The sequence below is a fragment of the Numida meleagris genome, chromosome 6 (genome assembly GCF_002078875.1).
Source record: "Numida meleagris isolate 19003 breed g44 Domestic line chromosome 6, NumMel1.0, whole genome shotgun sequence".
Taxonomy (NCBI): domain Eukaryota; kingdom Metazoa; phylum Chordata; class Aves; order Galliformes; family Numididae; genus Numida; species Numida meleagris.
This window is the reverse complement of record NC_034414.1, coordinates 60,697,717-60,769,805: the sequence shown is the minus strand read 5'-3', so window position 1 is coordinate 60,769,805 and position 72,089 is coordinate 60,697,717. Positions and strand designations below refer to the sequence as shown.

The 72,089-nt window shown below is 46.1% G+C and overlaps 2 long non-coding RNA genes across 3 annotated transcripts; one reads left to right on the top strand and one right to left on the bottom strand.

Annotated features, from left to right (window-relative positions):
- On the bottom strand, positions 26,218-32,844 carry LOC110401928. The gene is made up of 3 exons (XR_002440699.1): positions 32,750-32,844; positions 32,282-32,384; positions 26,218-27,987 (listed from the first exon to the last, which is right to left on the bottom strand). It is a non-coding gene; the product is annotated as an uncharacterized LOC110401928 (long non-coding RNA).
- On the top strand, positions 35,659-38,871 carry LOC110402036. 2 transcript variants are annotated; one of them, XR_002440833.1, is made up of 4 exons: positions 35,659-35,783; positions 36,934-37,121; positions 37,437-37,570; positions 37,873-38,871. It is a non-coding gene; the product is annotated as an uncharacterized LOC110402036 (long non-coding RNA). The 2 variants fall into 2 exon arrangements; XR_002440834.1 differs by lacking the exon at positions 37,437-37,570 and having other exon boundaries at positions 37,873-38,869.

The following is a 72,089-nucleotide window of genomic DNA, read 5'->3' as shown; positions in this document are numbered from 1 at the left end:
CATAGCTGCTGAAATGGAGTAAGAAAACGTCTCATTGACTTCCCGACAGCAGCAATTTCCAATACTTTATATGCTTTCTTCAAATGGCCACCACTTGTTCAATACAAAGCAAAGTGGACATTAAATTACACGTCTGCCCCTCGCAGACAATGCATCCAGAACTGGCAGGCTGGTGGGTGGCACCGTTTGGCACAGATGTTGTGAGCTTTACAGTGACACGCACCGTGTTTGCCCCATCAGAGAAAACACCTGGCAGCTTTGTGAGTCCAAAAGTTGCTTGCTGTTGGAACAATTTGCCATCAGGCTTACAAAACCCACCCGAAGTTGAGTGTGGCTCCTGGACATGCCCGCTCCTGAAGGCAGCGTTACGTCTCTGCACTGTTTTTGGCACAAAAGGAGCAAAGTCTCCTCTGTGGCACTGGGAGGCTGGGGACAGGGCTTCGGTGGGCGCTGACATGCACAGCCTTAAGGTGCGCTGCCACTTCTGATCTCCTCACCCGCTAAATCAAAGGATATCTTCTTGAAAGTGAATTTTCAGAAGTGAGAATTTAAGTCACAGAGTCCTCCTGTATCTAATTCAGAGTCAAGGGGCCAGTTCCCTGGTACGGATCCTCAGGCTGGGCTTGGCCTGTGGCAGCTAGCACTGCTCCAGGCACCTCGGCCACAGCTTGGGATTTGGGACAGGCCAGGGGAAGAGCCCAGCAGATGGTATGGAGACAGCCATTCTGCCTTGGAGGGGTTTAGGGGCATAATCATTGGCCAGCTCACCCCAGGGGACAGCCCCAGGACACCCTGGGCCTGAGGGAGCTGCGGGAATGCCGTGAGCCCTCCAACTGGAGCAGGCTGTGCATCGCTGGGTCAGGGGCTGCTGGGAAAGGAGCTGCTGCTTTGGGCTCTGGAGCTGGCAGTGACTTTCCTTGTGCAGGCCCCCAAGCACCGCAGAAAGTCTATCGGTATGCAGAGAGAAAGCCAGGGAGCCCTGGAGTACAGTGAAATAAATTAATTAATTTCAATATAATAATTATTATCAAATGATGGTTAATCATCTATTATTCATAACATTAAATCATTCATAGTATTGACTCAGCGTGCTCGTTCTGTTTGAACTGACCTCATTTAGAATAATGGGAACACAGTTCTGCCTCTCTGGGAGGACGAAGGCACCAGCGTAGCCCGGGGCGGTGTGGGGAAGGGGCTCCATGGGAGCTCACAGTTCCTGTGTGTGGGACTGTCCTGTGCTCCCTGCAGTGGGCAGGGAACGGGAGCGATCCAGGCTGCAGCTTTGGCAAAAGTGCCACAGGGAAATTCCATTTCGAGAAGGAAGCCAAGAGAAATGTCGAAGTTGTGTTCTGTTCTGTTTCTTCCCATCTTCCTCTGTTCCCATTGGTATTTATAAGAAGACTCATTCTTTTTTTTTTTTGCTTTCATCTGCTCATAGTGTTTTCCTGGTGCTGCCTCAATTGTACTTCCTTCAAAGTTAGAAAAAAAATTGGAAATCATTAAAAAAAAAAAGATGATGAAAAATCCTTGGATTGATTTCTTTCACTGAACTTCGAAAAAGAAAGAAGAAGAGAAATCACTCTTCAGAAGCTGGATTGCATCCATTGCTGCACCTAGGAAGGCTGAAATGGAACACGAGCTTCTTGGAGAGGCTGACTTTCCTCCAGAGCTCTCGGTCACCAGGAGCAGCTATTACATTAAAACGAGCGCCTGCACCAGAGATGTGTTCGTGCTAATTCTGCCTGAAAACAGATGAAGTTTTGCAGGATGCAGCTGAGCTGAACACGGAGCAGTTCGCCCCTTCCCCTGAGGGAGCTGCGTGTCCACGCAGCAATTTTACCGCCGAGCACTCGATCTGTGACACCAAAGAGTTTCCAGGGCGCTAAGGAATACTGGGTGAGGGGACAACTTCCCTCTGCTCTTTGTTTGCAGGCGGTGACCCCTGGGAGCAGCGGGCTGGGGGCTGCTGGGGGCTGCTGGCTGCAGTCAGCATGGCAGCACTTGTCCCTTGTGCCGAGCACACGTCCCTGTGCACTCAGCCTCCTCCTTCCTTCTGAAGTGCGATCTCGTACAGAGCAAACCAACCCTTGCTGTATTTCTATTCGTTGTGCGTTGCCTGTCTTGGATTTCAGGAACTGCTCTGTCTGACTTTCCCAGGTATTTATGCGCACAGGGGCAGAGGCTGACAATGACAACGTCAATCCAGAGCAACAACTGATGAGAAGGCAGCGAGCCCAGCAGCCAGGCCTACGTTACCCAATGTTAATGCATTCAAACATCAGCCCAGCACCAGTGTTGGGCACTTTTCATAGGCACTTGCTCATATGATTCTGCAACATTAGCAAATCACGTTTAAGTAGATGAGTCTTTTTTAGCCTGAAAACGAAAATAAACCAGGAACGGTGCTGCGTGAATCCAGAACAGTGAAAACAGGTTTGGAGAAATAACAGACCTTGTTCGAAGATGAATTTCTAATGAGATGCACTGACTAATGAATCCAGTGCCATACGGGCCCCGGTTCGGGTGGAGGTGGAGGAGGCTGTTCCCGCAATGCATGGTGCTACACTGCACCAAGGAGCATTTCTGCCCTCAGTGCATGGGCTCCAGCTCAGCAGCAGCCCCAGCCCTGCTGTCCTGGTGACCCAGGCTGAGATTTTCAGGTTTCTTCCTCTTCGCTGTCAGCTCTCTTTGCCATCCTGCTTTCTCCCCACATCATCACTTTGCTCTCCTTTCCAATTTGCGCTCCTCTCTCCGAGCTGCCCCCCGCCATCCCACGGCGTTCTGTCTTCTTCAGAGCACGGTCCCAGCAGACAGGAGCTTGTCCTTGCTTGCTGGTGGCAGAGCCTGGCACGAGGAGGACACACACACACCACCAGCATGCAAATATTGTCACTGAGAGCTTCGAATTAAGAACAGCTGCTAAAAATCCTCAAATAAAACGTGATCTAGGGTAGCTTTTTTTTTTTTTTTTCCCCCCAAAGAACGTAGTGAGCATTATAATTAGCTTACAAACAAATGTAAATAAAAAAGACTGCTCTAATAAGAAGCCTGGATACTCCTGATCATTGCCGCAGTAAAAGTTGCTGCTGTGATGAAAATTAATTACATTTGTGTGGTGTTTGTGAGTAGGCCATTTGGTACAGAATAGCTAGGGCGAAAAAGCTTTGACAATCCCATTCACTGTAATGCATTTGTAGATTCAAATATACGATTTATCATCAGAGTTCCACCCAAAATGAAAAGCAGTGCATAGAGTTAGTTAATTACCAGGGCTGGTAATGAACAGCTCCCCACGTGTTTGACAGTGGACACCGCTCACTTTGCAGAAGCCCTGCACAAGGCAAGAGGATGGCCCTGAGCTGGGTGAGCCCTGCCTCAGCCTGAACAGTGCAGGGAAGGGGCAGCTGTGCCCTGCTCCTCCTGCACAGCCCAGCCCTGCACAGCCCCGTTCTGCTGCTGCCAGCAAGGAATGATCCTGGCTGGGGCAGGGCTGCTGCTGCCCTGGGTGCAGGCACGTGGTAATTGTTTTATCCCCGGTTTGTTCTGCAAATGCTTTTCCAGTGTCAGAGCTGCCGTCTCCGGCTGCATCAGAAGTCCTGGCGCTTTATGAGCTCAGGCAAGCATCAGCATAGAATTACAGCTGAAGCCTTGATTCTCTTGAGACTGCATTGGATGGATTAAATACACTTCCCAAATACTCTTCTAAAGCTTCAAGGCAGTAGGAAATAAAAAAAACCACCAACAATGAGTTGAATCTCTAAGAACTGTGCCTTTATTTATCAGCTGGAATAAAGCTGATGCATTATGCATTTTAGAGATGCATTAATGTCCGTGTTGTGTGTGAGAAGGGAGGGCTGGGAGTGCAGCTCTGCCTGGAGCACCTGTGGGCTGCTGAGCCTGAGGGATGGAGGTGAAGGCTTGCACCCAGCGAGCACCCACAGCCCATGAGGCCCATGGAGGGGAGCAGGGGTCCGTCCCCAGAGTTCCCAGCCCCACACAGTTCCCCCAGCCCCTGGGTGTCCTGGAGCAGCACAGTGCAGCACTGCTCCCAGCCCTGTGTGTGGCTCATCCTGGCCAAACACCAGCACTTGGCTGAGAAGATCAGGGGAGGATGTGGTCACCTTCTCTCGCTCTGAAGCTTAATGCTGCTTGCCTTTTTAAAACTCAATTTCTTGCAAAACCAGTAATTAATTCCTGGAGTAAGCTGTCAAATTTTAATATTTCTTAAAAGAAAGGACAGTTGAAAGAAACACGGTGCTTTGATGACACACCTTCTAAGTGAGGTTTGGAAAGCTGGCATTGCTGGGAGGGCCATCCCCAGACACCACAGGACCATGGGCCACATCCTTCCAGCACTGCTCTGCCCATGGAGAGCAGCGCGCGGCAACGGGGACAGAGCATCACCCACACCTGGTGCCTGGTGCACACATCTGGTACCCACGTCTTGTGCTCAGTTCTGGTGCCCACATCCAGTACCCACCCCTGGTGTCCACACTGGGTGCTCACATCTGAGATGGACTCTGTTGGCCTGTGGCAGCTCCTGCAACAGTCTTGGCCTGTCCTGCTCCTCCCAGGCTGGGGATCCTCATCCATTACCTCCTTCCCAGCCAGGAACGCCCTGTTCTCAGCAGCACAGATGCAGTGGCAGGGAGTGGGGGGCAGACATCCCTGGACAGAAGCCCCTGACCTGCCCTAAGCGCTGCCCTCTGTGCCTCTGTAGCTCCTGCAGCTTCTGCAGCTCCCAGGTGCTGGGCAGCCCCTGAGGGTGGGAGGACTGAAAATGGAGCAGGAGGGTTTCTGGTTACTGAGCTATGGAGATATGGAGTTGGAAGAGACCTTAAAGTCCACCTGGTTCCATGGGCACCTGCTGCTGTTTCCTGTTGCCCAGTCACAGAATCCCAGAACTGAAGGTGTCCAGAGGGACCTCTGGAGCTCCTGCAGTCTAATCCCCTACAGCAGATCCCCAGAGCAGGGTGCACAGGGCAGTGTCCAGGCAGGTTAGGGTATCTCCAGTCCCAGCCCTTCCAGCATGATGGATTTTTAACAGAAATTCCTTCTGGATTCTCCTTCTCTTCCGGAAAGCTCCATCTGAGACTCAGAGGAGAGCTTTGCTCTCAGCACTCACTTCCCAGCTGCTGTGTTTTTTACAGGTCCAGGTGTAACCCATCCCTCACGGCACTGCCCCTTCTCAGAGGTGCTTTAAGCTGCCCCATGGAGTACATCTTACAGCTGCATGGAAACTGAGCAAACAGCTGCTTCTAAAGGCGTCTTTCTCATGTTGGCTTGTTCAGTTGTGTTGCCTTTCATTTTATTTCCATGGACTCTAAAAATGTTGGCTGTGGACTGCAAATGCTTGAATGGGAACGAGAGCGCTGCTCAAAGAGATGCAACAAATATCCTTAAATGCTTGTTAAAAGGAAAACGGTGATAATATCTGAAGGGATATAAACTAGAGAAATGATGTGGTCTTCGAACGTTTGTAATACAAAATCATCCGAACGGGCTCAAAATAACGTGTTTACATTTAGCCAATTAACTCAATAAAAATTATTCCTATGGTAGGATCCTATAGAGGGGCACACAATCTGCCATATGTGAAGATAACCGCCCCCAGGAACGGGACCGAGGTGCCCAGGCAGGGGTGTCAGCAGCAGGGAAATTCCCTGCGGGGTCACCCACCACCTCTCCAGGGCCAGGGGTATCCCAGCAGCAGCACAGACCAGGAGTAGCAGCCTAACTGGTGCTGCTGTTCTGCTGGTGCTGGCCCTCCTGGCCACTGCGGGTCCTAAGGCCAGCTCCCTCACTGGCAAGGCCCACACCACCCCCACCTCCTTTTCCTGTCTTCTGACGTTCAGAGCCACGGTGTGACAGCCTGGGGCTGTCCTGCCAACGCAGAGCGACACTTCAGATTTATGCATGCCGAGGGCTGCACAGCCCATGCGAGCGTTTGCAGGGAGAAGGTGATTCATCGTTATAAATCACGGTTAGAAGACACATAATCGTTTGTTATTAAATGAACGGAGGATAAATCAAGCGCTGTGTGCCGGTCTATGAAGCGGCGTGGAAGTGCCGGGGCAGGCAGCAGGACGACAAGCTCTGCTCCGTGGGCAGGCACCGTGCAGCTCGCAGGGCGTGCTCCCACTGCTGCTGTGCAATGGGGCCTTGTGTCAGCACGGGGAAAGGATCTGTGCTCACCCCATGGCCTGCATCACTGGTTCCAAAGAGGCACTGGGCTGAGTTCAGAGTGCAACACCCAGCAGCAACGGCTTACGGGAAGAAGGGGAGGTTCTGCATCTTCTGCTGGTAAATCAATCACAGTTTACAGAAAGCAGAATTGCTATGACTTCTCCAGAGCTGGGATGGCTGAGGCACAGCAGGCACTGGCCCCGGCAACAGCACCCACAGCAGCCACCTCTGCCAGCTTTGGGCAGCTTCTGCCCTGCACACACACTCCACCAAGGGAGCAGCATGGCGGTGGTCCCTGCCCAAATTGCACCACACAGCCCTGCAGGGGCTGCACCTGGGGAGCACCCACTGCTCACAGCAATGGCATGCTGCGCCGGGCTCCTGGCTGCTGCTGTGCCATGCCATGCCGTGCCATGCTGTGCCATGCTGTGCCATGCTGTGCTGTGCTGTGCTGTGCCATGCTGTGCCGTGCTGTGCCATGCCATGCCGTGCCATGCCGTGCTGTGCCATGCCGTGCCGTGCCATGCCATGCCGTGCCATGCCGTGCCGTGCCATGCCGTGCTGTGCCATGCCGTGCTGTGCTGTGCCATGCCATGCCGTGCTGTGCCATGCTGTGCCGTGCTGTGCCATGCCGTGCCGTGCCATGCCATGCTGTGCCATGCTGTGCCATGCCGTGCCGTGCTGTGCTGTGCCATGCTGTGCTGTGCTGAGCTCTCCATGCCCTGTTCCCAGCTGCGGTTTCACAGCTGCTGCCGGGAAGGTGACATCTCCTGCAGTGCTGCTGTGCATCAGTGCTGAGCTGCTGGGCACACAGCGGCCTTGCACGCGTCCCTGTGTCACAATCAGCGTGCTGCAGGATGTTCGATTCATCTGCATAAAGCTTTCATATATTCTGTTACATGCCATCTAAAATCTCATTAACCGGTTACAAATCATTATGATTGAAGCTCATCCGTGGTCTGAAGATCATTCCAAGCTGCTCATTGGTACAGGTGAAGGAGAATAGAGCTGTAAGTGCCAAAATGGACATTTGCATCATTATGGCACTGATGACACGTGCAGAAGGCGTCCTTGGGACGCCTCAGAGCCAGCTGCAAAGTGAAGAAGTGGGGGAAGATGGACAAGTGGTGAGTGCAGTGTGCAGGGAAAGCTTCACTTAGAGATGAACCGCTGCTTTTGTGCTGCTGTTTGGTTTGGTTTTTTGTCCTGTTTTTGTCTCGTTTTCTCCTGCTTCCATTTGTAGATCTTCTGAGCCCACCCAAAAGAAGGCAGCAGAATGTGAATACAGCCAGTGCCATGCCATCTCCGGGACAAGACTGCTGCCACCTTAACGGGCTCTCAAAGGGAAGGAACAACCAGAGAAGATAAATCCAGAAGACAGAACGCTGTCAGAAATATTTATTTTTTCGTATTTATAATGTTTTCTCACAGCACAATGCTAGAAAGCTGTTAAATACAAATGTGAACTTCATAACTTGCAACAATTTCCAAACATTTTCCTTCTGGAAATACATGAGTGTGTACATGGGAAATGTATTTAGATTTAAATAACATTTTCAATCCGGCACGTAATGACAGAAATGACATTTTAAAAAGCTGCAGCATGAGTGTCTCAGCAAAAATCACATGCAGGAGAAAAACGGGAGTGTTGTAAAACAGCCACTGCTCAGAAGAAATGGCATACGTGAACTTTCCTAGCGCCCAAACTTTGTGCACACTGGGCAGCAAGCCCCAGTGCTCAGTGCCTCATGTCGCCTTGTGGTGTTGTATTCAATATTGGGTTAAAATCAGCCACAGTTGTACGACTCCATCCTAATCCTCTACTCTTTTTTCCACGTGTCTTTCTCCGGTGGTGTTTAATTTTCGGTTGCAGAGGTTAGCAGTGCAACCACAGTCCGGGTGTCACAGCAAATGAAGCAATAACAGCACCTCCTGCTCTGCACCGCGCCGCTTCTCACAGCACATTTATCACTGCAGTGCCATTGTGCTTCCCAAGCACTCACCAAGCGATGCATGCAGAACTCGCAGCACTACTACAAGTTTCCCTCCTCCTCCAGACACAGCTCAGAAGAGGAGAAGGAAGCAGCAGCAAGCTCCAAGATAGCTTTACATTCACGGTGACAGCATTAAGATTAATGCTATCTCTTCGTGGTTAGCAGATGGCGGGAGCATGTCCAGTAGCTGGGACTGAAACCACGCTTCTCGGCTCGCTGTAAAAGCATTATTATTTTGGTCATGTCAGAAAAATGTTCTTCTGCTTATTTTATCAGCGCTGTGCTCGTAAGTCATGAGTGCCCATGTCATTATCTACCCACCCGCTGCTGTCCCCACTCACGCCTCAGGCAAAACGCAGTCACAGCTTCTCATGAATAAGGATGCGGGGTCTGCTCGGTGGCAGCGTGGCTGCGGGCCCTGCCCAGCAGAGTGGGGGGAGCAGGGCAGCACTTGTGGACCTCAGCAAAGGAGCCCGTTAAGGATCTTCCACTCTGACCACCAACCCACAGGTAACATTAATAAATTGCATTACAGTGATCTTCTGACCTCAGATTTGAGGGCTCCGATTATTTGGCAATGTTGTTTGCATCCAGATGAAAAGTTCTGTTCCACCCGCAAGAAATTCGTCTATTTTTCCATTTGATAAAAGCATAGCAGCACATTTAGATGGGTAAAGGCATCTCTGAAAAATTAAAGTCGCTCCAGGAGCCTCACATCCCGGTCACGTCTTCTCCCTGGCTGACCCAGAGGAAAGACCCCCACCCACATGCAGGGAATTGCTGCGACCTGGGGTCAGGGGATATTGCCTCAGGAACCTGACTCAAGTCTGCTGCTGCATCACCAGCTCACAAGGAGTCAAGAGATGCTTGCTGGGCAGGGAGCTCCTGTCACCAAGTGCTAAACGACCTCGTGACCTCAGTCATGGCACCTGGCTGCTGCGGGCAGCGCACGGGGAGCTGTGAGGTCCGTAGGCTGAAGGTCAGGAGACACTGTGATCCTTCCATTCCGAAAGTCAGAGCAAAGCGTTGTTAAAATGCGCTGGAGATGCAAAACATTGGAGCTGTTACTCTGGGTCAGAAACAAGTCCATCTGGCCGAGACCTTCTCCCCAGGAGCCCACACGTACTGGGAGCTTCCACTTGCTCACTCACTTGCTCACTGTGACCCATCTCTTCCTTGGCCAGAGGTTCTTCCCAGCGCTCCCGGATCCTTCAGGGTCCCCTCGTCCCATTCCCGGTGTAGAGAGGCACAGGGCGTTGATAGAGCTGTTATCCTGGGGGCACAGCAGCTCTGCAGTGCGGGCAGGAGCAGTGCTGTGGCACACTGCTGGAATGACACTCCTGCCATCGAGTGTAAGAGAAATAAGTTGGTCCCTTGCCTTTCTCAGATGCCCCATCTTCACTCTGACTTTGTTTTAGAGTCTGCAGGAAACCTCAAAGAAGGAGCTCCCGTGGATTACAGCATTAGTTTGGGATCACAACAGATGTTCTTCGGCAGCAGCAAGCCATATCTTTTCTGAGACTGGTTTCCAGAGGATATTTCTCTTTCTCACACATTCATGGTTTATGTATGAATGCTTCCTGCAGTGACAGCACCCAGGGAAGGCCCCAGGAGAATTCCCAGGGAGCGGTCCCTAGGTCGGGCCTGGGTTTGATCTTTGCAGGAAGCCAGACCTGCCCCACCACTACAAGCAAGGCCAGAGCTGAGCGGCCTGCAGCCTCTCGGGTGCTGCCCAGAGCCCTGTCTGCACTGTGGGACTTGTCAGGGGCCCATTCATCTTCTCTCTGCAGAGATGAAGTGCTCTGTGCAAACAGCATAACCAAAAGCTGGAAAGGAGCACCACAACATGTTGGTCTCATGATTACCTGGGACTCCTTCTCTGTTCATGTAATAAAAGTTTGCATTCCAGAAGTCCCAAAGGGATTTTTTCATAATGCTGATACTCTCTAAAGTCTCCGAGCTGCTGCGTGCTGCCACAGGCAGCAGTGTGCCAATTAGTCACCATTCTCCGGCCCTCTTAGCCAATGTGTGCCAATGACTGTTCCTCTCTTTAGCCCACGGATCAGAATTTTCTATATATACCTCTTCCTGATTCCTCGCGATACTCATGAGTTTCTAATCCCTATCAAATTCCAATTTCTGCTTTTAATGACTGCATCACTTCAGTCAGTTACTTCGTACAAAAAAACAGGGGAATTAGAAGTAGAAAACTGTCAGAGGCCACGCAGTCGTCTCCTTGCCAATGCATGGCTGTTCCCTGGAGTCCATTTGCTAGAAATCTTTAAAATAGACTCAGATGAAATGAATTTTTAGACATATGCTCACTAAATACATGCTCAGAGCTCAACGTGTGAATCACAGACGTATTACAACAGTGACACAGGAATAATCCTAATGCGCAAGTCTATATCTCTTCCTCGCTACTTGGAAAATCTTTCCTGAATTTAAGGAATTTTCGAGCTGCTTGGGGAGCAAAATGCAATGTGATTCCCAGTTCTGCGCTCAGTGAATGGGGAGCCACAGAAGATGTGGTCAAACCTTATTTCATTATGCATTGCTGTTAAAAACATTTAAAAAGATGGCTGGGAGGAGTTCCATTCCCACTGGGATGGAGCAGAGCGCTGGGAATTGCCGGGGAACACAAAGATGGGGCAAGCAGGAGATTTCACTCCATTCAAATTTCCCACATTCTCACACAATACCACTTCCCCCAAAATGGTAAAGAACTGATAGCTTAATTCTCTTCCCAGAACACTCGTCGTGCAAGATGAATAGAAAATGTAATAACGCTTTAAAGTTCGTTTACTTTTATCCTCCTGTTTTGACTCGAAATGCCTTCATCACAAAAATAAGGTAACCCGCAGCAGCTCGTGCCTGGGTAAAACAGGATGCTCCTCGTTAACATTCCTGCATTAATTGGTGCCTCAGAAGACTGTTCCAGCTGACGAGTGCCCAGTTGTGGAGGTTATTAGTCTCCCTCCAGGCAGGCTGGGCAGGGAGCAGTGCGGTTCCCAAGGGCTCTGTCTATCTCCCCACTCTTTAAAATGTAGTGAATGGCAGAATGACGAGCCCGTCATACCATTTGGTAGCGACTGCAAAATTTTCAACTCTAATCACCTGCAAATTAGATAAATATGTTTCAAAAACGCGTTGAGCAACCACGCAGGGAGCCTGCAATGCGTCTCGTTCTCTTGTCTGTTGAGAATATGCCCAACAAAATTGCCAGCCGTCCTGCATGGCAGCTCTCACCCGGCTTTTTGCAGCGGAGTAACAGGCTGCTTCTCCAGGCACGGCCTTACACGCAGCCCTAACATTCTGGCCTTTTTCACCAGCTCCTTCAGAGGTCTCAAACCCAGCAGAGCCAGGGCAGGAGCTGCCAGCCGCAAACCTGCTCAGCAATGTGCCTGAATAGCAGCGCCTTGCAAAGATTGCACATAACAGCTCTAATGCAGCCAACCACTTAGTGTGATAGCCCTTCCTGGAGCCTGGGGAACGTTCACGTCCATTTTTGCTAATTTAACTCTTTAGAAATATTGTGTCACTAAATTATAATGCCTCTAACACCTCTTTTTCCCTTCCAGCTTTTGTCTGGGTCGGCCACAGTTAAAGCATCAAACAGAGCCGGACATAGTTCACTGGGGATGTCAGTGGAGATTCTCACGAGATGATTTTACTTTGGTAAAAGTGTGCCTTAGCAATAACAGCCCATCATCAGCCATTACCATGTTATTGATAGGAAATCACTGAGTATTTTGTAAAGTGAGCTGAAACTGAGTTCATCTTTGGCTGTTTCTTTTCAGGTGCAGTACAGAGTGCCTTCAAACAGTGCTGCTCAGTCAGTGTGCAGGCTGCACCTCTCTGCACACGTTAGCAAGTGGGCATTCAGAACAAGCCAGTGGCTCCGCCGGTGCCTCGCTGCAGTTTCCAGGTGTTCCTCTACTTGTTGATGCCATTGCTGCCCTCAGTGTCTTTTTAATCATCTCTCTTGTGCTCACTGATTTTTCTCTTGTTCAGAATCTCGTGTTGTTTGTTTGCTTGCTTTTAAAATACTTTTTCCATCATCACCCCCGGAGGTAAGCGTGTCCTGCTCCCTAGAGCACACCCTTGGCCCTGGGATGCACTGCATCTTGTTGGCAGCCCCTCCCTGTGTCCTTCATGCTCTCTCTCCCTGGGACACCCATGTGTGTCCCTTACAGCTCAAAGCACTGAACTTCCTTGTCAGGAGTCTCTTTTGTTAGCTGAAGGAATGAATTTTTTCACCTGCCATTAGCACTGCCTACTCTTCCAGTTTCCACGTGAAGCGTTGCGTACTTTTCTTCCAAATGTTACAGCAACACTATTTTGCTAGAGCTAAATTATTCAATTACAGCAATCAAACTCCTTTTCTTGCTCCTTCCCTGGTGGCTGGCAAGGGGCGTGTGACTACTTAGAACTGTTTATGGAAGAGAACCAAGTGGACTATTGCTGCACAACGAGGAGTGCTCCCACATGTTCCGTCCTTTTCCAGTTCCTGTGTTCCCTTGGTGACTAATAAAGGATGTGCACGCTACTTCATCACTTGCAGCATTACTGCAAAAAGGATCTGGAGCACGTTTTTAGGAAGCTTTGGGGCCACTCAGCTCCATTCACTCTGTCAGAGGCACTTTTCCAAGAAATGATCAGATTTCATTCACAAATGAGTTTCCCAAGGAAAACTGTTCCAGAAACTCAGCTTCTAGAAACTGTTAGAAACTTCCATGTATAACCCAATGTGTTCACAGGTGCTGATCTTCTTTATTCTGGTGCCAAAATCAACCTTAACAACTGTGTTTCTACCACAAGATATTGTGAAGAAACTCCTAGTACATCTGTTTTTTTTGAAAAAAGATAACTCTTTGTGATTCCAGCAGAAGAAAATGGATTTTATAGGAAATCCTGAACGCAGAACCTGGGCTTTCCCATGCTTCTTAAACACCAGTGCCTACAGAAGCCCAGTCCCCAGTGCTGGTGCTGCCGTGCCCCGATTTCAGGTGGGATAGTGCTGAACCAAGTTCTGAAGCAGAAGCCGAGGGCTCCGAGTCTGACTGCCATCACTGGGTGTCCTGTGACTGATGCGGCTGCCACTGCTTGCATGCAGCTGAGCAGAACAAGGAGCAGGGACCATGTAGCCCTGGTTGTGTGAGAAAAACCAGGAGTGACCGATGGAAAATGAGCAGGGAGAGTAGGAGGACGGGGTCCTCTTGCTTTGTCGGCCAGAACAAAGGTCTGCCAGGACCCCAAGCACCCTGCTGCAAGCAGCATGACCCGAAGCTCAGAACACCGAGGGGAAAAGGTGGGGAAAAACTGAAGACAGCACAGTTTGTTGGTGAGGCTGAATCCAGGCACTGAAATAGCAGGCCCTGCACTGAGGCTGCCTCGTGTTCCCTGTTAGCAGCATCTCTCCAGCTGATTAAAAAAGGACAAATTCTGTTCTTCCGTCCTACAATTTTCATTGTTTCTGTTTGCCCGCAGCTGGCTCCCTGCTCCATACATTTTAATGCTTGAGAATTTTAGACCGTGAATTAACATTTTGGAGAGAGTCCTGGAGTCAGAGGCACGTACCTGCTGCTGGAATGGAGTTCCAGGGAGATAACAGAGGATGGAGGAGCAATTACTAATTTGAAATTAAAATTTTTAAAGGTCTGGCGGTGCTTAAAACAAATTTTGGATTAGGACCACAGAAGCGGGGTAAAGGGGAGGGGTTAACAGAGAGCCATGCATCTGACACAGCCCCATTCCTGCTCCCCAGCACCACTGCCACTGCTTTGCTACTGTGGGTGCACCCCTCATCCGCTGTCACATGGAGAGCTGCCGGTGCGGGCAGCCCCTCTGCTCCCCACGGCCTCCTCCCATGGGCAGTGAGAGATGTTAGAGATGTTCTTCTCCGTAAGCTGTAATTTTGTGAAAAATAGCAGAAAATTGTAGGCTCCTTAATTTTCTTGTTTTCAATTATTCCATTACATTGTTGTTCCACGTACATACAGGGACAAGAAGGCTGGTGTTCCTAACCTGTAATGACATGCTTCTAAACTAGCAAAAATGCTTCTCCACATCTTTTAGCCTGCCATCCCTGGATAGGAAATTGCCTCTTGGAATTATCAAATGTCTCAATTCTAAGCAAAGAGGAGCGATCACACGCATAACCTGGTGTGCAGCAAAGGCCCATCTACATCGGAAGTGTTTTCATTTGGCAAAAAAGAAATCAATCAAACAAAACCAACCAACCAGTGAAGCCAATGCCACCAACCAAACAAAAAGAGTTGGAGAAAACAAACACCTGGAGCCTCCAAGCATGCAGTGGTGTTTGGGGGTGGCTGGCAGGAGGCTCTTGGAAGCACATCCCTTCTCTCACGTGGGTTATCTGTCCTCGTCTGTATTCTCATATGGGTTGCTTTGGACTCTCTGCTCTGTTGCACAAACACCTCTGAATAAAAACAGTTTAAAACTTCATAAACCTGAGGGAGCGTGGCAGCGGTGGAGGAAAGCAGAGCAGTTGGGATAAAAGTCACTGCGACGGACGCTGTGTCTTCCACTGCCATCGCAGCTATCACACTGCTCCCTTTTAACTCTGCCATCCTCCTGTCTCTCTTTTGGTAGAAATCTCTGCACAAAAGCTCTTTTGCTACAGCACTTCCAAAACGTGCCTTGTTTACCACAGCAGGTCTGTGCAGCTGGAGATGGCAGGGGAGCACGGACCCATCGGCACGAGAGGCTGCAGCTTTGCTGCCTTTTTTTTTCAGTGAACAATCCTTAAACTTATGCAAACCACAAAAAAAAGATTTTTCTCTCGTGCATTGTTCTGCTGCTTCACCATTTATTTTCTCAGCTACAGCAGAGGCACTCCTCTCTTCCCAAACAACAGCTGTTTGGGTGCGGGTTGCTCATGTAGAAGATGCTAAAACACGGCCCTTACCACTCGCTGCATGCCTACCTGTCACCTGACACACATTTATAGCCTTTCTGTACTTGCCATAGACGGGAAGTCTGTAGCTCTAATTCTTCCTCAGCTGCTTGTTTTTCTCAGCTGTGACAGTTCTTCATCTGCTTTTGTGGTGGTGGTGGTGCTGATTTTTTTAACTCAAACTTCATAAGCCACTAAATTGGCACATTCCTGCATTATGATTTAATTCTCCATGTCAGGGCTGTCACCTTTATAAATATTTCTCATAAGTTTTATGGATCAGTGCATCAGCAGACTATTAGGAAGAAAAAGAAAAGGGAAGTAAATTGTTTTAGGATGCCTCGCCGAGCAGTACTGTGGCTGCTGGGGCAGTGGCTGTGATAATGCTGGACGTTGCCCAGCCAGGGCAGCACCAACACAGCCCTCAAGGACTCGTTTGAAAATGGGTGGGCTAAATGTGGGAGGAGGCTGGAACTGGGAAAGGAGCACCTGGCAGAGCTGTGTGTGTCCCTGTTCATTGCGGGGGGGTTGGACCAGATGGCCTTTAAAAGTCCCTTCCACCTCAAACCATTCTGTGATTGTATGAAATCCTGCGGGAGGAAGGGAGCTGGAACCGGACAGGCACAGAACAAGGACATCCCAGCTGGTGTCAGACAGAGCTCTGTGAGCTGGGATGTGGCAGGCAGCAGCCTGGGGCTCAGCAATGGGATGCTGCGGGGGGACCCACCCTGGGTGAACCCAGGACACCCAAGGCCATGGGATGGGGAGGGGGACATGCACGGTGAGCATCAGGACAGCTCTCGGCCTGCAGCAGACTGCAGCTGGGAGCTCTCTCTGAACCTACGGCAGGATGGGAAATGAGGGAAGCAACAAACCCATGGCAAAAACTCACCCTGAGGAGCAGAGCCTCCCGGCACACAGACATCCATCCACACTGGGGACTTTGGGGTTTGGCAGCTCTCGCTGAGCATCAGTGATGCAGCCGATGTGCTTGTTCCGATAACACCTCTGCAAGTGAAATGTTCTTGGAAATGGTAAATAAAACTTCATTATCATGACAGATAGTGCAATAAAGTGTAACAACAGTTTGTTTATTAGATTCGTAGGTGGTAAAATGAGGGTCATCCATTCAAATCTGCTTTGATAGGTACTGGGCCCCAAGCCGGCTCCATTTTAGCACTCTGGTGCAGCAGTGATGAAAGCTGATTGAGATTTGGATGAGCTGAGCATGGTTTGCTTTTTATGAAGACCTACCAGCTGAGTTCACGATAACTGCACACAGAGCAGCACTCAAACTGTAAATGCACAGCGAGCCCTGGAGACGGATAAATGCAGAGAGAGAGCCTGACCTTACAGCAGCTCTGGTGGGCAAAGGACGCTGCTTTACGAAGGCAGCTTAATGGAAAACAATCAGATCTCAATATTACCGGTAGCACAGCTTCCTACTCACGAGAAGGCTCTTTCGGATAAGGTCAGGAAAGTTCCCTTCTCCTGGTTACAGGAGCAGGGGTGGGAGGTCAGGACCAGCACGGCCCCTTGGTGCCTTCAGACCCCGACATCTCCTTCCTGCTGCATGCTGGAGGTGTATCCGTGTTAGCCTACAGCCCCACGCTCCCATCTCTGAGATCGATGCACCGTAAACCTTCCTGCAGAGGAACAGCCCCAGAGCAGCAGAAATCCCAGCCTGGGGATGGATATGTGCGGGAGGCCCAGCAGCACATGCTACACTGCTCCTCTGCAGCTGCTCGGGATACCAAAGCAGCAGAGGACATCGAGCCAACCTCCTTGTCACCAAAATTCTCTAAAAGCTGGTATCTGAAATGGCATTTGGCATTTTTTGTATCTTAGGCATTTATAGTTCGTGGAAGGAGCTGCCATTTGGTTAATTATGTGTATTTTCCTAATGTTGTCTGAGGATAATACCAAGAACAATAGAAATAAAATTACTGTAATTTTAAATCAAAAACTTCTCTATGTTTGAAGTGATTAAAAGGCCGCATGTAAATACCATCGGGTTTTCGATTCATTTTTCCATGAAATTTTAGGTAAATTATTTTCTCTGGAAGGAGACGTTAGCAACAACCCTGGGAAATGGAACATCAGGATTTAACTCAGAGGCAATAAATCAACATATAAAAAAGGTTAAGGGTTGCACATCATGAAAACATTTCCAAAGATAATTACAAGTTAGAGGCATGTGTTGATTGAGTGGGAAATCTTAGCAGATAGACAGGGCTGGATTCACAGTGAAGGTAATCAGGTAAAGTACTACTCAGTGATTTTAAAAGAATAAGTCTGTCGAATACCCAAAATAGTTACCACAGTGTTTCTGCAGAGTGGTACAATATACCCAGAGTTAACCAACAAATCTTCCTCCAAATCAAGTATATGTGCAAAAGCAGCCAATGACAGAAATGCATCAAGCTGTCACTCACCACCACCTTCTGCTTCAGGATGGCCTGTGCCAAGATCCACAGCTCTCAGCCTGAAATTGGAGGATGATGTGTAGTGCTTCTCATAAATCTGGATGTACCAGCCCAGACTCTGGCTCCATATGTCCGTTTGCAATGAAATCATTGAGCCAAGGACATGCCTGGGAGGAAAGAATTCAACCCTTGAAGTTTTGGAACATGTTTTTCTGGTGGGAAGAATCTGTTTGATTGCAGCTATAACCTGCTGTTTATGACTGTATATTGCCAGTGTTCAACGTGCAAGTACAAGAGATAAGAAAACGTGGCAGCAGAGTGAATCATCTAAAGAAAACCCTGCGTCCTTCTCTCCTGATTTCAAGGCTGCATTGCAGAGAGATGAAATCAGTACCAGAGAGCCCAGACCTTCTAATGATGTACATGGAATGGATGCGCGCTAATCCATTGCAGCCTACCTCCTGCTAACAGGATTTGCAACAGCCTGAAGCAGGTATAATTCGGTTATCACTTAGTCTAAAGCAGCTGGCCAAACACAAACACAGTTGTTACCAGCAGGTACACTTTAATTTTGCAATGTGCAAACTGCTTTAATGACTTCCCTCTCCTCTCGCCTTTGTCCAGCTTCCAGGAGCAGGAATTTCCGCTGCCTGGGTAGCTTTGCATTGCTACACGCTCCGCTTTCGATCTAGAAAGAGGAAATAACTCCAGAATCCATCACAAAGATGATTCCATCTCTCTCTCAGGAAACCAAGATCCATTCCTTCACTGCTGCAATACGTAGCAGCACTATTTTGAATCCCGCTCTTTCCATTCCCCTTTAATCCCATTGAATGCCATTTAATAAGTGTTTCTGTTAATGTCATGGCTCTGAAATGAGCAGAAGGAAGGTGATCTTTTGGCTCTCTTTCCTAAACTTAGGTAGCTTAGGAAGTGCTCAGGAAGAGGTGGTAAGGCACATTTAAAAGACAACAGAGTGCTGGCAAGCCACTGCAGTCATCTCATTAAGTCTGAATAAATAGGAGAATTTAATATTAATTTCATTTTCATATATTCATATTAGAACGCAGCAGAGAAGAAAACAACATAATCTGATTAAACAAATTAAAATCACACTGCTAATGTTGCCCTTCGGTATTTATTTACTTTTAACCGCAGTCGCTTAAGAAGTCCCAGCAAACAAGCTCCCAGCTGCTGGCTCCCAGCTCAGCACCCAGCATGGGGCTGCCCCGTGCCCCAGCAGACCCCTGGAGTGGGATGTGCATGGATCCCTTCATATCTGGAACATTGGTAACCACGTGCTTCCAGCTGCTCTCTGCCGTCCTTTAGCCCCAGCTGAGCCATAGCTTGCACAGCCACCTCCAGCCCCTGGGAAGCTCCCAGACCTGTCTGTGGGCATCCATCACAGAACATAAAGCACTCCCATGAGTGACCAGGAGCTCGTTAGAAGGCTTGTTACTGGCAGGGCCCTCCCACTGCTGGCTATGTCTGAAGTTTGCCTGCCTGGATGGGGGGAGCAGGAGCCAGAGATGACTTCCCTGCACCTACCCCAGTGTAAAACCTGAGTCAAGGCCCCTAATTATTAATGCCCTCACCACTGCATGCACAGAAGTCAGAGGATGTAGAAGGGGTATTGCTATTTTAAACTCACTACAGCATGGGTCTGCTTTCTGAGGTCTGAGGGATGAGGGTGGGAACTGCATCAGCATCTCCGCAGCTTCTGCTCATTGGGTGTCTCTGTGCCCCACTGCAGCAGTACATAGCAGGTGTTCTCATGTTTCTGGCACTGCAGCACAGGGAGGGGCAGCCTCCAGCCCCTGCTGAGTGGAGGAAGGGGCAGCACGCTTCAGCTTCCCCTTCAGAAGCAGCGTTCTTGTGATTAATCTCATGCTCAATTTACATGAGTGTCTCTGGGCTTTCCTTGTGTGGTGTCTTCAGAGACTCACCCATCCTCTGGGATCTGCTGCACAGAATGCTGCACTGTTCCCATAGGTGCCACGGCAGCTTGCTTCCTTCAGGTCATTTTGCACATGTGCTGCTTTCCTTCCCCAGGCCCGGGTGCAAACTCCTGCACGGCTCTGGCTGGCATGGATGAGTTCCTTCCTCTTTCGAGTCATCAACTGCGCAAGGAAATTTGGAATTCGGAATTTCCCATGGTATTCCTAAAATAGGCTTAGAATCGAAAGACCCTTTCACCTGCAGTTCCTCACCTCATCACTCAGACCTCTGAGTGTGCTCCTCGCTCCCCCAGCACAGAAACAGCTTTTCACAGCCTGTTCTCCTCCCTGACCATATCAGGAGAGCACCTTGTCCCTGCAGCCCACCTGGGCCACGCGGTGCAGGTGTTCATGTTGGCTGGCACACTTGTTCGATTTCTTTAGAATTAGCAAGTGACTTGTTATCCTTTAATAACTTTAGGCGATGAAATATTTGAATTAATTATAAATTATAACATTTTAAAACATTTTACCGTAGGCTTAATTATTTTTTCAATTCCATTAAATTATATTATATTGTATCTATTATAGTTGAGACATTGCGTCGTGTACTAAATGCAGCAAAAACTATCTAGCCAGCAGTCATTTTGAGCGTGACATCGTTGTGCAACAAAAGCTCTATCTATATTGCAGAAGCTTGATGTTGGAGCAATTTTCTTGAACGTTTTTCCAATGACATGGAAGAAAGCAAAACAAATTCAGGCAAAATGACAAGGGCAAGTCAGCCATAGAAAAGTAGGTAGAGAGCCTAGTAATCACGGCTGGCTTGGACATCATCTACTGCTCCCAGCGTGACATATGGCCTCCCCTCTTGTTAGAATAATAAACAGAAAAGAGGTGTAGAAGGGAAGTTTACTATCAAAAGCAGTATTAATAAGGTCAGTTCTGTACTGCTGTTAGAGTGTAAAAAAGGCCAACAAGCAGGAAAAAGTTCAAGAAAGGGCTGCCACCACGTCTGTGGTTGGAAAGCACGCCTTTCCACGATGGAATCAGTTTTCCTGAGGCTCGAATGTGATTTAGAAATTGTAGGGGAGTGCACGGCGTGGCAGCAGCAAGGTGAAAGGCTTCTGATGAGCAGGAGGTTGAGCACTCAGCTGCTCTTGGCACATAGCAGGGGCTGGTACCTGAAGTCTTTACAAAAGGTCTGGGACTGCCCTCTGGAAAAGGCGTGCTTACAGGCAGCGCATCATAACGAGCAGGAGAACTTCTCTGGCATTCCTTCCGTGGTGTCTGGGCAGTGTCACTTGGCCATTGCATCTTTTCTGGTTTAGGTTTTCCGTAGCCAAATCCTACTCCAGCAAAGTGCTCCAGAGCCTCAGACAACTCTCCCATGGCTCTCGGGTAGAGCCATACCACCGAGGAAAACTGAAGACTTTTTTCCCCTGCTTTTATGTCCTTTGTCTTCCCCATTAGCAGCCTCAGCTCCTGCCTGCTGATCTCACGTTCTTCTGGATCCTGCTAATCCTTCAGGCTTTTCTGCCTGGCTCGTCCAACCTTTGCAGCATTTGGCAATTTTCAATCCTCACCTGCCAATTTAAAGCTTATCCTAACAACACAGGTGACAGTTAGAATAATAAAAAAAAAAAGATGTTTTTTCTCTGTTAAAGAAGAGGCCAAATGTGGGAACAGCTAGCTGCCTGACAAGCACTGCAATTCCTTAACATGCAGAAGGGGTGTGCAAGAGCACACTATTGCAGCAAAAGCACAAGGACCTGGCACGGCTGCTGCTGCACAACTGGAACTGCTGCCATAAGAAGCCAGCCCCAAAAAGCAGAAAGAGAAGAAAAGAAGCTCCAGAGGTAGCAATTCAAGTAGTACACAAGAAAACACAATATTAGGAATAAAAGGAGAAATAGTAGAAAAAGCCACATTAAACAGTGTGTGTCATGGGCGATGAAGTGTCTGGCATGGGTGCAAAATCATTGTGCTTACAAATGTGTAGCAGTCTCAAAATTTTGTGCTTTGTTGACAAAACTCTTTCTAAGATTATACTGGGCCACGATTTCATGCCATTTTCAGGGAATTTAATTTAATCCTGAGTTTATGATGCCTTACCAGAGAAGTCCCTCATTTGGACTGTCATGGATGCACTGAAGGATCGGAATGTTCAGAATCCCTGCATGGCTGAGGCTGGGAGCACCTCGGTCCCTCTGGTCCCACCCTGCCCCAGCAGGGACAGCTGGAGCTGTGCCCACGGCACATCCAGGAGGACATTCAGGCCAACAGCACCCAAAGCTGTGGACCAGTGCCTCTGTGGGGCACCTGCTACCAACAGAACCTTCGTTGCTCACTGCTAAGTGCTGTTGAGTACTCTGCAGCTGGGCTCAGGTACAAATCTGACAGAAAACTAACCATGCAAGCCACAAAGCTTCACGGGACCTGCAAGCAGCTCAGCTCATGTGAGGACAGCCCCATGCCAAAGCCAGACCCAGTAAGAGCTTGGGGTCGTACAGCTGTTGTAAGAACGTGATGGGACCCTCACACCACAGCAGTCCAAAGGAGGACCAGGTTAAGCAAGTGATGGCCTTACATCGTGGGTCTCTGAGTGCTTCTTAGGCTGCCTTGCCTTAAAATATGCCCAAAGTCCTGAAGGCAGGACCAGATCAGTGGCATGAATATGATCATTCCATGGTTAATGGCACCAGTAACCCTGTAAATATGACATCAAAACTTGGTGTGCTTCATGCAGGGCTAGGTTTTATTTGGCTGTAACTCTAAAGTGCATGGCTTGCCACAGAAATCTGAGCAGTGCCATGAAGCGTGATACTGGAGCTCGTGCTGCATTAACACCATTTAGAAGAACTGCTAAACCACAGCGATTTCCTTTGCACGGGATTCATTGCTTGTTTAATGAGCTCTGAGCAGCCTGGCGGGGTCAAAGCCAACAGCAGGCTTGGATGGAGACTACCACCAAGTATTTAAAATGTGTTAAAGTTGCGAATCCTACCCCGCAACAGTAACCAGAAGATAAATAAACATAGCCATAGGGAAATTATGAGGGAAATGTCTTCTGGGTTCATGTAAGAATCCGGGTATCAGTATCTGCCTTTCCACAGAAGTGCTCAGATCTCTCCTGCACGCAGAGGAGAGCCACGATGTGGGTGATGCAGGTGCTGCGGGTGCTGCTGTTGCTGTGGGTTCTGGCTCAGTCGTGCAGTTTTTCAGGCAGTAGTTGTGATTAAATGACATTCCATAAACCCTGCCTGTTCCTCCATCTAATACTTTATATTAACTGAAGTATTGCTCTTATTTCTCTTCCAGAAAATGAGACTGGGAAGTTTTGGGGCCAGCAGTGGATCTTTTGTTTGGCTTTGGGCATCAGAGATGGCTATCCCAGCTTGGAGCAACTTGGCCACAGTCACCAGGTAGAGTTAATGGAGATGAAGTCACAGTTAGTTCTCTGGGTTTTGGAAGAGATACTGCTCAATGAAATTGCAGTAAAATATGCGTTGGACATGTTCAAGTGCTCCCATTATTAATACTTAAAAGCAGTTTTGCCAAATAGCAAGAAATCCACTGGAAAGGGCAAAACCAGCATCTGTTTCTTGAGGGGTGACTAAAAGGACTGATGAATTCCAGCTGGAAGAGTTTCAAAACTTCCAAATGTGTTATCTTTAACTAGATTTCCAGGGTATACATTATTAAAAAAAAAAAAAAAAAAAGGGGGTGGGGGTGGGGGAAGGAATGCCAGAGAGGATCCTTCCCTGGAGGGCAGGCTTAAATGGAGTGAGACATTAAATGAGATACAGCAATGCAATTTTTCTGCGCTGGCTGGATCACTGAATTAAATAGCTCTTGCCCTAGGGAGTTTCCTGAGCCTCCAGCTGCCAAACCCCAAACAAGAGCTGTGGGCACCTGGCTGCTGGCGCTGCCTGCAGAGATGGGGCTGCAGTGCCCAGTGGTCCGTGCTCTGGGGTGCTGGAAACCAGCGGGGCCTTCCCCACAGCAGCTGTCCCCCTCCTGAAAAGGAGACACCACCTGCCACTTCAGTGTGCATCCTCACTGCTGATCCTCCTCAGCTTCCTGCAGAACGAATGGCAGGAAAGCTCCCGTGGTAGGAAAGTTCAGCCTCCAGCTCTCACATTTCAGGTGACGGTGAGGAAAAGCACAAGCCTTTAAAACAAAAAAGCTACGTCATTAATTATCCTTGCATGGCTTTGAAATATTTAAAGATGCATTTCACCCGTGATGGACACAGAACGACTTACAGCCTCGGTATTTTTCCATTTTATTCTATGCTGGTACACTGGCTAGATGTGGGGAGCACCTAACCCCTGCTGAGATAATTTGATTGAATGGACATCACATAAAGCGTCCTATCTCAAACGAGGAAAGCCGTGCAGCAGGCCTGTGCAGCCAGAGGGTTTGGGCAGCAATGCCCCTGCACCAGGCTGTCCTGCACCTGCCCAGTGTGTCCCCACTTGGCTCCTCAACTTGATTTTCTGTTGGCAAGAAAGGGCGCTTTCCACATCCAGGCCCTCCTGGTCATCTCCTGCGAGAGGTTTTCTGCATGCATGGGGAAAGATATTTATCGGTGTGAGCTGTCTGGTTACACAAACACAAACTTTATCTGAGCCAACGAATCCAGGCTGCCTTGCTCCCAGTGCTGCTGGTCCCACAGCCCCGCTCTGCTGCTAAACACAAGGCCATTTGTCACCCACTGCTCCTGCGGCAATGAACGCTAACGAAGGGCTTGTCACAGCACCAAGCCCTAGGCCCAGGGTGCTGCTCCTGCTGCCAGAGCTGCTGGCGGCCGGGCCTGGTGGGCAGGGCACGAGGGTGGGCACCCATCAGCTCTCAGTGGCTGCGTGGATCAGAAGTCGGCCCAGCTGGGCCTCTGTCTTTCAGGCGCCTTCAGCAGAGGCGGCTCCGCTTCCAGGCAGCACCGCAGATGGCTGCTGGCTGCCAGCAGCACTAGTGGCAGTCGGAGGGGCCTCTTGAAGTGTTTTGTTCATGGGGTTCATCCAGTCCGTGGACTTTGTTGTTCTCTCTTCAGACAGCCTTAACTCCACCCAGGTCTGCAGTGCGACCACAGTGTAAGAGAAGAGAGGCCTTGTTTTAAAGCACTGAATTTCCCATGAAGAACATGTGGCCTGTTATATTCGGGTTCGAAATTGAGAGATGGAAATCTCTGCAGTCGCAAAGCTTGGAAATGGTGCTCGACATTTCTGAAAAGTCAGCATTCAGTTCAGGAAACACCCATGATTTCTGGGTTCTGCAGACATTATATGTGACAGAAATCTTACTTAACTACGATGTGCTCCTGCAGTCCTAAAAATGGCGTGAGGCCAGGAGTAAGCGTGCCATCCCTCTGCTGGAAGGAAGGCAAGTTCAGTCTGCTAAATCACTTGTTATAGGAACATTTGGTATTTGTTTATAGTCAGCAACTTATCATTTCATTCTTCCATTTCGTTGTTCAATCACAGGTTAAATGTGCACTCAAAGTTATCTCATCCCTTCAAGAAGGCAATGCATCGAAGCTGACTTTCCACTTAGGGTTCTTTCAAGAACCTTCATATTAAGATTGGTGAAAAGTGTAGTTTTGCATTTCCACCATGGAAGCAGGTAACAAACCCTGGCAGCAGGTAACCCTGTTGGCTGAGGAATTCCATTCTGTACAGTAAGAGCCATAGTGCCAAAACTTTTGTTTCCAAGAAAAGCTTTCACAAATAAGAGAAACTTAAATGGAAACTTGGGTAAGTCAGTATTATCCTGTCATCCCTGGGGTAGGAAAACTATACAAGGAAAATTATCCTTGCATGAAGGAATTTTCACAAATTAAAACTCATTCCATCTTTGAGCCGTCCTCCTCTGTGCTACGCACCTGCTGCACCATGCTCACAGCACAGTGCTTGCTCGTAGCACGGTGCGTGCTTGCAGCACAGTGCTTGCAGCATGATGCTGGCAGCACGATGCTTACAACATGATGTTTGCAGCATGATGTTTGCATCATGGTGTATGCTCATAGGATGATGCAGCAAGGTGCTCACAGCACAATGCTTGCAGCAGAGTGGATACCTCAGTGAGCTTATAGTGCATCTCCCCGTGCCTTGATTCCCAGTAAGGGTAATGGTGATAAAAGCGCTCCCTACACTGGAGGGGAAGATAAATGCATTAAAGACTGAGGCACTCAGATGCTACTGTGATTATCTCTTTGTAGACAGATGATCTGAAGAACAATCAGATACTGCAGAGTGCAGGTTTAATAATAAGTATTATATATCTTATATTAAGAGATGACCTTGCCTTTATTACTGTCTGCGCGTTATAAGGACTAGTTGATTCGATAAGAAGACGCCCATAGTAAATATTTATGAAACATCACATCACATAAAAATTATAGGTTATTTAAATTTAATTTGCATTTATACTTTCAAATCAGGTTATTATATAGCAAAAATGTACTAAAATTAAATTCATAATGCGCATTACAACAATTTGAGCAAATTGTACCTTGAAGCAATTTGTATTTAAAATGCAGTCTGTGTGCTTCTTCACTTTCCTGCAGCCTGTAAATAAATTTACCAAGCATTTTCAGTGACAGCCATAGTGTTCCAGTTGTAAATTGATGTAGTCTGAAACAAAGAACAATTACCACTTAAACAGATCCTGTGTTACACTAAATCTTAAAGCACTTGAATTCCCTGGCAAAATGCAAGGAAGTGATTTTTCTCTTTTCCTTAATTCGTGGCAACAGTTCTTGTCAGGTGGAAAGCGCCTGTGCCGAAAGCCCTCGCCTGTTTGTCTTCCCAGGCAAGGAGCTCTCACAGGGGCCAGGCTGCAGGCAGGGAGGGTGCAGTGGTGAGAGCCTGATTCCAGGCAGACAGTGCAGGAAACTGGGCTGCCTGCTCCTGTCCCTCTGTCAGACGAGATGAAGACAGTCACACAGCTCCCTAACAAACAGCTCCTCCAAAAGATAGCGCCTTAGGAGTGCTGGCTCCTCTGCTTCTGCCACAGTCCCAAGAAAAAACAAATCCCCCATGTCCGAGGCTGCACAGCCGCCACAGCTCCGTGCCAGCAGCAAAAAGCCGTGCCAGCCCTGAGGAGGTGCCTGGGAAATCCATCCGATGGCAGCAGCACACCTGGCTGCAGGCAGGAAATGTGCAGCGGGAGCACAGGCACCCACATCCACAGTCACACCTTCTATAGCCCTTGGCATCCAAGCAGCAGCCTCAGAGCCGTAGGTTGCTCCGAAAGTAAAGCCTCCGATTTATTTCCATGGAAACTAAAATCACTACAAAAAGCACAATGACACTATTTGACAGAGCAAATCCTCACCTACAAAGCATTGTTTCTCAACATAGTCACCACCATTAGCTCTGCTCTTTCACCAGCAATGAATAAGAGCTGTGTGCCACACAAGGGACAATCTGCACCCGTGGAAGTGAGCCACTATCACTGCCACCACTGCTAAAACGCACTGCTTACCGTTCACTGAGCTCACACCCACTGTTTGGTCTCTGTAAATGTTCTGTAAAGGTTGCTGTGGGGAAGCTGGGACAGGTTGGAGTTATGGCAGTGCTGGCTCAGCAGGAGCTGCAGGTCCGCCTGAGCGCTGGGAGACCAACCATACACTTGTACACACTGGGAGGGAGGAATGAATGGTGAGGGCGGGGAAGCAGTCAGCAGAATGAAGACATGGGTTTCCCCTCAACAGAAATCGTGGTTTAATTGGAATGAGATGTTTATGTGTAGAACAGTACTGATTTCAAAGCGGTGGATCAAACAAGCATTTCCATTCACACTGATGTTTACTTGAGCATTTCATTTCAGATATTGAAACGTTTCTTTCTTAATTAGCAATCTTAGTTGTGCCGTTTTAAATTGATGTCTAAAACTGTGTTTGCTATACTTTATCTATTGGCTTTCCCCTCCCTTTGGAATGAAAACAAACTTCAGTACATTTCTTTGCGATACAGGCTGCTTTTTTTTGATTTAATACATCTAGAAATCTTTTTTTCTTGTATGGTCGATCTTATTTAGTTGTTTCCTTTTTGTTCTTTACCAGTACCCTTTCCTCTTTAACAAACCAAGTGTGATTTTTCAGACAGCCCGTTCACGTGGCAAAAAATCTCCTCAAGGGCTTTAAGTCAGCACAGGAAAAGACTTTTCCTGATTCCCCGTTTGCTTTTGGGACTCCAGTTTATTTCTTTTACAAAACCTTCATTCCCTAAGGGGGACAGGATGACAAAGAGGCCTGAACACGTGCTTTTTGTTCATCAAATCATTGGTTTGGGGATTCAGGTGTAAATCCAAAAAACTGATTGTAGAACTGATATTCCATCATAATAGATGATAGATATTCATGCACTTCCTAAATCCATCCTATTGCGATGGGTTGGATTTACTCTTCTGTCTGAAAGGCTTTGCTGGGTCCTGTTGATCCTTCTGATAGTGTTGAGCACTTGTCTGTGAAACCTGGGATCTGCTTTTGCTGAACGAAACTCTGGTCCATACTTCCTTCCCTGGGATAAGGAAAGACAGTCAGAGTCAAATATTCAGTTTCTACTACCAAAGCTGCAAGTTGAAGAAGGGAAGAAGGAACAAGCATGAAAAGAAAGTAAGTGTGATACTCAAGCTTGACATATAGGGAGGGCTAAAGATATTTGGACAAAAAGTGCAGTGCTCCTCACATCTTGAGGGGGTGAGGAGCTCAGGTCTTCCTTCCTTCCCACAGAAGGAGTCTCAGCCTGCTAGGTCTGCAAGTCACCATTTCTCTTATGTCCAGTGGATCTTCATGTTTTTTCCCCAGTCAAAGGGCTATAGGAGAGTCACTGAGGTTGAAAAACCCGAAAGGACACTTTATCCAGAGAAAAACCTAAAAGGACACTTTCATGGACAGTATGGATATAAAATGGAATTTAATCTGTACTTCTGAAGGTCACACATGATTTAGCTGTTGAGCTTTTGTGGAGGAGAGCACGATATGAGCTGCACAACTACACTTTTTCTTCTGAATTTGGTTTGAAATGAATGGATACAGCTCAGGTCTTTGGAAGAAAAGCTAAGTCCTGTCTTAGCATGACATTTCTGTGGATCATATCCCTTACACCAAGAGCTTGCCCTGTGCTCAGAGGCATTGGTTGTACTGGGGTGGCCTAGCATCTGCCTCCTCTCCATGCCTTGACCTTGGGTGCTTGTCACCATGGGAGATGGTCTGGGAGAGGCTTCTGCATGAAGCAGGGTGCTATTAGAGTAGAGTAGAGTGGAATGGAATAGTTGGAAAGGACCTACTTCATCATTATTATTAGGTCATATATAAAATGACTGCTGCTTTTCAAAATGGCGTGCTCCTGTTCAAATAGAAAATAATGCAGGGCTGTGCAGGATCTTACAGAGTTATAAATGTCCTAGAGCAAGAGTTTCATCCTTTGGGGACAGCAGACCCTAAGGGAGTCCATGCACTGTCTGCCTGGGATCCATGAGAGGTGAAGAGGAAAAGCTAGTATGCAACATAATGTCAGCCATGTATGGGAAATTTCTGTGGTACATCTAGATTTGCTACAAATGTTTAGGGGCTGCCATCCTGAAAACAAGTGAAAACATGTGAAAACATTAAGTTTTGTATGACTGCTAATAATTTGCTCTGATAATTTACCCAGCAGCACATTTTCTCCATGAGGACTGAAATGGTTAATGGATAATATGCATGTAGAAACATAGAAGTTTGAAGGATGGTTTTATTTCCCTTCAGTAGTTAAGACTTTTGATTAACTGAGGCCACTAAAGCTGTCTTGGCACTTTTCATCAGCGAAGCTCATTAAGTCTAGCATCTTGGCCACATTCCTTGTGTCAGACTGGAAGTCCCAGACTGAATGCCTGCAGTATGCCATGCAGTGATCTGTGGCACACAGAGTTCATCCTAATAATGGCTCTCCTTCTATGTCAATGACGTTAAACACTTGTCCACTTATCTGTTCAAATTATGCTGATGACCATGCAGTTGTGGTGAATGAAATTCACGCGAGTAATTGTCCGTAACATTGGAAACCCTTTTCTGCTGGAGCTGCCACACGCTGCAGCAAGCACAGCTCATTCACTCACATTCCGGATAACTGCCTGGCCCTTACAGCCCTGTCTCACAGGGGTGGGCTCCATCTAGTGCCATCTACTTCCCACAGGAGACCAGAGAAAACAGTGTTCATACTCAAACTCAATATAGATAAAAATCTGTCTTTTCTGCCCACTCAGGAAAGTGATTATTTCAGGTTTTTGAATGCAGAAAATAAATAGAAAATTGTGCATTCATTAGTTTTTCAGACGATGTTGCTGTACTCTGTAAGGTATTGACAGTTAAATACAGAATCAACAACCTTGGGGTCAGTAGAACAAAGATCATTTCAGCTTAGCTTCTGAAATATCGAATCCAGTCAGCTATGAGAGTGAGTAATTGCCCATGCCCTTATTTAACATGTGACGTGACAAAAGAAATGAACTTTCTGACGAGGGACAAGGGTGTCTGCTTCACAATTTGCATTACCAGAAGCATCACCTAATCCACTTTTAACCTGATAGTGAGAGTGCTAAACTGTGATGCTTCAGGGAGAATTTCAAACACTAATGGCACGCAGGAACAAAAGATAAAGATATCTCTTCCCTTTGAACAACAGAGCTACTGTGCAATGCATGATAGTCAGCAATGCTCTAGTAATTCAATGACATTTTGACATTGCCTACTCTGCTCTCATTACTGCGCTTCTATATCAGGTTTCCTCAGTTCAGCATGAGAACTCATATATGGCAGAGAGACCAATACAGATCTTTTTGGTGCTGCTTTTTTTTTATTTTTTTAAACAGTGATGCTGCTGCATTCAGAAAGTAAGGCAAAAGGCTCTCTTTTCACAAGTACAGCATGGCAGACACTAGGGAGTGAAACCTGATGTATTTTGGATGTCTATGAGTAAGAGTAACAGGACAGCCTGGATTTCTCTAAACCTATGCAGATCTGGAAACTAAGTGGAAAGAGAAAGTCATGCTCTTTGCAGAGGGCAGGCTAAGGTTAACTCAAGGCCCCACTTGAAGATGATCTGGTTTCCAATATTGGATTCACCTGACCATTGCATTAGTGATATATTTCAGAGTGCATTTAAAGAACACTACTATTCCATGATGGCTGCCGGCATATTTCTCAAACGATGAAAAGTTAAGGGCTGGTGCCTCATGACAAGACTTCGAAGTGAGGACTCCTCCCAGCTTCAAAGATCTTTGGTCAATCTCAGAGCTGCGAGAACATCACAAAACAAAGGCTTGGTTCCTGGAATGGCAGGTGGCTGAGGCACCCCCTGCAGAGCAGAGCATCTCCTCCAACCCATGCTGCTCCAGCACTGTCACCTGGAGCTGACTGCCCGGCGCAGTGTGTCAGGCTGGGAACACATCCTTGGGCTGACATCACGCAATGTGTCAGCCCAAACTGCTCCAGTGTGTGACCACTGCTAAAAAGAAGCAAGTATTTTCCTGTCCGCAGATGGAATTTCATGGGTTTTAATTTGAGCCCAGTCCCTCCTGTCCTGGTAGTGGGCACTGCTACAGAGTCCGACTCCTCTTTATTCCTTCCCATCCAGTATTTATATTCATGGACAGTAATTCCTCTGAGCCTCCTCCAGGCTGAGCAGTCCCAGCTGTCTACCTCCTTGCACCTACAAGCTCTTGTTAATGTTAGGTAGATTGAACAAGCATTATTTCTAGAACAAGGTACTCAGAAATGCACAAAATGCTCTTGGTTCAGGTCAGGTCAGGCCACGTTGAATAAATTGATGCATCCTATTGTTCTTAATAGCTTCAGCCTTAGATAACTGCACTCTTATCAATGTGTATGAGTGACTGAAATTGGCCTAAAAAGAGCAACTGCAACCCCAGCCACATCCACCTCTGTCCCCAGAAGCAGTCGTCCCTCACCACATGTACACACTCCCATAGTAGCTCCTGGTGCCCCTTAGCATTGCTCCAATTGCCCGTGTTGCTCATTCCTGGGTTCTGTAGATGCTGAGAAATTCTTTAACCTGGGAAGAAAAGCAGAACCATGTGTAATGGCCTGCCCAGAAAAAAATGCCTGTAAAAACCTCATCTTCAACATGAAATCTTGGTCCAGTGCTTAGAGATGCGACACTCAGAACCAGCTACAGTAGCATTAACTCTCAGCACCTTCAATGGAACCACAATTTGATGGGATTTACGGCCTGCTCCAGCTCTGCACTGACCTCTTGATGTCAGTGAGAACATTAATGGCCTCTGAAATGCAAGTGGTGACCACACACAACCAGAGGGACAAGGTCACTCCATGCAACCTGATGCTGCTGCATGGAGGAAAAAACTCAAAAGTACCGAAAATGGGCATTTATGTAAAACCATTCGTCACAGATAACACAGAGCTTTCGAAAAGGACAGGACAGACATCAATCTGGTTAATGGAAGCTCAGCTGGAGGGGTGTAAACTGGCTGAAATGTTTATGGGTCATTGTAGCAAAACCTCACCTGCTCAGGTTTTTGTGTGAATACATACGGAATAACCATTGGCCCTGCTGTTAAAATTACACACAGAATGGTGACTACAGGAATAGCAAAACATTTTGTCTCTAAAAATAATCTTCTTTTGTCATGTTCTGTTAGCAAAATCTTCTCACATTCTGTTCGCAGATATTATTCAGCATTTGTTTCCTCTCAGATATCTGGTTTTATTTCATGGTAAGCCATGCCTTGCACTTAAACAAATATGATGCTATTTTGATTTTATATTTGAAACAGGTTCGATGTGATACTTACCATGATCCACAGTATTTGAAAAATGCTGCTTGGTGAGAAAGTGAAGACGTTTCCACCTGAAAGTTTCCATCATCAGACTTCCTGAGTGGCCCATCAGTTCAACCTGTTGGGTGGAGACAGAGTCTGCTGTTGTTCCTGCCCCTGCCCCTGTCCCTGGGGGTCTCCCCCAGGAGCAGCACAATTTCCCAGGTCCCAGGGGGTCCCTGGGTCCCATGTTCAGTTATTGGCATTTTTATGAAGAGGTACCAAAGAATGGGAGCCATTTTTCTCAGCAGCAGTTTTCTTTCTTATTTTTTTTCTTTTATCTTGATCAATACATTGAGTTTTGCCTGCAGGCAGTAGAGGAATTTCTCCTAACTGTGACACTGAAGTGATAAGAAATGCCAACAGAGGTGGAAAGGGTATTGTTCAGTAAAGGTTAAAGATAATTGAAAGATGTCAGTTGGAAGGAAGTATTAATAACATTACCCTCTGTCGAAACCAAAGATTTCTCCAGCATCGTTTCTCTCCTTCAAGGGATAGAAGACCAAGTAACCAAGTGTTACTTCAGGTCAAAATGTGACTGCTGAGCTCTCAGATGAGAAGCAGGGAGCTCTTTGACATTCCAGTGGGCTGGCTCGGGGTCACGGTGCCCAGCACAAAGCCTGAGCGCTGAAAGGAGCTGAGCGCTCCTCCAGGGCCAGCACCTCCTCTCTCAGAAGCTGCCAGCTCAGCACGCGCCAGTCCCGAGACTTGTTTTTCACAGCAAATGGTTCAAAGCTGACTCTGCTGCTCCTCCTCACTTCAGAGGCAGCCAGACAGCCCTAGCATCCAGGAGCTGCAGGTAATCACATAGTGAAATACACTTGATTAAAGCAGTGCAGCTCTGAACGCACCCGGTCCCATCACTGGCAGTGGGACCCAGCCTATGGCAGCGGCCGTCTGCTCTGGGCCTTGGAAAAGGGATCTTCTTCCAGGTGGGGAAGCAGAATTTCTGTGGTCACAAAGGAGATTGATATTCGAGGTTTTGCTATGACTCAAGTCTGAATTGGACAAAAAATGTAGAGTGGAAAAAGGAAAACTACAGCACGGAGTAGCAGGGTTACTGCAGGGACAGAAGAGTTTCTGTACAAGGAAGTAGAAGAGAGATTCATTGCTTACTTGAGGGATTTTTTCATACCCAAGCTCAAATTCATTCCACTGCTAATGACAATAATTTGAATACTTACTGGCTTTAAGTCAATTTTTAGTAGGGAAATATTGGTGGTAGGTGAATGGTTGGACTGGATGATCATGGAGTTCTTTTCCAAGCTTGGTGATCCTATGATTCTACGATCATAGCACAGGTGCATGCTGCTGTCTCTGTAATGTTATCTGGCAGAGTTTACAGAGGATGATGCTAAGTCAGGAGATCTGGTGCTAGGGATGGTGGCAGAGCTGAGAATCTGAGCAGATTTAGAAAGGAGAGGGGATACTGAGTGTCGATGTGGGGACAAAAGGGGCTGGGAAATGTAGGGCTGGGCATAGGGCATGCCCAGAGGGACTGGGGTGGAGTACATGAACACTAACCAGAGTGAAACAGGAGAAAGGCAGCATGAGAAAGAGAAGTGGAAAAGCCACCAAGAAAACAGTAACAGTGAAAGGTGGGTGGAAAACTTCAGGTAGGGTTACGTGCGGTGGTTATACAAGGATGGACGCTGGGTTTCCACAGCAGCATATGAGATGAGGAGCTGCCACCTGAAACAAAGACCTGCTCAGCTGAAACATGTAGCTGGAGGCAGGACTTGGGAGTGGAGAATGCTGCACAAGGGGAGCCCTAGAGGCTGCCTTCTGCAGCTGAAACAGAGAAAGATTGAGGGAGGACTTGCTCTCTGCAAACACATCAAGGGCAAAATATCAGGTAGGGGTAAAATGTAATTTACTCTAAAAATAATTTGGCATAAGAAGAAATGATAACAAACATGCCATGAATAAATATGTTCTTGAAAAGTGTGATGTTGACACTAGAAGAAAGATCTTACACATTAAAGCTTGTAGAGTCATGAACAGTGCTCCACGTGGAGCAGTGAGTGCAGACATCTCCACTTTCAAGCTCAGTGAGTTCATAAAGAGGAACAAATTGTTACAACCTCAGAGCACCGGAGCTGGGAACTCAGCAGTTTTTTTCCAGCCCTGCCTTCCTTTGTTCCTGTGTACGTATAAAATTGCTGCCATAGACAAAAAGGCTTGGCATTCAAATCACGTTGACTTAATAAGCACTGACTCAGATGAATGGCTGAGAGCTTGCCCAAAGGCAAGGCCCTGTCCAGCCCAGCTGCACCCCCTGGGCACATGCATGGCGTGGCTCTGCCAGCAGCCAGCCACACGCAAAGGGATGGGGACATCCAGGTAGGGCAGCAGCCCTGTCACATTGCTGGTGGGCTGCGGAGGCCTGAGGTGCTTGTATCTGCAGTGCTCCAGGCATCGCCCCATGGCCGGCAGGAAAAGAAATCGTATACCAGCCCTTGCCTGAAAGCAAATCTCCTGCTCATTGAGAAACAGGAAAGCAAAGCACCTCAGCTAGGAGGTGCCATGGCATGGGGACTTCCTCGGCTAGTTCTGCACATCCACATCTCACCCAGCACTGCGAATCACCTTGCCTGGAGGATGCATCAACACTGGAACCAAAATGGTGAAGACAACAGAGAACAGAAAGTTTCTACAGAATAAAGGAGTTCATCTACAACAGAAAAGAAGTTAAATCTGTCTTCTGTTGTCTTCTGTTATGCAAGCCAATGGGGAATACTGAGTATTCATCATCAAAAACAAATTTCCAGCAGCAGCTGTGGCAGATGAGGCCCATACACAGAAGTAGGTCTGAAAATCTGTGTGTTGTTGGGAGCAGGTTGGTGAGATGTGTCAGAGTTCAGAAGAATCGTTTAGTTAATCATGGATGGAATCTCTAAAATATAATAATTGATTACATCTGTGTACAGAAAGTACACAAAGAGGTTGACTGAACATGAAACTGGGATTGGTTGAAAAGCTTTAATGAATGTTTTTTCCTGGATTTCTCTTTGGGAAAGCACAAAAGTTTCAGATGTACTTCGAAAGAAATTAGATGCAAAACATGTGTATTTACAGTATACAGTAATGGAATTGAATATTTAATGTTCTTGGCTTTGCAAGAGACGGGGTGTAAGTTAAAATAAAATCAAGTTTTGTAACTCTTCAAAGAAGGTGAACAAACTATTCAAAGGTGAATAAAAAGAGATTTTCTCATTAAAATAAAACAGGATATTAGCTTTTCCCTTTAATATTTCTGTCACATTATAGTGGAAATGCTAAGCCACGGCCTGAAGCAGTGATTGAGCACCTGGTAGGAAGGCAGAGCCAAGCCAGGGAGCTCAGGTGCAAGCAATGTACTTGAGAGATGGGAAGGTATGGAGCCAGGATCCACCCCTTCCTAGCCCTCATTTAAGGGCTGGCAGTGGAGGTGAGGAGATCTTGTTGGAGGTCCCTGCATACCTGAGGCCTTCTAAGGGTAGGCAGATTCTTTTCCTTGTTTTTATGTCCACTATTGTTTCATTTGAGTGAATATTCACTTGCTGCAGCCTGGGATCTTACTGCTCTGCTGTCATTGTTGTGCTTTCCATTGTGTTATGCATGTGTTTAAGTGAGTATTTAAATAATTAAAAAAGCAACAGCTAGGGTAGCGTTGATCCTCTTTGAAGAGCATAATCTCAGTTTTAACAATCAGAATCTCAGTGAAACTTGGTATCTGAAAATGCATCTGGCTAGGGAGTAATGTCAGGATGTGTAGTGGGATGGAATCCCATTGATGTGTGAGGAGATGCCCACTCGACTCCCCTCTCATCTATGAAACTTCATAGGTTTTCTATGACTATGTATTTTCATTTCCAGAATTTAAAGCAAGCTACCTTAAGAAAACATGGTTTGCGTGAAGTAATCTGAGAGGTTTTTTCCTTACACTATTTGCTCTTGTTTCTCCAATTTCTTGAAGCTCCGTAATCTGTGTTGATAACAGACTGCTGGAAAACCCACCAGCATTCATTTACAAATATATTAGACTTAGAAGGCAACCAAATGATCCATAAGTGCAGGAATATATTCTTCCAAGAAATGCTGGAGCGTATGCTATGTAGCTGAGAAATGTGTTCTGAATTATTAATCCAACTCTTTGGGTATGTGCTCAGTATAAAGGAGCAACCTTACAGCAACCCCAGTGTCTGAGGATCCTGTATTTAAAAAAAAAAAAAGTACCAGTAGTGATTCAGAACATTATTCTTCACATTTAAATTTCTGCACATGAGAGAAGATGCTCTTTTAAGAAGTGTGCTTGTGTGGTGAGCGCTGTGGGATGAGGTATGGGGGAAAAACAGAGATAATAGCTTGATAGTTGGAGATTAGGGAAACCTTGCTCTCAGAAGGAGCAGTCAGCACTGGCACAGCTGCCCAGGGACTGGTGGGGTCACTGTCCCTGGAGGTGTACCTGAGTCATGGAGATGCAGCACTGAGGGATGTGGGCACAGTGGGAGTGGGCTGGGGTTGGCCTTGGGGATCTTGGAGATCTTTTCCAACCAGAATGATTCAATGATTCTATGACATGCTGAGCTGCAAACCACCCCAAACACCTCCAGCTTTAAGATGATGCCATTCCTCTCTAATTGCAGCCAGCCTTGCTCATGGCACTGTTGGCATTTCAGCACTCCTGGGGAGAATGAGCTACCCCAAAACAAGCTGTGCTAGGATGGTCTGTGCTCTCACTGCTTGAGAAGCTGCAATGCTCTGTCAGCACCCAGGGTACCCCTCTACACGCCACCTGCACCCACACCCTGCCGTGGCACTGTACTCATGTCAGGTGGGTGCTTGTCCTTTCAAGTATGATATGTGAGGACTGACACTCAGGGGTGTTGGGGTGGTTCCATGGGGCTGTGCCACTGGGCATTGTCCAGCCATGCTGCTTATGATGCTCCATTTCTGTCTGAATTTCAACTGTAGCTACATCTGTGTCTCCTGTGGCTGAACTTCTTTGAACCTTTAGCCCATCCACAGGTATCTGAAAGCCTCTTGTATTTTCTGACAGGGTTTTGCTGTAGCATCTTAACAATGCATTGAAACTGAGCTGTCCTGACTGCTGAACAAAAGCTCTTTCTTCCACCTTTCTCTTTGCCAGCTTCTCCATGGATCTCACTCATAATGAGGACAGTTCTTAATCTGTGAGACTTTCCAGGTGCTGATTTCTGGGTGAGCAGTGAATGACTGGAGAGCTCTGCAAGAGGCAAACCCCAAGGCTGAGGATACGAAATAGTAAATATACCTGTCATCATGCTTACACAGAAGGTGTATTCAGGGATATGCAGCAGTGACAAGCTCAGATCCAGGGTACCAGCACTGAGGATCAGAGCTGCTCCAGCTCCATGTTGACAATGGCCACAGCAGCCCCGGTGCCACCAAGACTCAGTGCCTGGGTGCTGCTCTGGGGGTGCATGGGGAATGCTCAGTTCCTTGTGCTCAGCACAAAATGAACAAACAGAACAAAACAAAGCAGGAAAAAAAAGTGACACACTGCTTACAGTAATTCCTTATCAATATATTTGCTTACCTTACAGGTCTGAGTGCTCAGAGAATGCTAATTACTTGCTGGGACCCTAGTAATCTAGTGGCTGGGTGATGAGTAACCGTAGTGCAGCACAGTCAATGTCATACAACAATACTGTGAATCTCTGGATGAAGAAATGTGACTGCTTTTCGCTTGTTTGCTTATGTTATTGTGATTTCTTTGCATGCTCAATGGACTTGGCACAACAGCAGTATCCTCAGGGCAGGAACCATGCAAGCAGCTCACCCCAGCCCTGCTGTGTGGGGCCCAATGAGGACACACTCAGTGCACACAGCCTGGGGAGCAGGAGGCTGCTGCATCAACAGGGTTAAAGGGGAGCCTGACTACTGGACACTGCACTAACCATGCTTTTTACCCAAACTGCTCAATGTTAGCACTGCCCTGAGCAGGTCATTCCATGCAGACCTCTAGCATTCCCTTCACACCCAAATTATTGCTGCTGGATACACACTTGGGTCACCAGGCAGAGCTCTTCTCCATCACTCCAGCAATGCACAGCTGGACAGAGCTGTTTTCTGGCTCATTTGAGCCACAGACCTCAGAGCAAAGACCTTGTCTCCCTGGGGGAAAAGGGCAGGCAGTTAGCAAAGGGATTAGACTTCCCTCTCCCTGCTTCTGGGTCTGGCTCCCAAGTCACTTATCTCCAAGGAAAATGGTGATGCTAACATATTCTGAAAGTAAGTTTAAAGTATGAGAATTAATCACAGAATCATAGAAATGCAATGGTAGGGTTGGAAGAGATATTACAGCCCCGCCAGCTCCACCTACGCCATGGGCTGGCTGCCCCCCACCAGCTCAGGCTCCCCTGTTGTGGTCTGTGGTCTTGGGCACCTCCAGAGGTGGGACATCAACAGCTTCTCTGGACAGCAGTGCCAGGGCCTCATCTCTCTGAGTAAAGAGTTTTCTTGTAATAAGAAATCGATACCTCCCCTCTTTTAGCTTAAAAACTCCCGTCTCCTCACTCAGCCCTGGTCAGGCCATAGTTGAAGCAGTGGGTCCAGCGCTGGGCTCCCCAGTTCAGGAAAGATAGGGAACTGCAGGAGAGAGTCCGGGGGGGGGGCTGCAAAGATTATTGGGGCTGGAGAATCTCTCCTATGAGGAAAGGCTGAGAGCCCTGGGACTGTTCAACCTGGAGAAGAGAAGGCTGAGAGGGGATCTTATTAATGTGTACAAATACCTTAAGGTATCAACAGGATAGGCAGGCTATTTTGTGTGATGCCTGGCAATAGGACAAGGGGCAATAGGCTCTAACTGGAACCTAGAAAGTTCCATCTGAACATGAGATGAGCCTTGGAACACACTGCCCAGAGAGCTGGTGGAGTCTCCTTCTCTGGAGATATTCAAAACCCAGCTGGATGTGGCCCTTAGAAATGTTTTCTAGGTAACCCTGCTTGAAGCAGGGGGGATTGGACTAGATGATCCCCAGTAGTACCTTCCAATCTCAGCCATTCTGTGATTCCTCCTTGTCCTAGCTCTAATAGACTGTCTAAAAAGTCACTCTCTGCCCTGTTTATGAGCTCCCTTTGAATACTGAAAGGACACAGAGGAGTTTTCTCACCAGAATCTTCTCCTCTCCAGGCAGAACACCCCCAGCTCTCAGCCTATCTCCATAGGAGAAGCACTCTGTCCTCTGAGCATCCTTGTTCCCTCCTCTGGACCCGCTCCAGCAGCCCCACATCTCTCTGTGCTGGGCCCCAGGCCTGGATGCAGTACTCCAGGTGGAGCCTCATGAGGGCACAGCAGAGGGGGACGTCCCTTCCCTGCCCACTGCCACCCCTCTGTTGGTGCAGCCCAGGATGCTGTTGGCATTCCAGGCTGCAGGCACACACTGCTGGTTCATGTCCCGTTTCTGTCTGTCAGCACTCCCAAGTCCTCCCCCACAAAGCTGCTCTCAATGAGTCCTTCTCCCAGTCTGTACACATATGTGTACACTGGCAATTCTTCTGAATGGCTTTAAGGGATTTTTGTTTAGTTCATAATGGTGATTTTTATAGCAAACGTATAAATAAAGGAAAAAAAAAATCACTGTAAGTATGCATTGTAATTGAAATGAGATCTGCCAGAACAAACATCTAAATCACATCCGCAGAAAGAAAAGTGTTTGATTAGAAACTGGAAAAGTAGAGTATGTATTTCAAATTCCTACTAAATGGTTTCAAAATGTGCACCGTTCACAGTATACATCAAAGACACAAAAACTGTCGGAGTTGTATTTAAAAATATGCAGTGCTTCCTTGGTTTGGCAGGGCCTCCTTCAAAACGTTGGGTTTTCACAGAGCCTGGGCTGTTCTCTTTTTCTTCCCAGTACTGGAGCCTGTCCTGCTGATCTTTGTGCCCTCATGCATCCTCCTGGGACTAATGAATTCTGGCTGCTAACAAGGAACCTTCCTGCTCTGAACACGGGCTTGCACCAGCCCATGATGTTGTGGTGGCAGCAATGCACCATATTTAGCACTGCTTGGGTTCATCCAGCGCAACCCCTGCAAATTCCCTCCCTGTTCCCTTTCCACAGTTGCCATGCCCGTGTCCATTCCTGTGCTCAGCTCACACAGGACCCACCATCCTCGCAGCCCCTGCACTGGGGATGCCCACACCTGTAGTGACATGGCCCCATGCTGTCACACGGGGTGCAGGGTGCTCAGCAGGGACAAGGAGCAGACATCAGCCTGTGAGTCAAGACACTGAGTCTTGCTCCGTTTGCTCAGCTCAGCGCTTTCCCTTTTCTCCTTTCCCTTCTGTTCCCACCACTCACTGCCCTACTTCTGTTCGCTTGTTTGCAAATAAAACTCGGTTCAATGTTGCTGAAAAACTAATTAGCTGGTGTGGTGCTACCCGGAGATGTGTTAGTACGGAGGGGATGATGTAATAAAGGAAAAGAGCATCAGTCTTCCTGGAGTGGTAAGTCCACCCACACAGTCGGCTCTAGACAGTGCCTGGCAAGGCTGAAACCATGGAAGTGCTGTGTGTTGGTGTCCTCTGAGAACCGTGGGCAGAGCCAGCAGTGCAGGCCTGCCGTGCATGCATCCTTGTGTGGACGGGATGGGCAGACACCCTGCCAACACCTCCCGCTGCAGCAAGGCCGAGGCGCTGGGTGTGCTGCAGGGGCTTTGGTGGGTTGGGTTGCCTTTCTGTTTGTTTCTGCCATTATGTCATTCATGCTCGGGAATTTCATCCTACTAAAGAAAATCACACAGCCAACAAAAATATTGTAGTAGTTGAAGTACGCAGTTGTAGAGTCGCAGATAAAAATGCATTCAGGTTGAAAAGGAGCCCAGGGTGTGCCCAGCCTCAGCTCCTGCTCAAAGTAGGATTGACACCGCACCCACCATGGGCTGCTCGGGGCATGGCCAGCTGAGCTTCAGAACCCTCCAGGAGCAGACTTCTCATCTGCTTGTGTGAGCCCTTTCCGGATCCTCGCCATATACTGTTACCTGCAGGCATCAGGTAGCAGCTATCCGGTCTCCTTGCTCTGTAAGCAAATTAAGGAGCGGGCTGGATTACAAAGAAAACCTCCGTTAATAATGCATGTGCTCTGAATTGCAATCAGATCGCACTAAAATGGGAGAGTTTTAGCTTGAAAAATAGTAAGTATGTCTCAAACATTTTAAGACTGCTTTAGATTGTAATGCCTGAAGCAAAACTCATTTCTTGAATGAAGAAGATATGATTCGTTTTGCTTGACCTTACTCACGGGATTTTAGATAGCTGTTCTTCTTGCTTGATTGAACCCTAGCTTTTGGTTTACACTGCATTTCTTTGTCTCTTTTTCTTCCTTTATTTCTTTTTCAGTACTATGGAAAGCTAAAAGAATAACCAAGGCAGAGAGAAACAATAATAAATACCAGGTGGCAGTGAAATGGTATCTCTATTAAAGTAAATAAAACTAATAATTTCTTTATCTAATCTAAGTTATCCATAGGAAGTTATCATTTTCTTTGGAAACCCTTTTTCATAAACATCAGTACTCAGAGGGCTTAACAGATACTGCAGCTTTTGATGCTTGAACAAAAAGAATCAAGCGTTCTCTGCTCTCACAACAAGCAGACCTTCTTGCAGGGTCACCATCAGTTCCCACAGACATTTTTTATTTTCCTGCCCATCTCCCTGTGCAAGGTGTTCTGCCTGCCCCTTGTGATGCGCAGGTCATGGCATGGTGCAAATCTGCATTCGCTCTCCAGATTCTGATCTTCTCTCGTTCTCTTTGAGATGTGGCCATTCCTTTGCACGTCAAAGTTTCCTTTTTACAGGGACCAGTGGGTTTCCAGAAACACGCATGTACTGTGAATGCATAAACATTGACTCAGGGTGCTGAAGGAACCTTCCTGTAGCTTGTCCTCAGCCTCCTTTTATGGTTGCTTTGCTAGCTTCTTGTTCAGATTATCCTCGTATCATACCACAGGAAAACGTGTATTTATTCTCTTAAGACAGTTCCTATAAATGAAATCACTGCCATGGAAATTATGGAAAATTCTGTCGTATTTGTTCATCAGCAATTATAATTCCGTTTACTTTCAGGAGTATGTGAGCACGATGTACGGGGCCAGGAGATGAGCTCAGCTGGAACCATCCCACTGCTAAAACCCTCCGAGCCAGCATCACACAGATACATCCACTCATGCGGCTAATTACCTGCATTTACTGGACAGGAAAGGTACGAGGAGTGGCAGGATGTGCCCAGGAGTATCAGCAAAACACATTTGCTCTTTCTCTAAGGTGGTTTGGACCTAAATACTCGCCTTGTGTATATTTACATAACGCATTTGCTCTTTGCACAGGAATTAAACCCAAGACAAAGGCAAACAGGAGTCGGGCTGGTTACCAGCCAGGCAGGGCTACCGGTGCTCCCCTTTGCTGGGTGGGCTGCCAAGCTCTGCTCTGGGGCTGTCCTGCTCCCCCCTTGTCCCCTGCCTCAGCGTGGGGTCACACAACCTCTGTAAGGGGAGGAATAATTCAGAGGGTGACTCGGGACTGCCCCACTTCTCCCCCTCTCACGTGGCATCCGTTGCTTACTTGACTGACCACCAAGAGAAGGGAAGGAACTATTTCCCCGTGGTGTCAGTAAACCCACCCCCCAGGGCCTCGGGTTGCTGATCCACATAGAGAGACCTGGAGGCCTGGGGCAAAGGTCTGGGCTGCAGCCACAGCTGCATGGGGCCTTCCCCATCTCTGCAGTGCTCCTGGCAGCATCATGCATTTGGAGGCACTGAGCTCTGCCATTTGAAGCGCTCTGATGAAATGATTCAGACTCCAAAATAAAAAAAAAAAAAACACATCTGCCGAAGGAGATTTTGGAATATGGCTTGCTAACACAACAGGAGCACCACACACCATGGCCAGGAAACACAGCAACTGGGATGAAGTCTGGGGGCAAGGGGAAGAGCTCACCCACAGTGTGACGTAAAGGCAGCGTGAAAGATGCTCTTCGATGCACTGACCTCCACCAGAAGCACTGCATACTCCAGCCTGTTTTTAAGTCACCACTAGTATAACTTCCTCTTTGGAAGTATAACACCTATACTGGCAAATTCCAGAGCAGATAAAGAAGTGAGGGGTGTGACTGCACATCCAGAACCAAGAGTGATTCTGAATGCCCCGGTGCCAGCACGGCCCAGCTGGACCCGCTCCTGGTGTGGGGCAGCCCTGCTCCTGCTCCCCGAGCAGAGGAGATCAGTGCAGCCAGCCCTGGCTCTGCTGTGCTTTACTTAACAGCAGTGCTCCTTTGTATTTGCACTTGTCGATTTTAAATTCAGAGTAACTGAAATTATTGCATTTCCCACTGTGATGTTTACTCTTAATTGATTAAGAGGAGTCACGGTGCCCATAGCGACTTCAGCACAGCCATTGCTTAGCACTGCCGTGTGACTGCTGCTTCCTATCGCTGCGGTGAGTTCAGCATGGAGCCCAGGTGAAGTGCAAAAATAAACACTGTTTGGAACTGGGTAACATTGATGTAAAAGTCATTAAAGCCTCAAACTTAAACATCTCTGCGTACTTCCAAATATCCTGAAAATGACATTTACTTGTAGAAGGTCTGCGAATTAATAAAATAGGAAGTGGAGAGAAAGAGGGCCGTGAGACTGATCCGAACTGTTGTCTTTATGACTCGTTATTCAACAGAATGGAGGTGTTCATCAGGCACAGATATGTTTATCCTGATCACAGCACCTCTCTCTTGGTGGTAAAGCAGCAATTTGGGAGGTGAGAAAGACTAGAAGTGCAAGAATAACCAGAATAAATTTTCATCATGCAAACTGTTCACGGAAAATACAGCAACACACTTGGAAACAGCAAAGGACGATGGACGATAAATGCGTTCCACCTTGTCTGAAACAGCTCTGCTCCATCTTACCCTCCCCTGGATGAGCACACGGCTGTGTTCTATGGGCTGCGGGCCTGTCCTTTGCTCTCAGTGCCTTCACTGCCATTTTATTTTTCTCCAGCAATAGGGGTTACACTGTGTGTGTGATATACAAATATTTACGCACGCGCCTATGATAATACGCAGTCTTTTGCAGTTTGGGATTCTGTAGATTTTGCTTTATCATTGTTCTGCGGGAAGACCACGGAAAGACACGGTTTGCTGATGACTGTGCAAACAAGCACTATCCTGAGAGTTGTTTAAAACCCGCGCTCTTTATTTGTTTGATTCCTTTGCTTAAAAACAAACAAAAAAACCAGGTCAGGCTAAAGCCAGATATTCAGCACGACCAGGAAGTTTTCCGCTCCTCCCCTACCTCAGCTGGAGCCGCATTTGGTTGCAGCGCAGCAGTGCCTCCTGGCAGAGCGCTCCTGCAGTGCTCCCACGCAGGGGACAACATGGGGAGCTCACCCTGGGGCTGCCCACCCACGGCAGCAGGCTGGTGGCACAGCACGCGGCCCCTGCACCCAGCTCTGTGTGTGGAGCAGAGGAAGGAGGAGGGGAGGAGGACAGGGCTGTGTCCGCGGTGAGGTCTGTGCAGTGGCTCAGGATGCAGCCAGCAGCGGGCCCTGTGTTTCCACCACACCACGAGTCCCAGCAGTGAGAGCGCAGCGATGGCTCTGATGTACGCTCAGCACCGTGCCGTGGATGGCACCTGCAGCGGGGACATCCCGTAATCCACCCGTCACAGTGGTTTGTCTGGCAGAAGCCTGTGACCTGCTCTGAAATTACTCCGAGTACATCTGTGCGTGGTGGCAGGAAGGGAACGCCCTGATGCTCACCTCGCTGACCCAGAGGCAGTGCTTGGCAGTGGTGCTGTGTGGCCAAATAGATCTTGGTTCACAAGCAGGGATTTGGGGGGGGAAAGAGGCACAGCAAAAACATCAGAGCCCGTGGGGGAGGGTGGCCAGGAGCAGGGCTGGGAGCTGGCGGTGCGCTGGGGCTGGCCTCAAGCAGCAGGAAGGTGCCCATGTTTGCAGAGCAGGATTTGCTTTTTCACTGATCTCAGGTTCCTCCTGAAAAACTGCGCTTGCAGGAGCGCACACCTTTATCACAGCCTGTCATTTCTGGAGGCTGTTGTTTGTGATGGAAACGAGTGCTCCCACTGCCTGCCATGAGATAAAGCGGGGCATCTCTGCCGGCCGAGGCCAAGCTCACATCACCTCTGCAGGTAGCTCCTGCCCTCCAGACAAGGCACAGCTGCAAGATGAATAGATCCCGAGTCATCCCACGAGCCAGGTACAGCAGTAAAGCTGCATGATTGATAACCTTTCAATGGGGAAAAAACATAACGTAAATCTTCATCTGACAAGGTGTAGTCCGAGGATTGGACAATTCGTTTTGTTGATATATTTGCTTTTATGCTGCATGAAATCATTTGTGCTACAGAGCCCCAGAGTGTCACTGGGAGCTGGACTTGGCAGCGCTGAGCACCTTGTTGCGTACCCAGAGCTTGGTTCTGTCCCTACTGAGAGCTGGGTGCTCTGAGCACAGGGAGCGAGGTGGGGAGGAGGGAGTGCTCCTCACGCCATGGCTGGGGGAACTGAGGGCAAAGCAGAGATCTGCTGCCCACAGCCACCCAGCGCCCCACAGACAAAGCTGTCATGGAGACGGGATCCCACCTCTCACGAAACACCAAATCAACCAACTAAGGAGCTTATCTGTATTTGGTATTCAAATGAAAAATATTTGCAAGGGATCCTTTATAAAACAAGCTTAGCCCTCTCAAGGGCTCTGAATTCAATGATCTTTTCTGTTTCGTTGCTCTTGTTTTCCAAAAGGCCTCTTGTGACTTTGTAATAAAGCTGCTACTAGCAATTCAGTGTAAAAGCTCACGGGACGTTTCCGCGGATGTAATCACAGAATCACAGAACTTGGGGGGGTTGGAAGGGACCTCTGGAGCTTACAGTTCCTTACAGCAGCTGCACACAAAGGCTGAGCCACTGTGGCCGAGGACCGAGGACTCCTCAGCATGGGACTTCCCCACGGAGCCCTCAGATGAGTGGAACAGAAGCACACACTTCCAGCTGCCCCCGGCTGCCCATGAGCCTGGGAAGGCGTCAGGCTGCGGGCGCTCTGGGAACAGTGCCATTTCCATCGTCAAAGCCTTGGGATGGTGCTCCTGAACACAGCGGAGGACACTGCTTCGGATGAATTGTTCATACGCCTAAGAAATGTACTTTGTGAATTTGGGCTGAATTCTGCTTTTGTTTCGTTCTTGATAAGAGAGGGGTTATTTTCTTGAGGTTTCAGTGGAGACGTTACTTTATATGAATATTTTTATCAAAAAAATGTTGCCTTAGTTTGAAATTTGAGCATCTAAATTCCGCCTTCTACTTCAAATGTTGATGTGAAATGCTTTTGGCTTCTATTTTCATCAATGAGCAGCCCGTATTTATCTCCTGCTTCTTGTTAACCATCCTTTTCCCACCTGTGGTTTTAGTTCACCTTCTAGACAGTATGTGTCCAACCTGCTCTTTTGTTGCCTTCTTTTTTTTAAGCGTTTTAATAAAAAATGTTCAAAAATAAAGGAAATTTTGTTACCTGTATGCGTTTATTATATATTTTCTATGCGCCCCAAGACAATTCCTCTCCGCTCTGTGTGGCCCAGGCAAGCCAACACGTTGCACACCCATGATGCCGGGTGCCATTTTTGGTGTTACTCTCACGGTCTTGGTGGCACCCGTGCAAAGTGACAGCCTGGCATTCCCGTCGGGCTCCTCCCGGCTCTTCCAACCCCTCTGACGTGCAGCACAGCTGAGCGTGGCTGTGCAGTGCCAGCGGGCGCTGGGTGAGGGACGTGGGGACGGATTGCTGAGCGGCACCGGGGATTTCTGCGCTCTCGCTTTCGCTGCTTGGCACCTGCTGGTGCACAGAACGGCAGCGGTTCACAACGTCTGCAGATGAGGAAAACACGTCTAATTCCTCTCCTAGGTGAAGGGGAGGAGGAGGCGGGGCTGGAGAAAGAGATGGGAAAGAAAGAAAACAAAAGAGGTGGGCAGAAGCCCTAAAAACACGAATGTGAAAGAAAATCTGTTCGTATCCTCTGCCTCCTTTCTCATTCAGAGCTGCTTCCATTCAGGAGAAAATTTTCCTCAAAAGCCGACACAGATGAAGTCTGGGCACTGATCTGCAGCCAGTGAGCACCGACTATAGCTTAGCAAATAGGATTTACGTGAACTAAAAATAAGTTAACAGAGGAAAAGGCACAGCGATTGTGAGAACACATTTCAGCTTCTTGAACTCACCCTTAATAGCAGCCTTTTATATCACACATTTCTAGGCAGAAAAAGATGCTTATCTGAGTGGGAAGGCTTAGCTGCCGGCGTCTGGGCTTACAGCTCGTTTCAGCAGCATGAGCTCTGTACTGAAATCCATCCAGAATCATTTGCATGCTAGGTACTATGCAAGGCAATAGCCAGAATCTTGTGGCACCCACGGTTCAGACAGAGCTTCCTGCCTAAGAGCAGAAAACATTACAAGAATGAACTCCCCAAAATGACAAGGTTTCCCAAAGAGACACATGGAGCTTCTAATGAGTAATTAAGAAACGAGTCTCACTCTTTCAGGAGCAGCATCAGCGCCTTCAGCACCCGCCCCTTGTGCCTCCCAGCAGGCTGATGCTCTGGGAAGCAGAGCTGCCTGTGCACCCACTGCTTGCTCTGCTCTTTGCACAACAAAACCAAGCAACCTTGGTGGCTGTTCTGAAATAATGAAGCATCAGTTCTAAGTCTCCTTCATGATTTCTCCAGAATTGAGTAAATGAACGTCCCTCCCAGCCACAACTTTGGCCTACCTGTGCAGCCTGCTGTAGGGAACCTGCTTTGCAGGGGGTTCGGACTCAATGATCTCTAGAGGTCCCTTCCAACCCCTACAACTCTGTGAATCTGTGAATCTGACTTGAAGGAACCTGCAGTTGTGAGGAGCCAGTTCATTCTAGAATCAATGACTTGAGGCACCAGCATGGTTATTGCAGTAATAGGGCCAGCAGCTCCTCCGCATGATCTCAGCACATGCAGAAAAAATGGCAGCCAGATTTTTGGGTTTCCTCCTGACAAGAAATGAAGACAGCGTGCCCAAAGCCACCCTCATGGTGCAGCGGCTGAGGTCCTCCTGCAGGAGGAAGCTGTTGTGAATAAGAAAACTCCACAACAGCCTCCCGACAGGATTTATTCTCTTGATGATAAGCCAAATGAGTTTTGCTATTCTCTTCTTAATCTGATTGACAGGGCAAATCTGTCATCATTTATCATGACACCTACACTGGAAGTAAATTAAATCAACAAGCATGAAGCTATGTAGCACTTTATCTCACCCATAACTGCAGGGCAGGGCGCACAGTGGGGCCGTGCACGCTCCATCTGCATGATGCGTGCATGCTGTCAGGCTGCAAAGCAAAGGAGCCGCTGCGATGCCTCCCCTTGGCCCTGAGGTGGAATCTTCTTGCCTGGAGGCTGCTCTGCATCTGCATCCTAACAAGCTGCCTGAAAAACAAGTTGATAATTGAAGGTTCTAGTTTGTGCGTCTTAACATTTATTTAATTGAGTTGATCATTAGAGTTAATTAAACAAGTCAGTGGCTTCAAGCCCGGTTTAAGAACTTGGCATGCAGGGGGAAGTGATTATTTCTTCCGACCTATATTCGGATAGTCTTCGTTATCCAGATATAGTCTTCTCATAATGAAAATCGTATTGCAGTGAAACGGGAAATACGTTCTTCTCCATCGTTCCTGTAGCATCTGCAACAAATGGGAAATCAGCCGCTTTAAGAACAGCTAATTTTCAAAGCATTCAGGATACATGCTGTAGCTTCTGTCTAGTCTGATTTGATTCCAAACGAATCCATATTTCCATTTCCACAATGGAACTGCCACAGAACTATAATTGAGGTAAGAATTCCTTCTTATAGGAAAGATTCACCAAAAAAAGGGGAGTTTCTTCCAAAATTCATTTTATTTCATTTTTTATTTTGGCAGCAAACAGTTCCCTCAGCAAGGAATACAGGCTTATGAAAAGAAACTACATCGCTTGCTCACCTCGGTAAAAATGACTTTTCATATCTGGTGAACTTTATATTGCATACAAATACATTATATTTCTTCTTTGTGTATACCGAGTGTTTTAAAGAGAATATATCGAATCTCCAGTATTTTTCAGAACTAATACATTTATTACCCTAAAACATTTATTGACTGTAGCAGACAGTCAAGTGAAAAGCAATATAACCTTATCTAATTTCTTATGAACACTGTAAGTGGGAAAAAAAAGTCTATGTGCCCCAAAAATGAAATTTTAAGACTCCAAACAAGTTCTCATGAAAATTACAAATGCATCAATTGCACTGACTAGTCTTAATAATCACAAGTAGATATTAGCTTCTTGGATATTTCGTTACTATGGCATATTGCAGAGTTTTAACCAACCTCCCCAGCAGAGACAAAAGGCTTCAGTGCACCCACCTGTACGAAAATCAGAAAATACTGCACATTGCGTGAAACTTCTGACACAAACCTATTTTTTTCTTCAACAAATCCATGTTTTTCTTTGACTTTTAAGTCATCCCAATTTGCTACGAAAGTGTTGGTCTGATACTAAGAAGTTCAACAAAATGGAAGACCTATTTGAATTCATTGTGACCATTTCCGCCTCTTTCAACAGACAGACAGCAGAATCTTTTCTGAATAGAATAAAACAGAAAATGTATTCAGAGTAAGAAAGAGAAAGTTTACATGTTGTTCTAATGCAGGAACTAGGAGGCATCCAAAGTAGAAGGCAGGAAGCTGCATCGGAGCAGGCAAAGCAGGACCTGCAAGAGCCTTCCCTGGGGAGCTCCTTAGCTCGCGGTATTTTGATGCTCACAGTTTTCATGGGTTCAAACAGCGGCTGTGTGAGTTCAGCAAGGAAGAAAGTCCACTGGGGCACGACATACAAAGATAATATTTCTGCCACAGGATATTTTTCAGTCTTTACTGCCGAAGGGTAAGGTTTGTTTTAGAAGAATATCGCTACATGTTTGTGCATAGGAAGGGATGGGTGAGAAAGTCTTTTCATTACTCCTTTCTAGACATACAATTACTTTTACAAATAAATATTTGGTGCAGTGTGTTGTAGTGCAGCAATAAGCATCTGCTCCTGGACAGTTTTAGTGACATAAATAATCCTACGAGATAGATGGAATCCTATGGCAGCTACCCAGTTAACCTGTCCTGTTGCCTGGAATTTGGTATAGCACACTCCTGGGGCTGCAGAGGCAGAGCTGTCCCACCTGCCCTGCTTGTTTGCCATAATGAAATGTCTTCATTAGATATACAACACACAGGGTGGATGATGAGAAGCAGGAGTTGCCATCTGTTTCCATTAAATAAAACGAAGTAGAAGAATGTTTTTAGAGGAGAGCGTGAAAACTGCACAAAGAAATTAATTGAAAAGATGAGCTATCCATGAAAATGACACAGATTGTGTGATGTGATGCACTTACAAAAGTGTAATACCTTAACAGCTGATTGATAGTTAATTAAACTCCATCTAGATTTATATTTTTGCACAGTAACTAAACCTATTGATTTAATCTTGCCGGTCTCCAAGAGTTGTTTAGATAATGCCCTTAATAATATGTTTTAGCTTTTGGGTTGCTCTGAAGTGATCAGACAGTTGGACCTGATGAACTTTCATAGGTACATTCCAGATCCTCTTCCTCTTCCTCCTCCTCTTCCTCTTCATCTCCTCCCCTCCCCTCCCCTCTCCTCCCCTCTCCTCTTTTCTCCTCTCCTCTTCACCCTATCCTACCCTATCCTACCCTATCCTACCCTATCCTACCCTATCCTACCCTATCCTACCCTATCCTATCCTATCCTATCCTATCCTATCCTATCCTATCCTATCCTATCCTATCCTATCCTATCCTATCCTATCCTATCCTATCCTATNCCTATCCTATCCTATCCTATCCTATCCTATCCTATCCTATCCTATCCTATCCTATCCTATCCTATCCTATCCTATCCTACCCTACCCTACCCTACCCTACCCCACCCTACCCTACCCTACCCTACCCTACCCTACCACTGTAAATTTCTGTAGGTCACTTTTTTTCTACCTAAACTGTTCTTGTTTTAAGTCAGACTATAAATAATAAATTACTAGGTACTATTTTTTGTTTCAAAGCTTAATCAATATCCTTGCTTAGCTATTTTATGTCTCATGTCATTTTTCCATTTAACTGTTCAGATCTCAGAAATTCTTTACTTTAGACTGTCACAGTGTACTTTGAAAATGACACTTTTTCTTTTCCATTTCTGTGGCCTTTTATATATCAAAAGCACTCTGCTTAGCACACAACAAAAAGCAGAGTCCTCTGCTTCTCTGAGCAGGGGCACCTACCAGAGGGCTCCAGACTCAAAGGCTATCTGAGAGGGATGGGCTGTCTTCTGGAAGGCCTGTTGCCAATAAGCTAGAATAAACACAACCAAATCTTCAGATCCAGAGAGAGTGAGCAAGGTTAGTAAATAAAAAAAATGATATTTAATTCATAACCGGAGCAGGTTTGATCCTAATATTATCATGGTTCAGTAAACATGGTTCTTTTGAAGCCTTTGCGAGGGGAAGTCATATTTGCCACAGCATTATTATTCAGAGTGATCAGACCAGGCTTAGCCAGCTGCCTCGATCAGAGAATTCACTCACCTTTCTATGAAGCTCATGGGTAACTTTGAACATGCATCAAGCAGCAATGTGAGCATCTGTTAAGAAAAGCAAATTTGTTTCACTGCCCACTCCACAGTGTTTGAAGTCCTGGAACCGTAACAACAAATGCAGTAATTTTAAAATAAGTGACTAGAACGCAGAAATGATGTTCACTGCCCCTAGAAGGACCACTCTTCCTTCCCTGAGGTTGGAGGGAGCCTTGCATTGGCTCTCACTGGTAAGTCTGAAAATATCAGGACAGCAGTGGGAGAGCTGCCATCCTGGGAGTGCTCGGCCAGTGCATGGCAATTAACTTGTACAGTCCCGCAAGGGCCCAGTGCTTCCCCAGGGAGGTCAGCCCCTGAGAGTGCTTAGTGCTGCTCTAGAATAACACAAAATAAAGAGTAGTCCCAAGGAATTTTTGATGTGCCACATTTTATACAAAAGTAATTAATGTTTGCGTAACAGAGCTGCAGATCATTAGTCCTATCCCATGGCAATACTGCCTTCAGGAGGATTCTTGAATATATTAAAAAATAATCCTAACTCAGGAAAAATATGGAAAAGCATGAAGTTGTATTTCAGTATGAAATCACCTATGAGCGCCTGCATGAACAAGAGAAGTCCGCTGTAATCTCTACGAAAACACACTATTAATTCAGGAAATTAAACTGGATTAATTACTCTGAACGATCTTCACTAACAAACTCGATTTTACTCATATGCATCAGCAGTTTCTTCTGGACACCACATGAACAAACAGCTCTCCTCAGATTCCAGGAGCAAGAGACACTTTTTGCTCTTTCAGCAACCTGTCCTGGTGCTGCAGTGCTGCTGACCCCCCTGCCCGGTCCCCACAGAGCTGCAAGACATTGAGATGAAGTTCAGCTTAGAGACCTGTACAGTCTTCTGTGTATAAAAAAAAAAACAATAAAACTGAAGATGCTGTTTAAAAGTAAGTCATAGATTCTATCTCCAACCAATTAAAAACACTGTGAGCCACCTCCAAAATACAATCCATCCCACTTGTTCCATACGCCTGTGCTACAACAGCCTGACTCTGCTTGACGGTGTCTGTCCTCCTTCACTGGCAATAGCAGAAGCCTGCACAACTAGTTGAGAGCAGGGGGCAGGCAGCAGACAGGTGAGATAAGCCCCAGGTTATGAAACAGATGCCATCCAATGCACCTCCTCCTCCTCCATGTCCCCATGTTTCAGGCAGCTCTGTGCAATGGTGCACACAATCTGAATGCTGCTAATGGCAGAAATTATCCGGAATCAGAAAGTGATTCAGCCACAACCTCATGATCATAGATTTAACTCAAGGCCTTATGGACCAAAACAGTCCCAGAGGGCAACAGGAAGCTCATCAGGCTCTCCAGAACATCTGCTGGATCTCTGCTTGTACAGACTCTGTTTGTGTCTGAATCAGATTGTGTTGAGTCAGTGTTGCATGCAGAGCTGATTACAAGATAATTGGGTGACACGAGGCCATTTAATGGGCTGAGCATGGATATGTTAATAGAAACATGTCAAGAATTAACTGTACAACCTTGCAAACACAACTTTGTTGAGACATGCTTCTGACTTTTTTTCAACTTGGATAACATTGTATTGGGCTTATGTGGCGAGATTTTGGTAGTGGGGGGTGCAGGATGGGCCCCGTGGTTCGGATCCACATTGGAGCGGTGCTTAGAGAGCTGCAGCCCATGGGAAGCCCGTGGGGGATCCGCTAGAGAAGAACAGCATCTATGGTAGGGACCCTACATGGAGCAGGGGCAGAGTGACCACAGATGAGCAGCAGAGACGAAGCACTGTGGACTGACTGCAGCCCCATCCCCCATTGCCATGCACTGCTCAGGGAAGAGGCAGAGGAGGGTGGAGGGGGAGGAAGGTGGTTTTAGTTTGCTTTTAGTTTCTTCCTGCTCTATCCTGTTCACAGCTGGCAGCAAGTCTCCCTATGCTGAATCTTTTTGGCCCATGACAGTACCAGGTGAATGATCTCCCTGTCCTTTTCTCAGTCTCTGTGCCCTTTTGCATCACATTGTCTGCCCTTGTTCTGTAGAGGGGGGAGAGCAAGGGAGTGGTGTGGTGGGGCTGAGCTGCCCCCCAGCATGAAACCACCACACGTTTCACAACAGGGTGACTGTATCACTGAATCTGAGCAGAAGTTTTGCTTCAAAAATAATGTTTCCTAATAAGTGCATTTTGATCTGGCTTTAACAGTTATTGTGGCAGATTCTGAATGTCTTGTGCTGGAAAGATTTAATGGCTATTGATTATTGTTACCATTACTATTTCTGTATTTAGTCTCCATTGCAATAACACTGTTCCTGAGGATGCTGGGGGGAATTTGGATTTGATTTAATTCGGGGGGTTCAGACCATTGCAGCAATATTTGCAGGTTCTAACCAGTGTCACAGTAGAAATCAAGATGCAGGCTTTGTCCTTCTGCATCAACTCTTATGATTTGCCAGAGGATAATTTCTTTAGGAAAACACCTACTCATTATTTAAGGAGTTCAAGCGACAGTGTCTGCTACATGCAATTACATCCTCTGTACCACGTTAACACCTTGTTATTTCTTGTGAGATTGCTTTCTAATGTTCAGAAAGTCTAGCTTGAACTTCTACCAAATAGATCTCATTTCCTTGCCTGATACATTACAGAACACTTTCTTAACAAGAACATGCATAAATACATGCACACCATGACCAAGTCAACACTTAACTTCCTCTGGGATAAAATATTTAGTCTGAAAGGGTTTCTTTCTGTATTCTGTATTTTTTTTTCTGGTAGTTTTTTCCGTACCTCATTTCATTCTTACTTTTGCTGTTGCTGTCAGTGTTTTTTTTTCCCCTTAATTCTCATCTGAATGATCATTTTACTACACGGACAGAGGGAGGTGAACATATTAACGAATAGAAGATTTTTTAAGCTACATTCATTGTGAACTTTGACTCAAGTCACCATATCCCTTATAAGGGAAAAGGGAATATACAGCAGAAAGTTACTCTCATTTCTTTTTTTGCTCCCTTATCATTGTGGGTAACAGCAGAGAAAATAAAGAGCACAGCACCACCCTGCTCCCCTGCATCCATTTACGTACCTGTAAGGGTTGTTTCCTAGCCCAAAAACTGCTGTTGAAGCAGCAAAAGACAGGAAGAGCTGAGGACATTGACAGCCAGAATAATTTTATTTTCTTCTCTCTCATGTAGCCAAGGATACATTAATCCTCCTTAGCCCCACGTCTCCATGGGAGCTCACATAGAGTTACAGTGAAATCCTTTTCTCGTATAAATATTAGACATCAAAATCTGATCCAGTTTTCTGGACTCCCTTTAGAGTCCATGGGGAGGAATGGGCAGTTCGTTCCCATTCAGCAGATTTACCTACATAACCATTGCCCTTTTGATGCTCTCATTTCTCTTCATTAGTTACAAGCAGAATCCAGGGTGACTTATCCTGATTTAAGAGCCTAGCTCTTGGATATCTAAGCCAAGATAGACCCAGTCCTAAAGATCTCCACTTGCAGCTGAAAGCCCTGCTTTCCAAAGCACATCTCCCCAGATCCCCTAGCGCATGATAATGGTGTTCTTTGTCCTCATACACCTGTTAATGTTTATTTATATGCATGACAATTACAACTTGCAGAACAAAGCCACCTCTACCACTCCACTCAGATCATCTCTGCCACCCACTCTATTTCTGATAACCTCATTACTAGTATTCTTGGCAGTGATGATACATTTCCTTTCATGTCAAAGGATTTCACAGCAAAGGTCTGAGAACAAGTGTTACAAAGCCTATGAACTATTCCTTCGTGGGTTTCTCATCAACAGAACATGTCAGGTATTCATGCTCTTGAGATAAATTGTTACAATGCATCTGCCCCAGTTGAAAGAGCTCTGACTATAAAATCATAGGAAAGAGAAAGCACAGTTTAAAATCAGCCTGGAGAAGAGAAGGCTCCAGGGGGACCTCACAGAGACCTTCCAGTACCTGCAGGGGGCCTACAGAAAAGCTGGGGAGGGACTTTGTGTAAGGGCAGGCAGAAACAGGATGAGGGGAAATGGTTTTAATCTGGAAGAGGGTAGACTTAGACTAGATATTAGGAAGAAATTCTGTACTGTGAAAGTGGTGAGACACTGGAACAGGTTTCCCAGTGAGGTTGTGGATGCCCCCTCCCTGGAAGCACTCAAGGCCAGGCTGGATGGGGCTGTGAGCAACCTGGGCTAGAATAGCTCAGGTTGGAAAAGATCTTCAAGATCATCAGGTCCAACTGCTGCCTCGAGAGAGATGTCCCTGCCTAAAGCAGGGGAGTCAGAACTAGATGACCTTAAAGGTCCCTTCCAACCCAAACCATTCTGTGATTCTATGGCTCTATGAAATTAAGGCAATAAATTGTATGGGTAAAGAACAGGATGGCATGAACACTGGAGTTTGAAAAGCCACCATTAATTTAAGTTTGTCTTGATCTTTAAAATATAGAATTCATTAAGTATCTTTTAATTTAATGGAATTGACTGTGGTACAATCACGCAACATTGCTATGAAAATTATTATAAAGGAATAGAAAGCGCTCTGATCCTGTGAAGAGAGTTTACTGATTAGGGGCAGGAGTCCTGAGTCTTCTCTGCCTACCCCTCCCCAGAAATGGCTCATAGAGCAGCCAATGAGAGCTGTGCCAGCCAGGTTCAAAGGAGCCATGGAGAACAACTCTTTTATTGTCCACCATATTTTCAAATGACATAAAGCTGAATAATGGCAGCTGTCACTCGGGCAGCAGGATCAGGTTGCAGAGCATCTCCTGGGCTGGAGGATTTGCTCTTCCCCATTGAAATGGGGACTGCTCCAGCACGTTACTGGGAGAAGAATGAGAATAAAGCCTATCTTCAAGTAGTTCTGTCATAAAATCTGTGCATTGTGTAAGCGGATCAGTTATTGCAAGTATTTTCAAGGCCATTTCCCAGAAGCACTACTAAGAAGTAAATCCCTCAGGCTGGTTGGTTTTTGTTATAAAAGGTACGTAGCTTATCAGAAGGAGAAACGGACACTACTCATGAAGAAATATGAGCTGCTACAAAGTCCTGTGTTGTCCACACAGACATTTATGTAATCAGACTAGCTAGTTTGAAAATCAGCTCTCTACAGCTGGAAATGCCCAGACCTTGCTGGTTTTTGAGGGGCTGAGAGGAAAGGCAGTACTGGCAATGGTACAGAGAGAAGTCAGTGATTACTGATGTACTTAAACCAACCACAGGCACAGTATCAATAACAGGCTCACTTCTGGGTAAACATTCTGTGTATTTTGATTTCCAGCCTGTGGCCAATGTCCTAACACCAATCTCTGGATTGTTAGTATTGCAGGATAAGCTTCCAGCCAGCATCTTCCTACTCGCTGATTGCCTCCTCTTGAATATTTTCTGTTTCGTGCTGCTAGAACGGTTCTTCACTGAAATCAGATGGCACAAGCAGGAAATAATTATTTTCTTCAGCCTGTTTTAAACGAGCTTCCTTCCTATTTCCAGTAAGTGCTCCTTAGTCCTCAAGTTGTGGAACCTGGTGAACAGTTCTGTATTCATGAAAACTGCTGCCTCCATGATGTTGTACGCCTCAATCATTTGCTGTCTGGATAGGAGAAATTCAGCCTTCTTGTCTCTTCTACCAGGACATCTGCTTCACCCCCTGGACTATATTGGCTGCTCTTCCACATGGGTTGCAAAGACCTACCAACAATGAGTCTGAGAATACTTTTCTGCATTGGGGGTGACAGTTCTGAGCCCAGCATTTCCTAGAACTGAATTAGGTTCCCTTCCCCTTGATGTAACTCTCTACATTTACATGTGCTGGGGCTTGTTTGCCGTGATTTGACTGATTGCTCAGACTGTAGGTTCCTCCTGGAGTCCCTCACCGTTTGCACAATCAGACACACCAAAGGAGCCGAGCCATCTGCAGGCTTGGAGCTGTCACTGCATGCTTCCTTCTTCAAATCCCTGGTGAAGGCATTGAGTAAAACCAGAACCATTACCAACGCTGGGGAACACTATTGAGGAATCTTCTCCAGACTTGCAAAGTGACCATTATGCCCTATACTTTGCTATTCTTTAATATTCTTCCATCGTTTATTTATAGACATGAATCAAACTGAGATCACATCCCAGACTCATGTTTTTTTTTCATGTTCATATGCTGATGTAAATAATAATCTTATATATTGTTCATTTTAAGCCACAGATCACGGATTTGTACTTTTTAAAAAATTGTTTTCTTTTTTAAGTAGTAACACCTGCATAACATTTCAGAATGTTCTCATTACTTCTCATTTCATAAAAAAAATTTCTAGAATTTTCAATGTCATATATTGCACCTGAGCATAATAACAATGTTTTGACTTTTAAAAGTGAAAAAATTAATTATCAAGCTTTAAAAGCTGACATTCTAAACTGATGGAGCCTGAATAGTTGCAATCTATTACATTTTATATGAGTTTGACAACTTTTGGTACATTTTCTGCCCCACCTGCAACTTCTGATATCTTATAAAATCATGTGGCCCTAACAAAAGTGAATGTATTTCTTAAATAACAGAAAGACTTTGCCAGCTGATGAGACACATAGTTGGTCATTAGGCAAACCAAGATACACCCAGACATGCTGTAAGTGTTCAGTTCATTACATCTGAATTCATGTTTGCAGAGACTATAAATGTTAGAAAACGTGTAGTTACAAAACCAAGAGCATCGCCTCTCGTTTTTCTGGTGTGACTGCAGCAAAGTAGGGTTGGTGGCTGCAGCTGCAGCAGAAGAAGGCAGCTGTTGAGTATTGTTGATGTTTTAATAAGTGTATCTTAGTTTTCTCCGTTTTTTAACAGACTTTGATTCTTTGTGGTCACCTTGTGATAAATGCAGTAATATGCAGTGAATATTTACTGAGGATGAGTCCGCACTGTGTAACACAGCACTGCAAAATGTACGATGAAACAGAAAGAACCATCTGGGCTGTCTTGTCAATACCACAGCCTCGACGTGCCTCCTCCTGTCTGGAACACCAGATAAGGAGCAAGTGACCATCTCTAAAGCTAAGGCTTCCATCCTCCCCGTTCTTGCAGACACTGTCCTTCATGTGTGCTCCAGCTGCAGTGTGCAGCCCTGATGGCTGTGCAGTTTGCTTTATACATTGCTTTATACTCATTTATAGACATGGAAAAAAAAATATGTTTTGAGTTGTCAACAATTCTTGTTGGCTTCTAAAATCCTTTTGTGCGGTCATCAGGTGTTTTTTTACTCTTTGAAGACAGGTTGCTACATTGCAAAATGAGGAGGCACGTTGAAATGTCTTCAAGGCATGACATCAATCCAGATTAAAAATTCTGAAGGTTTCCTGGCTGAAGCTTCACCAGATTAAAATTAATTTGCAAAGGGCTGTGATGAACCCCAAACTATATATTTTGGTGACTAAGTAGTAAGAAATCCTATCTTATCAAGATGATTATTAATTGCTCTGTGTTATAGGTTGAAAATGTTCTATTATTAGCTTTTGAAACATGAAGATTGTATTGGCAAAAGGAAACAATGGCACTAGTGGATTAAAATATAAACCCTTTCCTCTTTTTCTTTTTTTTTTTTTCCCGTAAGTAGACCTCATTTTTTTTAGAGCTCATTTTTTAGATCATTTGCAGACAGTAAAAGTGAGAAAGACACTTTTTTTTCCCTTTTCATTTTGAATTCCTATGACAGTAAAATAGCAAACAGACTTTCAAAATAACGACTCCCGGTTTGAAACCTTGACTAATGAGGTACAGCCTGCTTCGACGGCATTGTTCTGGAGGTTTAAAAACACGGAATTAAAATGAAATCATTATCACAACATTAGCTGCGGTGGTCTCAGTTTCCAAAAAGCCATTGAAATGTCTCCTAAAGAGGCCACAGCCACAGCAGAGAGAGCCCTTGACTCATTAGATTGCTCCTTCAGGAGCCCACCAAAGGGTGCCTGCTCTGAGCTGGCATGTTCCTCACCGCAGACACTTGGCCACTGGGTACAGCACGGCCAGAAGAATAAAAACTCCTATAGACTCCCAATTACCGAAGAGTGTCATCATAGATTATCTAGAGGAAAGTGATTTACTGAGTTCTGCAATGATTACAATCTCCATTATACCAGATCTGACGCTTATTTTACTGCAGAGCTTCACAGAGCTTTGGGCAAATAATTAAAGCAAATAATTTGTTATTCCTTCATTAGTTTTTCCTTGAGCTTATTCCTTTTTCTTTGGGTAAATTCATTATTCAGATTTATTCATTACTTGGATTTATTTGAAGAGTATTTGTTTAAACCCCTGGGAGCAGCGCGGCACCCGAGGGCTCCCAGCACCGCCCCACAGCATGGGGGCGCCCTCCCCTCCCAACACTGGGGGCTCCAACAGGCAGAGTGGGGCCAATGGGAGCGCGGCCCTGCCATTTGAACGCACCAATCAGCATGCACCTGGATCCAGGTGCAGGTGGGATTGGCTGCGGCCGGCACAGTGGGGCGGGCTCAGCGGTGCTGGCCCAGTGGTGCTTGGGTTGGAGCCATTGGACACACAAAGGGTTCTGGTGGCTCCCACCAGCCTGTCCTCAGGCCCTGTTAGGGCTGTCTCCAGGGCTGTAATGCTGAATATACAGCGATATATACACCATACGTTTTGTCCAGTCCAAATCTATTTCCTTAATATGGACATCTGTCTTGGCCTGATCACTTATCTTGCATTCAGAGAAAGCTTCTCCCCTCTCCAGATTCCCTTCAGAAGCGTGTCGCCAGTGGTGTTTGCTGCATTCTGATGCTATTACATGCTCAGGGAGATGGAGTATCAGAAGCTTCAGCCTGTGCAGTTCCTCTGAGTTTTGATGAACGATGGGCTGTTTGTGGTAGAAAGCTTTGGGAAACGTGTTTTCTCAGGAATCACTGTGCTTCGTGAGCAGCCATTATAAGGGTATTAAATTGAACGTTCTGGCAAGTTGTATCAATTACATCAAGATTCTCCTGTAACTGTTCCATGTGTTCTTAGAGCAAATTATCCCAGGGAATGAGGGAGAGAAATCAGCTTATTGTCAGAGGGAAAGAAATGAAGGACTTGTCTGTCCTGGAGATTCTAGTGCACTGTAGAAATATGTAAACTAATTTTAAACAAGCAACTAAGACCAGAAACTGTTCAGCTATGTCAGTGTGGGGTCTAGCAGAAGCTCTTTTTTCTTTTTCTTTCTCTTTTTTTTTTTTTTTGCTAGAAAGCAAGATAAAATAGCCTACAAAGAGCCTGCTTTTGCAGCTAGAAAACATCTGAGCTGGCATATCTAAAAAGTAGCTTGATTTTTCCTAAAGGATGCTGAAATCTGTTGTGCAGAGGGCACCTGAGAAGGAAATTTTGATCCCTTTTCTCTTTGTTTTGAATAGCAAACTGAGTGCCAGAGGTGGGGATCAGAGCAGAACTATGTCAGAATAGCTACTCGGTAAGAGTAGCAGCCATTTAAACAAGGTTTGTGTATAACTGCTCTCCTTCTGGCAGCTTTTCCCAGCCAGCTAGCCTGCCTTTCATCAGACCCTGACTTTGACAGATGCCTTGGGATAGACAGTAACACCTAGCAGTTTGTGGTCAGATTAAATGTGGGCTGATTAATGAAAACTTTGTGGCACTGCATGGCAGCTGCTATCGCTATCTTATTGAGCCTAAGCCCTCCACCCCTTTGCAGGGTATTCCCTGATATGTGGGGAAGTTTCAACTTTTTCCTGCTTAGAAAAGATATTTTTTCAGAATATCATTAATTGTCCCTAGTATGACCTGGAAAAGCAGAAAGCAGAGAGCTCGCGGAGATAAACTGGCTGGTCTGAGTGACTGAAGACAGGAGCTGTGATACAATGACAAATAATTCAGCTCCTCACATTGCTCCCAGAGCATAACACACTTACAGTCCACACTCCTGTATGGCAGTGCACTCCTGGGCTCTTTCCTGGGTTTAATAAACTACTGCTGAGGTGGAACCTGGCTGTTTTGGGGGCAAAATAGAATTAAAGAACCACTCCTAATAAGTAATACAGTTGAGGATAAGATAGATAGGGTCTTTATCTTATACAATCCTTCAAAACTTTCAGGTTATTTCAACTGAAAATAAATAAACAAGAAAATCATTTTATTTTTCCCTTAGAGCCAGAGGTCCTATAGTGGCCTGTGGGAGCCAAACCTTGGCCAGGAGTCACACCATACTGTCAGTCCTCCACTCTAGACAGGGAGAGCTTGAGGTAGTGCAGACACAAGCCATGACCCATAAGCCAGGGATCCCTTCTGGGTGGAAGGATGCCTTTAGCACTGGGTGCAGCCATATTCTATCTTAAACTAGAACTTGGGAGAATCTTAACTGCAAACCATCTGGTTCCTTCAGGTACCTTAACCGAGAGGTCCAGGTGTCTGCTACCACTTTTCTGCTTCTCTCAAAACTACAGACCAGTCGCTGCTGGTACCCATAGGAAGGTGATGAGGGAAAGAACAACCTGCTAAGGAGTTTGAGATAACTTCCTCTAAAGAGCTTTGGGGGTTCAGCCTTTTCTTCCTTGTAATGTCTGCTCCCTGTCCCTCTTTTTTCTAATCATTGCCCTTGCGGCAGCTGTGGAGCATCTTGAAAGCCATTTCTCTCCTCATAGATGCTCAGGATGATCAAAACAACAGAGCATGATTTCCTGCATTACCAATACAGCAACCAGGTAATTCGCAGTGCTCTACCATCAGGGAGCCCAGGGGTCCTGGTAGCATTTGCATAGATGGTTTTTCAGGGACTTTCCCCTCTCTATTTGAAGGAAACTTGGAGGCATGAATTTTGATTCTTTTTTAGCCACACAGTTTCTGTACTGAGCTCAGAATTAGTCTCACAGGTATACTCCAATTTGTTGCAGCAGTCAGAAAGAACAAACCAGTTGTTTCCTGACAAACCCTTCACAGCTTTTCTAATGACTGTTGTTCAAATTGTAGAAAAATATGATTTGACTGACTGTGTGAATATAGCCTGTTTTTTCAATGGGCGTACCGTTCCACCTAGTGTGTATGAGCGCAGCCATGTAAACCAGTGCTGAGCAAAGGCACCTTCCATTGGCTTGGGGAGTCCCGGATGATGGTGCTGAGTTTGTACATGGTACTTCAGTAAGCAGGAATGACAGCATGATGTGCAAGCTTGCTGTTGTAGGGTCTTCTCTTTCTCGATTGCCTGCACATCGAGGTGTCTATAAGCGGTTTGCAATTTGCACACGGAGCAGGAGGTTGCACTCACCAGGGTACTTGGTGTGAGCCATACGCTGATCATGCAGCAGTGCTGGGATCTGTGGCACACATCATTGATGGCTCATTGTCTCAGCCTGCGGAAAGGACCCATGCGGACCCCCCTGCTTCAGTAACAACACCAATCCCTCTGGAGTTACTATGGGCAATGTTTGCATTGCTTTTATGGTTATGATTTTATAGAGGTATCAGCTATACAAAGGATCTTCTGGGTCAGGACATCTAATTTTTGAGGAATTTGTCAAAATCGCTTTCCTTGCACTATATCCTCCTGTGATATATCTAGTTCAGTAACAAGGACTCTCAGAATGAGCCACCTATTCTCCTTGGAAAAGGTTGTATGGTTTGATAAAGCATACTTGCAGAAAGATGAAGGCAAGGCAAGAACAAATGTTCCTTTGGGATTGAAATGCTGATACAAGGATGATACTCCTCCTGCTGGGCTGCACACTGATTTGTCTTCTTTGTATTTTTTGAAGCAACTGAACAGCAGTGTCCACTACTACGCAAAAAAAGGAGCAAAGAGCATATTTATCTTAAGCACTGAAGTCCCAAGTACTTCATATTTTAAAACTTATCTCCTTTGATATACTCTTTGCTGGAGTAAATTTCTGAAGCACATGTATTAGAAAATATTCATTTCTACTCCGTCTGCTTTTTGGAATGATCTGTCTCCTGACAGCTTACTCAGTGGATCAGCTTATGCACTCATACACCATATTCATCAGTGGCAAATGTAATTGAAGAATCCACAGTTTTGTTTAAAATGAGCCTTTGAAATATTGCAGGCTAAATACACAGGTGGATGTGTGCGCCTTGTGCCACGCAGAGATTGACTTCAGATTTGCCCGTGTCGCTTACTGACACCGTCACTTAGCAAGACGTGACACGGGGATGATCTGTGATGAGTCCCCACAGCACTGGATTAGATTGTCACGAGGATCCCTCTCATTTTAAAATCTGTGAATGTTTGCAATTTGTTTTCACCGCTAGAGGAATAGTAGGTACCTGCTATGTGTAATACATAGGAATAAGACTTCAAGAAGTTCAGAATCATTTTGTTTTGTTTTGTTTTGTTTCTTTTTAAATGAGAACTGTGTTTTCCTCTCACCAGAGAGGCACATTTGTTCTTCAGAGAGCTATTCAGCTGGGCCTTGATTCTTCATTTCTGTGTGTTGGATTCAATCACTCAAGCAGTGCAAAGCAGGATTACAATTGTACCAAATCAAACCGGACAGACTTCACGTTAAAATTTGCTGCTGCAAATGGCTGCATACAGCCCACGGGGAGGCAGATCCACTTGCTGATTTTCCTCAGGGCCCTACCGAGAGAAACATTTTTTGATCATTTCTTGCATACAGCAAACTGTGCCCTTGGAAGAGTATTCTGGCCTCGAGAAGTCACTGTGCCTTTGGTGTTTTCTTCAGTAGGGTTGTGTCTGACCCCTGGAAGCTTCCCTGTGGAAGCACAGGAGAGCAGGGCTGTCAGGACGGGGATGTCCTGCAGATCCTGGATGTGGACTGACTAATAATGCATTCTTTTCCACACTGTGGTCACTTTCTGGAACACACGCCACTCTTTGTCCTGGGATGTATGCGCTGTCCTACTTCTAGTTTTAGCCATTACTGCTGGAAGTGAAATTCACCAAGTCAGCAGCTTTGTTCAGCACGTCACTGCACGGCTCACATCGCTGCAGCCATTTCATGTTAACGCAGCTTCCAGAATCTGACGAAGGCAGCCAGCCCTGATCATCCCCCATGTGAGCATAACCACAGCACCAAAGCCAGAGGGACTGCGCCATGTTAACGCTGGCTATGGCGGAGCCAAGAGATCTTTCTGACTATTTTTCTGCTTAGCGCAGCATTCTTTTTCTAACCTTTGACTGTAAAATGGCGTCATAGTGCTCCACATTTATGGCATCTCACATGGTAACAGATCTAGCGAATTTAATGACTAAACAGTTTTTGTGTGTGTGTTTGTTTTTGTCTACCAGGGTGCTCACATTGATTGTATTTTTTTTTTTTTTCAATTCTGCACAACAAAAACTTCTGTAATTCCTCTGAAGTTTTTTGTCAGCACATCTTCTGCCCATACTGAAATAAGAGCAGGCAATCTCCATTGCCATGAATTATCTTCATTCTCCTCACTGGGTTGGCTCAAACCAGCTGAGGGTTGAGATGGAAACCGGCCTCCGTGTGCTGGAAAATATTAAATTGTTCTGGCACAGGAAGTCCAAGAAGAAAGAAAATCCAGTTCATTCTGCCCTGTGCCATCTGCAGAAATAAAATAGTCACCAAGTTAGCTACCACAAGAGAGAGCAGCATTCTTAAATACGTGCAAGTTGCGTGAGGAGGGAGTTTCCTCTTTGACGTTATCTCTTGCTGCAAGTGAAGCTAAGGCAATAAGCTTGCAATTTGAATAACAGGAATACGACTCCGAGATCATGAACTGCAAGAGACAGTGCTGATAAAATGTGCTCTCATTTATTCTTCCACTGAAAAGAATTGGTATTGGACACTCACTATGAAAGAAAATGAAAGACTTTTGGTCTTTGGTCATAAATTATATGTATAAAATTTCCTAGAAATAGTCCTTGAGAACATAGAATTAGAAGCTCTCTGAGTCACACATAGAAATGATTTATATTTAATTATTCAATTTTTTGCATTAGAAGGTTGGATACAGAACTGTGATATTTTAAATGAACAGAGAAAATATTAAAACTCCAGGCAAAACTTATGCTCCAATTTTTTCACAAAATACTGAGTAAAGACTAATGTCTTCATAAATCAGAATGAAAATTGTGGCAATCACAATATCCTTCACTAGCTTAAAGCTTGGGCACTGGAAAGCCCACCAAACTAACCAGAGGTAGTTAGAAAATAATCTTATAATTACCCACTATAAATTTAGATTTGGTATTCCACTATTTTATTTATAATAAATAGGTAAAAAGAACCCACTGTGAAAAATATGTCTTGATTGTGCTTAGGAACTCAAAAATCAGTTCATTAAATAACTCCTCTTCACAATGACATTGTGGAAATACTCTCAGACCTAAGATTATCACATTGTCTCTTACCACCAAACAATAAGGCACAGAAAATGTGAGATATGACATATTATATTTCATGATAACAGAGCATTATTCCTCCCAATACATGAACAGAGGTTGCAAGAAAAAAAATTATAGCCCATTATCTGTTAAGCTGAAATTTCAGCGTTATGTGTAATGACCCTCCTATTCCCTAAAGGACTGGAAGATGTCTAAGCTCTTTCTGAGTAGCTCCTCACTGTAGTTGAATCTATACATATCTGGCTTCACTGAATTTCTCACCGAGAGAGTTCAATGAATAATCCCTAGTTAGCCTTGGCCCCTATCCTGCTTTAAAATCCTGGTGACAGCTGGGGAAGATTTTCCAAGTAAAGACAACAACACAAACTTCATAATGAGAACTACTGGAAACATGCTTGCAGTTGTATTTGTATTAGTGGAATGTCTGGGGATCCCAGTTGAAAAGATTTACCATTGGCAGGTGACACTGATATGCTTGACTCAGCAGAATTCCTGCTTTATAGCCCACTCAGAGAGGCAGACAGGTTTCCTCCTCTCCCTAGAAGTAAGGTAGGAGAGGTGTGGTACTGAGGGATGTGGTCAGTGGCTGTGGTGGCTTGGGGATCAGGGAGGTTTCTTCCAACCTTAGTGGTTCTGTGAGTCCATGATGCAAAATCCTCTGTATGTGCAGCCTGTGTCACAGGTTTAGAACCAGTCTTCAACCTGCTGCATGTCTAAAGTGAACTGAGGTAAGCTGCAGATGAGGTGGTGGGTTTATGTTCACTGTTAATCTGTCATAGTACTGGAGCTTAATAATTGCAGATTTTCTAAATTGTAGTCTGGATCCTGAGAGCACAGCAGTCCTCTTCAATGAGGGAAATCCCAAAGAATTTGAGTTTGGTGTAAGTCACATCAGCCTCAAAGAAAGTTAATTATAGGGCTGGTGTTATGCTGCTTGAACTCGAGCTTTGGGCATTTAAGAGTGGCAAGTGTAAGTAAAAGAAGTGGAAAACATTGGTAGCATACATTTCTCAGGCAAGATATTCTTCAGGTGTTCAGCTACAGGCTTGGTGTGAACATGAGAGCCCTGGGTATCTGAGGAGGAGAGCTGGATGTGCTCCACAGGGCTGTTTTCCCTCCTATGTTGGAAAATGCCCCACTCTGACAGGGCAGAAAAGCCCCAGACATCCTTTTTTGGAGCCCTTCTCCCAAATCTTTCTCCATGACCTATCACTTCTTTTTTGTTACTCTACCCTGTGATGGAGCCTTAGCCTTCCTTTCCCAAGCATTTCCACACCCCAGGAGGAGTCCAGAGAGGAAGACCCTTTTTGACAGCAGAAGCTCATAACATGGCCTGAGGCAAGCACTGGCCTCATTCATTGAGCTGATATAAAACATCTTGGTGCTTTGGCCATTGTCTTGGTTCTGCAGTGAATCCATGCACATGAACCTCTCTGCTGGAAGTAGAATTTTCTTTTATTGTCATTGTCTAACTGATTAAACTACGAAATTTCATTGGAATAGAAAATTTGCTGCAGTAGGTCAAAAAACACTGGTGCAGGTAGGGCAGAGCCACAGATATAGTTTAGGCAGAGAGTGGCTTGAGAGCAGCCCTGGGGAGAAGGATTCGGGAGTGCTGGTCTATGAAGGATTCAACACAAGCAAGCAGTGTGTGCTTGCAGCCCAGAAGGCCAACCATATCCTGGGCTGCATCAAGAGAAGTGTGCCCAGCAGGGGGAGGAAGGTGATTCTGCCCCTCTACTCTGCTCTCGTGAGACCCCACCTGGAGCACTGAGTCCAGTTCTGGGGCCCTCAGTACAAGAAGGACATGGAGCTGTTGGAGCAGGTCCAGAGGAGGGCCACCAAGATGATCAGAGGGCTGGAGCACCTCTCCTGTGAGGACAGGCTGAGAGAGTTAGGGCTTCTCAGTCTGGAGAAGAGAAGGCTCTAAGGAGACCTTATAGCAGCCATCCAGTACCTGAAGGGGTCCTACAGAAAAGGTGAGGAGGGACTTTGTGTAAGGACAGGTAGCAACAGGATGAGGGGAAATGGCTTTGAACTGCAAGAAGGTACATTTAGACTAGATATTGGAAGAAATTCTTTACTGTGAGGGCGGTGAGACGCTGGCACAGGTTGCCCAATGAGGTTGTGGATGCTCCTCCCTGGCAGCACTCAAGGCCAGGCTGGATGGGGCTGTGAGCAACCTGGGCTAGAGGGAGGTGTCCCTGCCTGTAGCAGAGGGTTGGAACTGGATGATTTTAAAGGTTCCTTCCAACCCAAACCATTCTATGATTCTATGAAATAAACGAATTAATAAAAATAAAATGTATTTAATTCCCAAACCCCAGGTTTTAGCATTATCAGAATGAAAGATTTCAGGCTTTAATGTTTTAAAATGCTTCATCTCATTCTTTAATGAATCACTTTTTATGAAGAAGTTGAACTTTCCATATTAAAATTTTCATACATTATAGAGGAATTCTTAAATGTGTAAATAGCACCAATCTGCCTGGAAATAAAGTGCAGTTTTGTTTGTTTCATCAGTACTTTTAAAAACATTTTGGTTCAACTTAGCATAATTTCCACTCCCTCCTGTTTTTCTTTACTCTAAACATGTCTGAAAATCCCGTTATTAATCTTCATGGATTCTGAGCCCTTGCAAACTTGGAATAAGTCATAACAAGGCAAGGGCTCACAGCCAGGGTAATGAAAGACTCCTGTAGCTGAGAGGTAGCACGGATTCAAAATGCTTATTAAAATTAGGACCAATGTCCATTTCTAAAACCACTGGCTCGTAGCAGGAGAGTCTGAAAAGATGTTATTCTCAGTGTTCTTTTATTTAGACCGACCGCAATTTTCATTTGTACTACCAGCCCTGTATTTGCCTGAAGGCAGCAGCATCGAGTGAGGAAAAAATGACCAAGTTTTAAGAATCTCCTACTAGCAAGCTGGCATTTCAGATCTATTCTCACGCTGGGAAGGGGTAAAAAAGCAGAGGATGAAGCGATCCCAGGCAGAGTGTGTGTGTCCTGGAATGACCTTGCAGCTCACACAGCACATTCAGACTGATGCTTAGTAGGTCTATGTATTTTTATCTTTTAAAGTATTTCTTCCCCATTATGATATGATCTAGGTTATACTAGATGTTCAAGCTTTTTTTTTTCCCCCATATGAATCCCCCTTTTTACCTACTTCTGGTATCCGAACTATAAAGGGATTTGTTCTGCAGCACTGTTGGCATATTCACATGACTTACCTTCCCCGATTCCATTGAAAGTTGCTGTGCATCCCTCTTTCTTTTTACAAATGCCCTATAACCTCTTCTTACAATGGTATTTTCTGTTCTATTCTGTTCCATTCACCTAATGATGTGGCAACTTACCTCTGTACAGTTTTGTCTTTGCATTACATACCTTTTCATGTCTGAGAACTAACTATTCATTCATGTTCTTCCATCACCATGGAAACGGGAGATAAAAGTTTGCTAATTCTCTCAAACAAGCTACCATGACTTTCTGCTTTTTCACATTATGTGCATTTATATTACTGTGATGAGAACAACAAGGGCAAATCCCATTCACACAAAGTGGGCATCTTTTCAGGCAGACCTTTCAGACCTTTGTCATGGAAATCAGGACTGGTGGTTCCAGGCTTGCTCCTGAAGATCCTTCTTGTCCAGTGTTGCATCATTTCTTTCCTCAATGTGATCCTCATATTTTCCCTTTTCATTCATTTTCTGTGATATAAATGGATGTTAGCAGTTTTGTGCGAGCTTGCTATGGATGAGAGTGGTTTAGTTACTAAAGCAACTGTACATGTAAGTCAGAGGACAACCAGGTCTCCATCACTGTAATTCTAAATCCTGTGGAAGATAAACCAGTTTAGCTCAAAACATATTTCTTCTACGAGAGTGATGCACAGCCCAGCGACCTCAGATTATTACATTTTAAAAGCTTTCTGCTTTCATGTCCCTAAGCCTCCTCCCTCTGCAGCGTGTGGCTGCCTTAGGAGGAGGAACATTATCCTGACTGCAGGCAGCGTAAGCAGGGTCAGGATGCTGGCACATGGGAGCATGAGAAGTAAAGAGATAAATGTGTTAGTACTGCATGGAAGGGCTCCCTCCGGAGGGATGGCTGTAGGGAGATCAGCCTTGGACTTCCACCTCCATGTAAGTGACTTCTGAGGAGATGAGATTAAGAAGAGAAAGGACAATTGGGATAATCTGCTCTGACCCCGACTTGCATATGGGCAGAAGGATATTAGGAAGAAGGATGCCAAGGATGAATACAAAGCGCTTCAGCTACCACGGGGAAAATCTCCAATAGGAGCAGGGTAGGATTCCTGCTTCCTGAGGCAGAAAATACTCTAGTAAGAGGGCTGTAGCTGGTACACAGAGGAGTTATTGGTTCTCTTTAGTCCCTTCCTTTGGGGTTGCCGATCCCTCAGTTAGGTCTGAGTCTTTTTCCAAACGTTTATTTCTTTTTAAGAAAACCTATTTATAAGTACATCACTTTGGATTCCTTTTCATAACCTAGCCTGTTCCTCAGTGCCCAGGTACCTTATCATCCAGCACTGGAGTTCCTGAGGAGGTAACATAATGCCGCACTTAGGTCTGTGAATAGCTGTTTAGATTGGTAAGGCCCCGAAGGCTCATGTCTGAGTAAAATACAGTGCTTTTCCCGTGGCTCTGCAGTATTTTCTGTTTATAGCTTATGGAAATCTGTATTTTTAGTCAGTTCGAACATCCAAAAACTCTAAGATTTTAAGGCACCATATAAATAATTAAAAATCGCTAAAAGAGTAGAGTGTTAATATGCTAAGAAAGTTTTGGAACAGTTCTAATATATTTTCTTGACTTGCCCACGATGTTAGAAAAGCTACTTCTGAACAGCAGATGGTCTCAGGCCAGGAAATTACTAACAGAGTGGAACAAGTTGAATTACAATTGGTTATTTCTTGCCAGGTTTCTAATCTCAGCCCTGCGAGGTGTTAAGTGCCCTCAGCTCCTGATGAAATGAGAGTTGATGGCATTCAGCACTCAGCTGGATTGGGTACTGCATACATAATATAATTTTTCTATTTTAGAAATGCAATTTCTGATACAGGCTTTTAGATTACGCATTAAAACTATCTAAGAGTGCACAGGCAGGTGTGGCTGAAGCCAAGGCCTGTTGCATCCACAAAGTAGAAATATTTTAAGCAGGATATTTTCTTGCCTTAAATCCAGACATAAGCACACTAAAATGGAATAACTAACAGCAGCGTGCGTGTCCAAAGGTTGCTCTGAAAGCAATGCCTCCTATTTATTTCAATGGAAACTACAACAGCTACTGCTTGATAGTGCTTCGTAGCTGAGAATGAGCTCTGTTTTTCCACATAGTCACCACCATTAGCTCTGCACTTTCACCAGTGATGAACAAGAGCTGCACGCTGTGCTCATAACAATGTGCCCCAGAGGAGGTGACCCACTGTCACCACAGCTGAGATGCACCACTCACCCCTCACTGTGCTCACATCCTCTGTTTGGTCTCCATCAATGTTCAGCAGGTGTCAGTGAATGTCAGTGGGTTTTCCCCTGGAGGAATTCAGTGGCAACTTTGTTCCATATGCACTTCCATGTCAGACAATGTTTCATCAGATCGCCTGTCTCTTGCCATCTGTTGCACGGCAACAACGTGTAACACAGTTTTGTTGGGAAGGTTCAGCCTCTATTGCTGCACCACCAACATCCACCTCCGACATCTTGGGCCAGT